This window comes from Stegodyphus dumicola, chromosome 6 (genome assembly GCF_044657685.1).
Source record: "Stegodyphus dumicola isolate Sdum_Otavi_A_Nest chromosome 6, ASM4465768v1".
NCBI classification, from domain to species: Eukaryota; Metazoa; Arthropoda; class Arachnida; order Araneae; family Eresidae; genus Stegodyphus; species Stegodyphus dumicola.
This window is the reverse complement of record NC_140773.1, coordinates 163,445,298-163,511,711: the sequence shown is the minus strand read 5'-3', so window position 1 is coordinate 163,511,711 and position 66,414 is coordinate 163,445,298. Positions and strand designations below refer to the sequence as shown.

At 31.6% G+C, this 66,414-nt stretch overlaps 1 protein-coding gene across 1 annotated transcript; it reads left to right on the top strand.

Annotated features, from left to right (window-relative positions):
* The first annotated feature begins 6,408 nt into the window (after positions 1 to 6,408).
* On the top strand, positions 6,409 to 46,879 carry LOC118181818 (U2 small nuclear ribonucleoprotein auxiliary factor 35 kDa subunit-related protein 2-like). The gene is made up of 11 exons (XM_035351022.2): positions 6,409 to 6,612; positions 12,298 to 12,389; positions 13,093 to 13,189; positions 14,988 to 15,096; positions 22,057 to 22,143; positions 28,912 to 28,947; positions 29,269 to 29,378; positions 31,579 to 31,848; positions 31,961 to 32,070; positions 39,301 to 39,778; positions 46,669 to 46,879. The coding sequence occupies exons 1-11, from the start codon at positions 6,578 to 6,580 to the stop codon at positions 46,718 to 46,720; spliced, it is 1,476 nt and encodes a 491-aa protein (XP_035206913.1). The 5' UTR covers positions 6,409 to 6,577; the 3' UTR covers positions 46,721 to 46,879.
* Positions 46,880 to 66,414: the final 19,535 nt, after the last annotated feature.

Sequence of the window (66,414 nt, the reverse complement as noted above, 5' to 3'; positions counted from 1 at the left end):
AAATAAAACATTTTCATATCCAGTGCACGAGTCTGTGTATCTGAAATTCTAAAGATATGCTCTTTTAAAAATTTTGTGATATTCCTGTGGAATTGAATTTTATGGTTTAAGTGTGAAGAACATCATAATTAATAAATATAGGAGACACAGAAAGAGTTAAAAAACCTCCCCCTTGGGCGTAATATAAAATCTGAAAGCCTTCAGATTTTTTTTATTATTATTTTTCTATTTAGAAATTGAAAAATAATCATTGTAAATTGTAGTTGTGGTACTTTCAATTTTTCTCTTTAGATCAAAGGTTCTCAACCGGTGGTACGGAAGAGAAAAATAGGTGGTACGCAAAGAAGCAAAGTATTTCTAACTATTAAATTCACAAATTAAAACCCAACAACCTGATTGAATTTTTTTCTCTATCACTCGTAAATTTATGCGATTTGAGTTTTGTTCAAGAGTGGTAGTGGTAGTCGAAAGTTTCAGAACCGCTGCTTTATTACGCCTAAGCTTGCATTTGAAAATTTGAAATGGTATCGATGGCGAAATGCGTTTTGGAGGTGTAGCGAAGTCATAGAAGAGAACTTTGTGTTTTCTATTAGGGAAAAGAAATTCAGTGCTTTTGATGCGGAAAAGTTTTTCTTCCGGCGATAAGTTTATTTGTTTATATTTTCTACTGGTAATTAAATTAATTCGAATGTATTCTGTTTCCAGAAGAATTGTTTGGGATTATGCCTAGTGAACTTAAGCGTAAACCAGATAATGACATGGACAGTGGCAGCAATAAAGAGAGGAAAACAAATGGGAACTTTTATAGCGCGGACACAATCGCTATTGACAAGGTAAAAATAGCTTTTAAAAATGGCACAAAAGAGGTAAAAATTGTTCTGAAAGGAATTGAATCTGGTATCCCGATTGGTAAGTTGTTCAAAAAAGGTTCTATTTTAAACGAAATTACTGATAAAGAAGATAATATTTATATCACGAGAGAGAAAAAAATCATCATTTCCACGAAAAGAATCAAAACTATAGAAAACGTCTGTAAATTAAAATCCTTGGAAGGTGTCGGCCTCTATTATTGAAAATACGTACACAACTAAACATGTAGTTAAAAATGTTGATACTCAACTTAGTTTTGAAGACATAGCAGCTGGCCTAGAAGAAAGTGAAATTAAATTTTCATGTATTATAAGATTCACTAAGCCAAGGTCGGACGAAAAGGTGCCAATAATTCTGATTAAGGAACTTGGTTCCTGTTATCTGTCTGATATCAAAATAGGTCGAATAAATTTTGCGGTAAGCAAATATATTGAAAAGACCATAATATGCTACAAGTGTTGTAATATAGGCCACAAGTCGAAACTGCAAAAGCAAAGCGAGATGTGCGAACTGCGGAAAAATGACTGCAACGACCCATGTAAAAATAACACTAGTTGCTTTAGATGCGGAGGTGAGCATAACGCTTTAGACAAATCTTGTCTAAAAATAAATATTAAAAAGGGGAAGTAAACGGTCAGAAGCGTGAATCTTCATCGAAGAAACCTCTCCAGACTTCCAGTTATTTTTCCTGGGCAGAAGCGGTCCAGAAAGAGGAAGAACAAAACTCTACTAACACCCACACAAATAGATATACTAAAGACTCGGTATTGGAGAAGCCAGGGGAAAATGTTTTAAGTAAGATAGTCACAAGATTAGAAAATCTCGAAAGGAAAATTGATTCTCTCTATGTAGATAATTTAAATCTTAAGGAAGTTAATAACAAACTTAAAACTGAAAATACACAACTTAGAAGCCTGTATGAAAACTCCCTAAAACAGATCCAAAAATACAAGGAAGATCTTGAAAAGACCTGCCTTGCATATGATAATCTTCAAACAGAACATCTAAATTTGAATATTATTCATCAGGCTAGTCCTTTGATACCTTGGAATAATGGGCCAGACACGCTTCAAGAAGAGGAAATTCCTCGAATTGATGATGATACTTTCTAATTTCATGTGTTTTATCTTTAGTTGGAATTGTTCGAGGTTTCGAGGCGAACTTAAGTTTCTTGTCTTCTTTTGTTTCTTGGTTAAAACCTTCTGTTGTGTGTCTCCAGGAGACCTGGAGTAGGAACCCTAGGGTTCCTTTCCTTTCTGGCTACAATAGTTTTTTAAAGGAAAGAATTTTTCCCACTAAAGGCGGTGGCCTTACCATTTTTGTGTTAAAAAATCTACCTGTTTCCAAACTTCCAGATACAGGAATTAAATCTGACATGGAAGTTCTAAGTATCAAAGTGCATGCTTACGGTAAAACATTTACCATTGTAAATTGCTATAGGCCTTCCGGAAGATTTAAACCAGAAGGATCAATGATATTGGATTCCTTTAAGGATCCTTTCACGATCTTGGTTGGCGACTTTAACACCCGCCATAGAAATTTTGGAGATAGTACACTGACTACCAATAAGTATTTGGAAACCTATGCGAATGACGATATCTGCGGTCCTAAGGTACATCACGGACACCGCCGGTATATATCGTGTAGGAAACAGCATCGGCTTTAGTCGCATGCAAGATGCCTCGCAGTTCCGAGCTTTCTGATTTCGAGAAAGGTATAATTATCTGGTATCACAAATGTGGCCGATCCTTAAGGGACATATCTAGCGGTCTGAAGTACCCAAAATCGACAGTGGCCTATGTGATTAAGAAGTGGAAGGTGGGCGGTGATTGTCGGAATGTGCCCCAAGTCGGCAGACCAACGAAACTGGGAGAAAGAGACCGACAAGTGCTGTCCAGAGAAATTCGGAAGAACCACACCCAACCGATGGTCCTCATCCGCGAGGAGTTCCAACAGGCATCCGGGAGTATTGTTTCAATGAATACCATCCATAAGGAAGCACATCTGCTTGGTTTTGATGGTCGTGCTGAGTCCAGAGTCCAGACCTGAACTCTATCGAGAACCTCTGGGACGAGTTGCATCGCCGAATTCAGGGGTGCACTACCCGTGCAAAATCGGTGAAGGAACTTCTATGTCTTTTCCAAGCCGAGTGGAAGAAAATACCACTAACTGTCATACAAAGACTTGTGGAAAGTATGCCTCGGAGGGTCCACGCTGTAATTACCTCTCGTGGAGGCTCTACCAACTATTGATTTTGAATAAACTTAGATTTTCTTTTCTATCACAGGTGTCCAAATACTTATTGGTAGTCAGTGTATTACATCGTCCAGCGGTCAAAAGCTCATGAACTGGCTAATTGACTCTAATATGATCATTCTAAATAATAAGAAAGCTACTCATATTTGTCGTGACCAAGAAGGAGGAACCCTCGACCTTTGTATGGCAAATGTCAATATCGCGTCCAAGCTGTCGTTCCAGAGACTTGATGATACGGGTCAAAGTGATCATTTCCCTGTGTATCTTAATTTTAATCATAGTTTTAAAAAGAGACCTGGAAAAATTAAAAGCTCTACAAATTGGCGAGATGTCAGTATATCACTGTCACGTTTGCCTGTGAGCCACGCTGGTAATATGGAAGATAAAGTTAATGCTTATACCTCTGTAATTAACAGCGCTATCAAGATACACTCCAGAGAAATGACCTACAAGGTCGAGCCAAAAAAACCCATGGTTCAGTTTGGAGTGCGCCAAATTCAAACATCTTAGAGATAAGTTGAAAAGGAGGGCACTAAGATCACTTAATCCTAGCGACTGGGTGGAGTATAAGGGTGCAAACGCTAAATACAAAAGAGAGCTAATAAAAGCAAAACGAAAGTACTGGGCAAAGATTTCCTATGAATCCTATTCTTGCAAACAAGTCTTCAGAAATGTAAAAAACCTTAAAAAGTATCTATTGGTCTCTCCCTTGGAAGTTAATTTTGTAATCACTCACTCAAACGCAGATGTATTAGAAAAGGCTGCTCAGGCGGATATTTTCGCGGAATATTACAGCGCCAATGACAATCCTAACCAGTCGGCTCCTATCGACTATCCTTTGGATAAAATTGAGCCAATTTCCGCCAAAGAATTAATGTACGCACTAAGGAGTAGGAAAAACTCCTCCCCGGGTCCCGATGGAATTACTTACAAAAGTCTGAGGGTCGCTTCCAAATATACGCAGAAAGCCCTTCTTGAGATGTATAATGAACGTCTGCAATCAAGTAATATTCCAACAATCTGGAAAACATCCTGGGTTGTTCCGATTTTAAAATCGAATAAAAATGGGAGATGGATTGCAAATTACAGGCCAATTTTTTTAACGTCTGTCATTGAAAAAAAATCCTTGAAAAAATAATCCTGCGCCGCTTAGAGTGGTGGGCTGACACAGAAAATATTTTTCCTTCAAATATTTATGGCTTTAGAAAAGGCATTTGCGTAACTGATTGCCTTAGAGACATTTATGAGTCTATCTGGTCAGCCAGAAGCAAAAATCTGGAAAATTACTTAATTTGCTTAGATATCAAAGGTGCTTACGATAATGTGCAACATGAGATTTTGATTGAAAGGATGAAAAAGATGGGCATGAACACTACCCTAGTGCGTTGGATCTAAAATGTTATTACTAATGGTACTATTTTTGTAAAGTGGAGATCTATCCTATCCACAGAAAAGCTCAGGATTTTTGTAAACTGAATGATAGGAGTACCAAGCTTTTCATTTACGCCGATGATATCTATGTGCATGTTACTGTTAGGAAGGACAGCCGATATTTCTGCTTACAAGACACTCTCAAGAAGATCCTTAGCTGGTCTGCTGAAAACAAGGTTGCTTTCTCCTTTGAGAAATCAACACTAACTGACTTTTCAAGAGCAAGAAAGAAATACTTTTCCTCCATCAGAATAGGTGCTCTCAGTATTGGATGGAAAATAGAGCATAAAATACTTGGCGTTATTTTCAAACACAACCTCAGTTGGCGAGCACACGATGCTTATCTAGTTAAAAGATTAAATAACACTTTAAACTTGATCAAAACCCTCTCCCACTCAACTCAAGGAATGAGAACAAAAAACTTACTAAAGATCATCCAGCAAATCATGATTCCCCAACTCATATACGGACGTGAAATCAGGTGGGGAGAATATCTCTCCTCCCAAAATAAGTACGATATCGGCAATCAATAAAGCGATTAGAAAAGCCTTAGGGGTATGTCATTTTGCTCCCAACGACGTTATTAGGAGAATTGTAGCTATTCCGCATTATAATAAGATAAAAAATGGCAAAAAACATTATCCATCATAAATCAAAAATTTCAGGGAGCCGCTTACTTTTTCCCCGCCACTAGAGGCGGAAGGTTTAAGAAAGAGAGAAAGAATTTAAGAGCTGTTCTTGACAGCTATGAATCTAAATGGATTTTAGATAATAACGTTGTCTAAAATCGGAACGTATTCCGCCTTGGATAAACTTTAGTAAATTTTGTAACATCGATTTAAAGAATCTTCACGTTTTTGTCACAGGTTACGCTCCTTTTATCAAAAATTTAACTGCGGATGTTAAAGCAGAAAACGTATGGGGGCTCAGACGGTTCCAAACACTTGGATGGAACTGGTTTTGGAATAACAAATCTACAAAATACCGTTAACAGAGCCATCAAGATTGTAAGAAATGCTTCTATATACACCGCGGAAGTTTCTGCAATTTGGTACACTTTGAAAAATCTAGTTAACCTTTCCGAAGCGACGATAATTTTCACTGACAGCCTTGCGGCAGTGGAAGCTATTGCTTCCTTCGAAGATTCAAATAACAACATAATTGAGAAATTGAGAATATTCGATATGAAATTTACAAAAACATGCCAAATAGTAAGATTATAATTTGGATACCTGGTCACAAAGGCATCGAGATCAACGAAAGGGCAGATTTTTTGCTAAACAGGCTTTAAATTCACGCAATACTCCAATCCTCCCTATATATACATAGCAGGATATCAAAAAAGAAATTAGGGAGGACAGGGAGAGGGAAATTGATACCACCTGGCAGAATACCAAGTATTATTGTTATTTTAAAAATGTTTTAAATACCAAATACATGAATATTAATTGGCCCGACTCAAGGAAAATGGAATGTAAAATTAACAAAATTCTCACTCGAAGTATCCTCACGAACTACCTTAAATTCAAGTTAAATCTTTCAAGCACTCCTTTTTTATGCGTAAATTGCAAAGTACGGGATGATTTTGAGCACAGACTGAATGAGTGTAAAAAATACAATCATCTAATCTATATCGCCAAATTCTACGATAAAGAAAACATTCAATACGTCCTTCCTGGAGAATTAGTTAACAATTCCGAAGTTGGGTCGTTTACTCGCCATCTTCTAACTTACCGAGCCACACGGACTGGAGGAAACGGCGTTCGCCAAAGTCCTCACCTCCTTTCTTCTTGCTCAAAAGTAAGATTGCTACAGATTGCTACAGCTTGCATTTCGCCCTATGGACCAAAAGATTTAGTGGGTGCAAAATAAGACATCTGTCTGTCGATAATGATTTGTTTATTATTTAGAATCGTAGTACATAATACTGTTAGAATTTATGTTCTTTAGGTGACTTGTCTCAAAATCCGTATCGAATTTTGCTAGAATATTCAGTAACTGATAAGTTTTTCTGTTAAACATGACATCTATATTTGCTCAAGGAATCAAGCTTAGGTAATATTATGAAAAATTATTTTTCTTACATCGTAATGTCGAATTTTATGTGTAACTTCGGCTTTTGGATTTGAAGAATAACTTATAATTTTAATAAATTTAGGTGCCTTCTGATGTTTTTAGGGCAGCGGTTCGCAACCGGTGGTACGCAAAGAAATAAAGTATTTTTAACTGTTAAATGGAGAAATTAAATACTCCAACATCCTGTTTACGTTTTTTCTCTAACATTCATAAATGTATACGATCTGAAAGTTTTTCAAAGTCAATTGCCGGTTGTAGCTTTTAGCAAAATAATCCATTTTTATTTTCAAATATTCTTTTAGCCATACACATACAAAATTTGTCATAAATGATGTTTTTAAAGGGAGTAATAGAAATGGATGTTATATTTAATAGGAAATAAAAATAAGTTCCTATGAAAATATAATAGTATCTCCTTAATTCTATTAGAGTTGATCGATTTATTAGTTACATTTTATGTCTGCACTTCCACAGTTTATGTCTACACTTTATTCGCCACTATTTCCGGGCTTATATTGCTCTATTTTCAATTAGAATGATTTTTACGCCGATTTGCTGTTTCTAACAACATGTATTTTGTATTCTTGTTGCTTTGTATTCCTTAATTTTCTACGCGATTTGAGAATATCATCGTTAGTTTTTGAAGGACTCATAATATTGTTTGCATTTAAATATTTCTGGAAAAAATAAAACTAACCTAGATTTTCAAAATGGAAAAATGGCTAGGATTGACTGAACAAAAAAGTGATGATTCACAGGTGATTGGTCCAGAACAATCTACTAGCACTCTAAATATTGAAAAGAAAAGGAAAATTGTTTATAGAAAATATAATGAGTTATTGGCTAATCTTTGGAATATGGTAACAGGTAGTTTGGCGACATTTTGGTAAGGCAATAAAGGTTACTAGCTAGGACTTTAGCAGTGTACATGGATAAAGTCAAGTGTACGCAATGCCATTTTTGTGCAATTCTGGAATATTTTTTTAAGTGAAAATAGGTCGACGTGTACATGGATACCGTGTATGTGCAATTCTTAAAAACACGGCAAGCAGTTTGCGATTCTGCACTTTCTCCCAATTTCGCACCTAGTCTTTGTCATGATTAAGCACTTTTGTTCCATAAAAGTTCTAGCATAAGCGTAATTCGGATAGCAGATTGTTGGAAAAAAATATTGAATAAAAAAAAGAAACATGCCTTTACTTTGTGAAAACAAAATGGCTTCCAAACAAAAACTAGCAGGTTGCTGTAGCAGGGTTGGTCGCCAAATTTTCGCCAAAAAATTGCCAAGTTACCATAATTTAAAGATTAACCAAAAAAAAAAAAAGGTTACTTCAAGCGACAAATCTTTGGAAGCTAGTTAGTTACCTGGTAATCCTAAGAATTGATAAGACTGGGCAGGCTCACACTATTGGGAAAAACTTTATATTATCAGCAGCTAAAGATATTGTTTTAACATTATTCAATGAAAAAGTGGCTAATGAACTTACTAATATTCTGTTATCAAATGATACAGTAAGTCAACTAATTCATAAGATTGCAAATTCCATAAAAGGCACTTATTCAAAAAATAACACATTGAGTATTTGGCATTGCAATTGGAATGAAAGTATTGACATAAGGAACTTCATTCAATTATTAGTTTACGTATGTTTTGAAGAAGATAATGAATTGCTGAAGACTATTTATTTTGTAAATCTCTTCATTATAGAGCAACAGCAAATTAAGTTTTCAAAGTAGTTGACAATTTTAAGTTTGAGAATGATATTCCTTGGAATAAGTGCATTGCAATGTGAATTGATGGAGCTCTGGCTTTAATAGAACAACATTCTGGTGTTATTTCTCAAATAAAGAAAGTTGCACCTGAAACTAAATTTACTCACTGCTCCATACATCGTGAAGTTGTAGTAGCCAAAACAATCCCCGAAATCCTGAAAATTCTTTTGAATCAATCTGTAAAAATTGTTGTTTTTTTAACCCTCTAAGCGGCACAGGATTTTAGAACCGTCATGAAGATCGAAATTTAAACACGATTTATTAATTGAATTTGTATAATTACTTATTTTAGTCTGTATTTTAAAAAACTTACGTTCATTAAGATATTTGCATTGTTAAAGAAAGTAAGATGGCAAAATATCTTAAATTATAAGCTAATGTATGATAAGTAGCAAAACTTCTGATGACCGGATAAAGACCGGTAACTCAGAAAGTTCAATCCAAGCTTTCAATTCAAGAATATTTGTGATTTTATGACAAGAAATGGGCAGTGAACATGAAATGCTTTTGTTACATTCCAAAGCAAGGTGGTCATCCAGAGGCAAAGTGTCCAATCATTATTTTGAACATTATTTTGAAATTCAAATTTTCATCTGTGAATAAAAATTTGAATTGCAAAAATATTTGGTACTTACGTATTATCGCGACCAGGCCAAAATTCGCATAAATTGCGAAATTTGGCGACCCTACTTACGGCAACCCTACGTGTTATACGTAGTTTTGTAAAAAGAGCATTTGGAGATTCACAAAATTTTCTTGCATTTTCGTGCAAATTTTTGTAATTTATGAGAAAATAGCAGTGTACATGGATAAAGTCAAGAGTGTGCGCAATGCCATTTTTGTGCAATTCTGGGATGTTTTTTTAAGTAAAAATAAGTCGACGTGTACATGGTTATGGCGAATACGGTTTTCAATCAGTGCTAAAAGCAATAGCCAAAAGATTTCCGCCAAAAAAATAATTCTGCAACTTATTCAAATTCGAAACCGGAAGGGTTTAATTGCTATTTTATATTTTAAAACAAAATAATATAAAAAACTGTATTAAAAATTATCTGTAATTAATAAATGTACATTTTCTTTCTATTCATACTTTTTTACTCAAACTTACAAATAGCGCCAACCTGGTTGCGATAATACGTAAGTACCAAATATTTATTTAGTGAATTATGTTTAACTCATTTAGAATATTTAACTGATATTTTTTAAATGTTAAATGAATTACGATTACAAGAACAAAATTTTAATTGGTTTACCCATTAGAGATTAAAAAAAGCAATGATAAAAAAAACTCGAGCTAATACTCAAAGAATTGGATAATAACATTTTAAGCTTTTTACCTCTTTTAGAAAATTTTCTAACCAAAATGAATTTGAAAATAAAAGAATTAACGTATGACATGAAAAATCATTTTTTTCCATTGATAAATAATTTCAACATTGTATTATGTATTTTCCCGAGGATTATGAAAAAAGTTTGAATTAGAAATGCATTTTGTTCAAATGTGCCGGAAATTTTATCTCGTGAAGGAAAAGAACAATTGATAGAAATTTGCTGTGATCGAACTCTAGCTGAAGATTTCAATAACACTGTAACTTTCGGCTGACCCCCCGAAAAAAAAAGAATTTCAAGACATTTCAAATAAAGCTATTAAATTATTATGGACTTTTGGCACAACCTATTTGTGTGAACAAAGATTTTCTTCTATGTTATAGTGGAAAAATAAATACAGAAAAAAGTTAAAAGTAGATCCTAGTTTACAGTTAAAACTAAGTGAAATAAGACCAGACATACAGAAATTGATCTCTTTTAAACAGACCAAATTTCACACTAAATTTTAGAACTAAAGTATTATGTATAACTTAAATTCTGATAATTAAAATATCAATGAATTTTTAATCTAATATTTTTATGTGTGCACATTTAATACAAATAGCCAATAGATTGTGCAATGGAAATATAGATATATACATATTTTTAAATATTTCTATTGAGAAATTGAAAAATAATTTGTAAAATGTAGTGGTGATACTAAAGATTTTCAAGTTTTGTTTTAATGGCACGCTTTAATCAAAAGGTTGAGAACCGCTGGTCTAGAGCATAAGAAATATATTGCTCAATTTTTTTGGCTAATCTTTGGAATATGGTAACAGGTAGTTTGGTGACATTTTGGTAAGGCGATAAAGGTTACTAGCTAGGACTTTAGCAGTGTACATGGGTAAAGTCAAGAGTGTGTGCAATGCCATTTTTGTGCAATTCTGGGATTTTTTTTTAAGTGAAAATAGGTCGACGTGTACATGGATGATACTGTGTATGTGCAATTCTTAAAAACGCGGCAAACAGTGGGTGATTCTGCACTTTCTCCCAATTTCGCACCTAATCTTCATCATGATTAAGCAATTCTATTCCATAAAAGTTCTAGCATAAGCGTAATTCGGCTAGCAGATTGTTGGGGAAAAAAATTTTGAGTATAAAAAAAAAAAAAAAAGAGCGTTTACTTTGTGAAAACAAAATTGCGTCCAAACAAAAACAAACAGGTTGCTGTAGCAGGGTTGGTCGCGAAATGTTCGCCAAAAAATCGCCAAGTTATTAAATTACCATAATCCAAAGATTAACCATTTTTTGTTTCAAAAGATAACTTACGGTGTTTAAATTATATTAATTAGCAGAAATGAAGTTTACCTTTTATGTACAAGAATTTTTTTTAATCCCCTAGTATGGATTGAAACAAAATATTCTTTTTATTTATTTATTCTTTTTTAATAAGAATATCCAAAATATATTCGAAGATTAATTGAAAAAATTCAGTTTTTTTAAAGTGGAAAAGTGCTTAGAGTCAGAATGGCTGCGAATATATCTTCAAAATCATTCGCTATCTTTGTGAGCTTATTTTAAACAGCTTTTAAGCTTAGTTTTATTTAAATAAGAAAAATAAATATAGAGATCTTATACATCCTGTGTAAAAAAGCACGCCTCTCTTTCTTTCTGTTGATACATGTAAATAAATTATATTACCTTTTATTTCTTGTTTAGTGGTGGTGATGTTACTCAGCTATTTCATGCTAAATTCTTCTATAATTTATGAAGGTATTTTTCTCAGAATTTCTATTACTTCCATGTATTTTTGCTGGGCTAAATTAGGAATCATAAATGTGAATGAAGTGGTAGCTTCATGTGATGAAATCTGCACTTCACAGTAAAAAGTTGCTGAAAACAAATGATACAGTCTGCATTCTTGAGTTCCTGGTTATAGCAAAGTGCTTGTTTTATTTTATACCGTCTCAGTAAATAATACTAGGCACAATAAAAACTGAGGATGATAAAGTGATGAATAACTTTATGCATCATTTCCTGAATGCTTCAGTTAACATATAAATATGTGCTATGAAATCCGAATCTTATTTTCTCATATTTTCCAATGACTTGTGATCACTATGCAGATTTTAAATATATGTGATATATGAATAGCTTTTGATTTATGCATTTAAAAGGATTTCAGGTAATTTTGTGCATGAATATTTGTAGTAAAATAGAAATTTCAGTCCAAATCAAAACAAATTTACTTCAGGGAGTCAAAAAATATCCCAACAATTTACATTATCGCTTGTATTTTGTGTGATCCAAGGTGTTAGATCTCATTGATTATCATGTATATATTTTGGTATTTCTTACAATAATTTTTGATAATAGTATGTCATAACTTTTAATTTCTTCCATGTTTTACTTAACCTAAGATTCAGCATTGTTTCATTCACAGTTAGACATATTTATTTATTCTGATTGCTTTTAATAAAATTGTATGAGTTTCTTTAAATGTATAGTATAGTAACGGATTTCTCCCCCTCCCCAAATCATTGTATGTTCGTGTATTGATAGTGTGGATTTTCTTTTCAGCCATAAACAGTTTCGAGCTATGCTGAAGAAATTCAGACGTAAGAAAAAGAGGCAGCAGTTAGCAAAAGAAAGAGAACAACTGGAACTGTTAGGTAAATTTCTCATTTAAGTGTGGATTACTTTAGGAGGCTGCAGAAAATTTCTCATTTTATTAATTTAAGTAATAGAGATATAGTATAACCTTTCCCCTTATTTGTTACACATTGTAAAGATATTGAATAATTTTATTCCTGTTTAGTGACTTATTTTTATTACATATCTTTATAATGCAAGTCAACTTTAATTGTGTAATAATGCTTTATATAATATACATACTTTATTATGATCACAAAGTATATTAATTTAGAAATATAAACCAAGTAAAATACAGTGCATCTCTGAACATTTTATTCAAAAAACTATAAATTATATTTTTATATTGCAGTTGTTAGTTTATATTGTTTTTAATTATAATTTTTACAGTGTAGTAAGAAATAAAGTTCAGTGATATTATTATAGTTAAATTGTATCATTTACTATTTCTTCCTTCATGATGCAAAAAGTTGTTGTTCTTGGTAGATTCAGTAGTGTAAAATGTGTCTTGAAGCAAAATATAAGGATACTATGTCTAGATAAAATTCGTGTTATTTAAAATGCATAAGTGTCTTGTGCTGTTGTTTTCTCAATATAATTTCATGCTGCAATATTTATTACATATTTACTTAGTAGCATATATGCTTATTATTGAAATCTTCTTTGTTACTTTCACATTATTGATCTGTACATTTTTTGTTCTTTAATTGTTTTCTCTTACAGAGCAGCAAAGAAGAGAAAACTCTCCTAACTACAAAGAAAGGGAAGCAGAAAGGCTTCGAAATGCTGAATTATATGAACAGTTTGAAGAAAGAGAAAAGTAATTTATAAATTTAAGTATAGTTTAAGAGTTTTAGTATCATTATAATTCATTGCAAAGCATATGGAATAATTATTATTTATACTTTTTTAATAAAATCACATGTTCTGTAGTTAATCACTTATTCTTTTCAAATGTAAAGTTTGTAATACTTTTAAATAAGTGTTGTGAAAAATTTTAATACACATTTCAGTACTCTCTGATTATTTGCACCCCTGCCTAAATGTCACGGAAAATTATTGATGCAAAGCAGTATGTTGCCCAAATAGTTATGTGGCAAACCCATAAGGTTGCCAGAGATTATTTGTGTAGCAATCCAGGTATGTGCCTATCATGTCTATTTTGGCTGGTGCACAGTGCCAAGTTTCTGTAATTCTCTAATGATATTTTTAACTGAAAACAAATCACCATGTACGTGGAGAAAATTGCAATGCAAAAAAGAGGCTATCAAAAAGTAAGTTTTTTATTATTGTTATTGCTTGATTTTCTAATTTTTATTTATTCATTTCTGTTGTGCCTGTATTGCCGTTTTGAAGATACTATTGCCATAGCTTAGTGAATAATTTGTCATCAATGAATTTCCAGATGCTCTGTGCAAAGGCATTGCTGACTTTTCATTTGGGGGGGTGGCATGCAAATTATCAGAAAGTATCTTTCTTCCTAACATACTTTTCAGGCTTTGCCTGATATTGTTTGAGGTATTCTACTTTTCCATTATGCATCTTCCAGGCTTTTTGGCATGGCCATCATTTGCCCTACAGTGTGTATATGCATGCGTGGTTTTTTTTCTGCCATCTATAAACTATTTTTATAACTAAAAATTCTTTATGATTAAAAAATCTGCTATAATTTTGTAGCAGCTGTACAGCTGTGTCTCATCTAACAAATGCCTCGTATAACGATCGTCCCACATAATAGACATAGACAGAGAACAATGTCCTATATTACACATTGCATGTGATAAACATATAGCTAAATTTGTCGAACATCCTCTTTTAGCAGCATATGAAAAAAATTGTTTGAGTATAAGCAAAGATAACAAGAAAAAACAAATAAGCATATTTCTTAATCTTATATTATATTTGAAGAACTGGAAGCTCTCCTAAAAGTAAAAAATTATTTAAATAGAAATAGGAATTACTTCAGGTAATAACAGAGCAGTGATGTTCCGTTAAACAGAGATGAACAAGGTGATTGTATCATGTGCTGCTTCTAAACTGTCCTAAAGAAGAGTTAGACTACTTCAGACAATTCTTTTGAAACATGGATTTTCCAAAAACAGTCAAGGCCAGATGTAAAAGCAGAGTAAAGAACAGCTGAGTTTTCACCTCCAGTAGGACACTCGGACAAAACAGATCTAAAATTAGCTGCAGGGCTGTTTAAAAGCACATCTTTACAGTTTAAAGTTCTGTAATAACTAATAAATTAATAGTGTTTCTAATATTCTTTGAATCACGCCCCCCTTCATATTCTGTAATCTTATTTCCATAGTAATCTTCAGAAAGTAGCATCATACATAATAAGAATCATAATGAAACAGGTTACATTCATTAAATAAGATATCACTGTATTTGCAATAAAGTTACTGGGTTATTGCTCATTTAATTATTATAAAATAATAAAAGCTTATGTCTGTTTTTCAATATAATATGTTGTAAGAGAAATGCCTAATTGTTTGATATTTTTGTTATTTTATTACTATTATTTGATTCTAATCTATGTAATATTCTTTCCTGCAATTTTTTTTTTTTAAATCCATATCAATTTACACAAATATCTTTATTTAATTTCAATGTAGAATAAGGCAACACAAACTATGGCTTTTACGAGAGGAAAAAGCTCAGGCTGAATTTAAGAAGAAGCAAAAAGAGTTAGAATTAGAGAAACAGCGTAGAGAAGAAGAGCGAGTTAGTGATAGATCATTTGTTTTCATATCCTTTTTTTGTTGTTGTTGTTTGTTTCTGTATGTTATATGGTAAAGAACTTTCTCTTCCCCTCCCCCAATATATATATATATATAATATTTGCTTTTTTTTTTTTTAATTTTGTACATTTGCCTAACCAGACCAGTTTGTATAGTTTTTTTTGTACACTATTTTTGTGTTTATCATTTACTTTTAACAAGCAGACGTGTTGGGAAATGAAGCAGAGAAACTGAGGCTAAAGTTTTATCTAGGTTATTTTATCAGTTAAATAATCAAAAAGTTCGTGCACAATCTTGATTCTTCTGTTTTGATGAAACGCGATATGGAATTAGCTGGATTCAAATACCATTGTGCATTTCCTCTGAAGAGTCCATAATGAGATTCGAATTAGGCTAATTTATCATTTACCGCTTTTAGTATTTTTGCTTATGTCTCATATAACTTTTGTATTTTTATTCAAATGTTTTAAGATAGTTTTAACTTTAATCAACATATTACTTCCAATTTGATTTGAGTTTTAAATTCGCTTTTTATTTGTAGTATTCTAGTGATAATTTCATTTATCTTGTATTCATACTTTTAATTGCATTTTATTTTAACTTGTGTTAAAATTATTCACCAGAACCACAGTATACTGCTTTAAAGCAAAAGCATGAAGACTATTCTTTTTACCTTATTTTCTAATTTTTGCAGCTCGATGCACAAAATTCTTGACCACAAAGGTCGTTCTCCTTTCTTAAATTATATATATATATTTATTTATATAGATAGATAGATAGATGTTCCATGAAAGACTGAAATTGGAGAATGTCAACACATACCTAATACATTGGTGAAAGGCCAAATGTTTGATTATTTGAACCATCACCTGTGTATGTCAACAAGTACAGATATGCTGTAGTGGAGGTCGAAATAAGAAGCCGAGAAGACAGAGAGAAAGCTGTCAAAAATGTGAATTTTTTGTTCTGCCATGATTGAGGTCATGTGGCATCCATTTATTATACTTGGAAAACTGCTATTTGTCAGTCACGTGGCATCTATTTGTTATATTCTGGAACACTGCTGTTTATCAGTCTTATGGAAATTTTGCTGGTGTGTGCAGTGTTTTCTTAATTTTTATTTTTTTTAATCCAATACCATAGTTTATATTGAATGGCTATTATAGTGAACCATCATCTGGTTTTTTTTTTTTTTTTTTTTTTTTTTTTAGTTATATGCATTAGTTGCAAGTAAATGAGAAGACAATTGTTTTTTTTTTTTTTTTTTTCAAGAATAGTACTCTAAAATACTTTCCAAAATGATTTCTGCTAAACCTAAGTGCTAAAACTAACTTGCGTTTAATGTTTTCTTAATTTTTATTTTTTTTATGCAGTATCGTAATTTATATCAAATGGCTATCATAGTGAAGTGTAATCTTTTTTTTTTTTTTTTTTTTTTTTTTTTTTTTAAGTTATGTGCATTAATTGCAAGTAAATGAGAAAAAGTTGTTTTTATTTTTCTTAAGAATAGTACTCCAAAATACTTTTCAAAGTGATTTCCTCTAAAACTAAGTACAGTATGCCTTTCTATTACAGACAATTAGAACGTTTGCCGATTAGAACATGTATACTTAAAGAATTGCAAGTTACATACAACAATATTGCATATGAAGTTATAATGTTATATTTAACATTTTATATATATTTACATAATTTAAATTTATGTAAATAATGTCAAATGAAAGTTGGTGTATCTGAAAAAGGTTTTGCTGTGAAACCAGTGGTCAGTTCAGAGTTAATCTCAAGATGACAAGTTGGTCTTGCAGTCACAGAGGAATAGCAAATATAAATTCATAATGATGTATCAGGATCATTTAATGAAGTTTGTCTAGCTAGGACCTTTTGAAAATTAAGACAGCTGAAGAAGTATTGTATCACTCCTTCAAATATTTTTAATATTTGATGCCATAGCTGTATTGCATTCACATAATAGTAGGTATTTCAGTAATCAAGTCATATCCAACCTATGCACTATATGGAAAGGTGTTAAAATAGTTCATGGAAAGCCTCATCTTAGTCAGCATAAGGCTAATTTGAAAAGACTAGTCAAGATATACAGAATATGTTAACTGCATTTATGAATGATAACGATACAAATAAAAGTTCAGAGGGTTTGCCCATTTTTCAATTTGCCAAGAACCCTACATACCTCAAAGGAATATGCCAAAGTCCTTATGAAGCCCTGTTTGGCATTAAACCAAAAAGAGGCATAGCATCATCATCATTGCCTGTTAAACAAATCGCACATTTTTTAAACCAAATAACAGCTTGAAGAAACTTAATATTTTTTAAGAAATTTTGAGCAGTAGCCATACCAAAAATTATATTGAAAAGGAGCTGCAATCTATCATGTCTTCATGTCAACTGACTGAACAACATGAGTTTATTTCAATAAAAGAGTGATTTTAAAAGAGAATCTTCTACTGCAAGCAATGAAAATTTGCCAAACTTTAAAAAGAAAGTTTCTTCCTGCTCAAATTTGTGATATTGTACGAGTACAGGTTTTATATCTTGATGTTGACCATAATTGTACAAATGCCCAAAATGTGTTGCCGGTTTTTGTTGGAATAGAAGACTCCAACTTTTATTAATTAGCTCACAAAAATCGTGCCATCAAGTAGTTCTGTAATCAGTTCATAATATGTAAAAAAAAAGTTTCTTTCCATAGATGAGATTTCTTCTCGAGAAATGTTGCTGAGAGAATCAGCTGCAACTGATTCGAGAAGCGGAAGTCACACTGCCATTGCAAAAAGAAGTATTCCACGATTAAATGCAGTTGTAAGATTAAGGGGCTCTTTTGCAATTCATAGTGTCATAAATGTTTAATTTGCTGCAATAAATTAGATTGTATAAGGTCAGTCACATAAGTAAGTAAGTTTATTATTGGTGTTATTTTCTTTTCTTATTTAGAATGTACTGTTTTGTTTTAACTTCATCAGTTTATTTACATGTGCAGTTATGTAAGCTTACTTTTATTTTGACATATATCGTAACATATTTTAATAATAAAGTATGATTTTAAAATGTAACAAAAATACTTTTATTCAACGTACACCATCATTGCAAGTTGAAACGTCAACATTTGAAAGTGAGAAGTAAGCATATTTAGCAAATATTTTGGACATTCATCAGTCGTGCACCAAGCAACTGTGTGAATGTTGATATTCTCCATATTTCAGTTTTTCACACAAACATATATATTATTATCATTTTTTTAACATCATTAATGTATGCAGTGGTTTAGATGGAAATAAATGTAGTGGCTTAGAAAATTATCATGAACAGATATTATTAACAGGTTAAATTTGAAATCTGTAACTCAGGTAATCTTCATAAATTTTAAAATAACTGTATGACTAAAATGGATAAATGATTAAAAATTATATACAGTCAAAAGTCTTTAATCCAGACTCATCAGGACTTTGGCGATTCCGGATTATCTTTTTTTCCGGATTATAGATCATCAGTTTAAATCTGCTAAGATGGCATGCAGAAATTATAAAATTAAAAATATGACACCGCAATTTATGAAATAAAGAGAAATTATGATCAAAATTTAGAAAAAAAAGTTTATATTTATTTGTTTACTTTATTAAACATTTCTTAAAATGTGCGCATGCGTAAAGCATACATTATGCGTAGTCGAAATTAGAATATTGCAACCAGAAAACTATTTGGTGTGTATTCGTGATATTTATAATGACAAGGAATTTGATTTAAATCATATCAAAGACAGAGTACATCGAGATGAAATACTACATTTAGTAAGGAATTATAAGCCAAATAAAATAAAAACATCTGCCCTGAAGATAAAGATAGTGCTGACAGATCAACTTACAGTTCATTGCGCGCCGCGTCGTCCCCCCCCCACAGCAGCATGAAATTGATAAACATATTTCGGAATGATTAGAGGATCAAAGGATATACCTTTATCCATTTTTTGCAGTAATTCCATTTTTTGTTTGATGGACATCGAAGCATGCTTTCGCTTTGTAGATCCTTTGGTAGCTCCAGAATCAGAAGTTCTTTTTGACTTAATCGAAAGTTTAAGCTTACTTTTATAAAATTGCTCTAACAGTCTGCAAAAAATAATAAGCCGGATCCAATTACTATTTTAAGGAAAAACACAATCTGCAATATTAACTGAAATAGATAATTTTAGCTTAGCTTATACCGTACATTATACATTAAACGCGCATGCGTAAAGGTATTATGCACATGCATTAACGCATTATGCGTTGACGTATGCACAGAAAGTTTGTAGCTTTGAGGTCCGGATTATAGATACTTCCGGATTATGGACGTCCGGATTAAAGACTTTTGACTGTATATTGCTCAAAATGCAGACCTACATTTTTTTAAGAAAGACTTTATTTCATAAAAAAAAAAAAAAAAAAAAAAAAAAAAAAGATTTACGGTGTAAATATTAATAAATCTATTGCAACTTGATATTAGATAAAGAAGTTGGAATTGTATAGTGCGTGTGGTTTGATGCTTTAGGCATCAAGTTATCTAACAACAGTCTCTGAGTTCATGCTTAGCCACCAAGTTAGTTAATTCAAATAGTGACTAATATTCACTTCAGCAAATACTAAGGTTATGCTTCATTCATTTCAAACACGTGTAATCTTTAACTAATATAAAATAAATTTAACTAATATAAAATGATTGTATATTTTGTTGATTGTACATACATGATTATGTATTTTGTTTCTTGTACTTGTAGAATTAAGTTTTGATGACACCTGTTTCTAAGGTTGCTTAATATATACTGCTTTGAGGACTGTTCATAAAGTAACCACGACTGCCATACTTTTTTCCCATTTTAAAAAGAGATTGGGGTGTTTGTTGGTCATTTTTTTACTTCCTTATATGAAGTAAAAAGGAAGTATTGTAATCACAAAAAGTTTCAGGCAGCATATTTCAACAAAAATATCGATTTTGACCGCTATTGAATGCAATTTAACGATGTTTTTACGTGACATCTGTACTTAAGGACAGAGCAAAAGACTCTTTTCCTCCAAAAAAGTTATAAAACTGCTTTAAAATGAATTCTGAAGAGAATTTTTCATGGTGTCTGTACGTACATACGTATGTATCTCACATAACTCAAAACGAGTAGCCTCAGAACGTTGAAATTTTGAACTGCTATAACACCTTGTATTTTGGTTGAAATCGGCTGCACCAAACGTATATAAATATATTTATAAATGTATCCACTCTGTTACCCGGCTCAGTGATCTCAGTTTCTTTACTCTTATATGTTTGTAAATTGTGCAATTTTTGCTTTAAAAATGAACAACAAAATGAATTATGTTGTTCTTATCTTCCAATTAATATTTCTATCCCTTTAGGAAATCTGCAAGCAATATTTGTAGAATTATCAACAATTTAAAAGCTTTTTAAGTGCAGTTAAGCCTAATTTTTAAATAACATGGCAGACATGTTTGTTTACATTTGAAACAGCAGAATAGTAGATTTGTTGCCAACCTAGAGAGTCTAAGCTTCGCAACAACAAAGATAATGCTTCATTTATTATTGCAAATTCAATCATGCTTAATCCTTTCTGGAATTTTTCAAGGAAATAAGTGTTTTAAGATTTACTTTAAAATTTGTAATTTGTATGTTTTGAGTTTTTATGTACTTTTGCCTTGTCGCGAAGTGAAAACTGAATTAATTGAATGTGAAATACTGAATTGTGTGTTAAAAACTATTTCTTTTTTGTTTTGTTTGCTTAATTTCTTTTATACATCGTTCTAGATTTATTATGGTATTTGAATAGAACATGTGGCAATGATTAGATAATTTTTCAAATGATATAAACTTTGTGCATTCTGAGTTATAATATGTACAAAACATAATGCTGTTAAGTGAACCTAGCGCCAGAGTGTCGCTATGGTAAACAAATATAATGAATTTTAAAGAGTGCATTTATTCTATTGGGGTTTATGCGCTATCGATGAAGTAGATTTAATTCAATCCAATAAGTTTAAATAAAATGCAAGAAAAATATGTATAATTTAATATTCCATACCAGGAAGTCATATGGTGTACACATCAGATTTTTTTTAACTTATCTACAGCCTTGTGAGTAATGCTAGCACTTTTGGGATAAAGGATTTTAGACTCATCAGCAGTAATATGGGAACTTGTTCCATGGCTTATAAAAAATTAATCTGTATTAATTCTTCATCAGTGCCATCCTGGACATAGAATATTGATTAGATTGTTTTAGAAATATAAAGAAAATTGAGGTATATTATCAATTTTGTGTATCATTATGTCCTCATTGGATAAAGGTATCGAAAAACTTATTACGTGGGGAGTTTTATGTTATGTCAGGCAACACAAGTGTCCCCCATTCAAAATATTTGAAGCAAAATTCTAAATGTTGGATCCATGGCGTTCCTCTAAGAAGTATCACTCTCTATCCATCACCGTTATCCAGTATTAAATTGTGATTCCCAGGTGTGTTTATAAAATAAAAAGATTCGGGGAGCTTTACAATCCTCATAAATTTTCTCTAATTTTAATTTGCAGAATGAAGTAAAAGTAAAATCATTTTTTAACTTAATAATAAAATGTGTGAAATATTTGAAAAATGTAGATTTTTACTCATTAATACTGTGGTTTTCTTGAAAAGATCTTTGTACATCACCATGTGCAAGAACTTCTTTGCATTCTGATGTAATGTACATATAATTTGGTCCTAATTTATATAATTTACTTAATTTATAGTGTACTGTATTTATATTACTAGAAATATTTCTGCTTATTAAAATCAGTAGACCTTTGTTAATTCATACTATTAACACAAATTACTTACACAAACTGTAACTGTATAAATTTTATATGCAGTTAAGTTTAATAGAAGCTTCAAATGCTTATTGAAACTGTATTTCAGAAACGAATTTTGGCTGAATTTGAAAAGCAGCAATTTCTGGAGAACCAAGTGCTGGAGGAAAATAAAAAAATAAAGTCAGAAAAAGAGGTTAACAAAAGTGAAAAATATCCATTTCTCTGGTTTATTTTATATATCATATCTGTAATTTTTATCAAAATGTTATTGAGTAAATTTACATCTATATTTGTAAAATTACATCTGAAAAAAATTACTTTTGCTTGCTATTTTTTGTATTTAAATTTTATTGACAATTTATATAGATTTTTATATATATTTTAAATTTTTATTTTTTTAATTAAAATTTTTTTATATTTTTATATATTTTAAAAATCTTTGATTAATATATATTAATCAATAAAGTTTCTTTGGTACTTACACATTATCCTGTCGACCATGAAAATTAACTACCATCAAATTAGGAAAGTTGATGGGAATCCCACAAAATTTGCACTGATCTGGGTAATACTGAGCTGCACTTCTGTCTGTAATTCTTACAATACATTTATCAGTCATGCACAGTCCACCATGTAATTACTGCTGTGGAAATATTGAACCCATTTCGTTTCTGAACTTCATAAAATATCTTTTCAGGATTTCTACTATTTTGTTAAGCCCTTCAGTTATACCAGAAGTTGTGTTCAGAATATTACAAACACAAACTTTCTGCAAGTGCTTGTTCTAATTTATTACTATTTTATTGGGGATATGCTTGTTCTATTCCCTATCAAACTGTTCTATGTTCTTTTCCCTATCAAACTGATGTTAATTCTCTAGAGCTGTAAATAAATGGGAATGTAATCACTAATGTTATTCTTAAGTTCTTGAACATTTTTATGTATTTATTGATTTTTTAATATAACAAGAAAAGTTAATTTTCACTCTAACAGCAAAGAGAGCAAAAAGTAATGTTATGAATGAAAGCACAGATACTGTGTGTTATATGTGATGCTTATCCATCATTACCACTAAATTGTACTGCTTTTTGCAGTTTTATAGTCGATGGAATAACATGCAAGTACCATTTTCTTTGAAATTTCATTTCTTTTCACTTTTTTCCTATCATTTATGCTGTAATCATAATTCATATAAAAGTGCAGTTATTATGTAATATCCTTAACTGATTTTACTATATTCATCTTGATCCTGATTGCCAAAAATTTCAGTTGCTGTGTGGCAAGACGTATCTTTTCAAGTGTAATTTTATGTCTGCGATTAGTGTTAAATTTTTTTGAGTGATTTCCAAGTTTTCCTAAAAACATACAGCATTTTTAATATTCAATAATAGATTTTAAACTAATAATTTTAGGCTCAGAATCATATTAAACTGGATGTGTTACACATTGAGATCCAATGAAACTAAATTCTAATATAATAGTTTAAATAATATATGCGTGTCAATACACTTGAAATAAATATGTTCGCACATTGTTCAACCAAAAAAAAAAGTGTTTACTAGGTATTGCTAAAAGTGGAATCTTTTGTCATTAAGAGATTTATTGCCAGCTAGATATTACCAATTTTATCATGAACTAAAATTAGACAAAATTTTATCCTAAATTTGTATTGTAATTGTGCATATATGTATACAGAGGAGCAAAATTCTATTGTTTTCCTTTGTTAGCAAGTAAACGAATGTGCTCATAATGTTATATCATCATCTTCTCTTATTTTTTTGTAAACACTTTTTTATTTTCTTTTGTACTCTCTTTTCCAGTGTTAAAATGTTTCAGCTTATATGACATTGAAATTATTTTAGCATAATGTTTTGTGATTATTAAGCAGTTTTCTTATTTTTATCTTTACTGTCACTTTCACCATCTCCTACCAAGATGCAAATTATTTAGCATATATATAAGAAAAGAGTTCTTGTAGGGAAGAGAGAACTTTTGGCAGTAACTGCTGACCTCCATATTATTTTCACGGAACTTTTATTGTTATAAAGTCGGCTTTCGCCTTTTTCTAGCCATGCTAGCTCATATGATTAGACAGCCTCAGCAAGTTCTTACTGTTACTTCTTTACTTATTCCTTTGAGTTCATAGTTATTTCACCAGAAGTTTAAGATACGGCTATAAGTGACTTGACTGTCTAGATGGAACAAGAACTTGAAATACTCTAGTTCAGTGGTCGGCAAACCGTTGCTCTTTGTCTCTTTGAGTGTGGCTCTTCTGCAAAATAATACATGCGGGTGCATGCATGTAAAAGCAATAAAATAATTTAAAATACAACACACAGACCATCACATTTTACACAAGCATGAAAACAATTGAAAACATTGGGAAATGTTTTTTGTAATGATTTCAGCGTTTTGATTGTATTGATTATTCATCATATTGTACTGTTGTAATTGTCTTATGCTAAATTTTAACTAATGAAATGCTTTGAATTAATGTGCCATTCAATGGTAATTTTAACTTGAATGAGAAGCCAAATAATGTAAAAATGAAATTTAGTTTCAAAATATCAGGATTTTTAGCTTTTAGACCTTTTAAATTTGAATTTCTTTCAGTGTCTAAAACAAAAATTTTCCTAACAACTGAATTTAGGCAACATAAAATACATACACGATGTTTGGGTTACATATAATATAAAAAAAACTTCAAATTGGAAATGTATAAAAACACAGGTATTTTGACAAGAAATTTCATTTTGATGTTATTTGGTGTATCAAGTTAAAATTGACACTGTACTGATTCTGACAAGAATTTTACTGATGCATTGATAAATGGGTCATTGTACTGATTCAGTAAAATTGTACCAACAAGAATAACTCTGATACTTGTGTTTGATTATGTCACTGCCTCATTTTATGACCAACCCACACAGTTCTGCCTATGAAGTGGCATCTATGCGATACAGCCCAGGATAGATACATTGGCATTACCATATCATTGCTTGTCTTCTACACTGCAGTATTTTGTTAGAAATTCATGCGAATTTGAAAATCGCGAAAACTGTGTTACTCCAAGTTAGCATCCTCCGTGGCTACTCAAAAGGCAACAAATGCATTTCACCTGAGCCAAGGTCCCCCCCCCACACACACTTCTGGCGATGCCAGCACAGTTCATCCACGAATTGAGTGTTATTACTTTTGTGAGCCAGTCAGTCAGGAAGCTTGTTGAGGAGTGGTTAATGCAAGAGGTTTTTTAAATAACCTTCTCTTATTTAAAAACCGCTTAAAAGGGGGAAATAAATTCATAGATGTAAACGTGCATTTCCTGTTTTCTTGTGTCCCACAATTCCATTGTTTTCTTGCCCAACTGCTGTTGGCATCAATCATTTCACTACTTCTGACCTTATTCATTCCTTCTCATTGCAACGTTGATACGTAGAAGAAGCAAAGTAAATGGAAGATGAAATCCACCGTGAACTTCAAGTTAAATAGACTAAGACTTTTGCGTTTATTCGAAATTGAAATCATCTTCTAGCCTGTGTTATTTGTCAGGGAAAGTTGGTTAATAACAAGAATTCAAATGTGAGGAGATACTTCACAGCTAAACATGTGTCATTTAGTACTAAATATCCTGTTGGTGATGCAAGGAAGAAAACTGTTGAGAAACTTCAAAAGTGTCAAGAAAAATCACATTCTGTGCTTAATTACTGGATGCAATCTTCCAATAATGTTAATATTGCAATTTTGTGATATTCAAGAGCTTACTAAAGGAGGGAAATCCTATACAGATGGCGAATACATAAAAAGTTGTTTTATAAATGCATCCAAAGCGCTATTTCAAGATATTAAAAACAAAGAGAAGATTTTTAAAATAAATTAAAGATTTACTGCTGACGCAGCACAAGACAGAACAGTCAAAATTTCTTCCAATGTAACCTACCAGCAGCTCGAAGATCTTCAATTGATTTCAGCTTTATCAAGAGAATCTGTGATACATCTATCGTGACGTCTTGTGACATAAACGATACAATGCAAGTTTAACTTTTTGAACAATAGGTCCCAAAGAACTTTTAAAATTACTGCCACTCGAATGTCAAACATGAGGAGAGGATATAGCGACTGCTTTAATTGGATGCATAATGTATCTGTCGATAAAATTGTCTTAATTGGAACAGATGGGGCAAAAAGTATGAGCGGTATAAAAAAATTGGGTTGTTGCTATTTTGAAAGGAAAAAAGTCAATCACAAAATATTTACTTACCATTGTAGAAGTGCTTTATGTGTGGACATTTCCAGAAGAAATTTGCAAAGTTATGGAATTGGTGATAAAGATTATCATCTGTATTATGGCTTAAAGCTCTTAATCATTGCCAGTTTAAAGAATTTCTAGTTGAAATGGAGAGTGAGTACACAGATCTTCTGCTTTATGACAAAGTACATTGGTTATCAAGAGGAATGTTTTGAAACATTTTGTGTCCTTATTAACAAAAATTAAAGCTTAAAAAGAGTATTTATTATCCAGAACTAATGAACGGTCAGTGGATTCAAAAATTTTATTTTATTTTAGATGTTACGTCTCATCTAATTAGCTAAATCAAAAACTTCAGAGGTGAGGAAACACAATTTGTTCGATGTTAGAAGAAGTTATTTCATTAGAAAACAAATTATCTCTTTTTGTTGAAGACTTTGAAAGAGAAATTTTGATTCACATTCCAAGCCTATTGAAATATAACTAAGAAAATATTTCTGATACTGACAATTGCTATTTGAAAACAACTGTTTTAAATAAGAGAGAAGTTTTCCTCAGCAGGTTTCAGGAATTCAGAAACAGCATAGCAACATTAGCCTTTGTTAAGAAACCTCATAATACTGTTGTAACAGAATTAAAATTTTCTCCCTTTAATATTTACATTGGCTACTTTGAAATCCAATTGCTGTATTTAAAAAACAAAGAATTATTGAGCTTGAAATTTGAATATCTTAATGCAGATATAGAAAAACTGGAGGAAAACAAATGTGAGCTTAAGTTCACAGTACAAGTGGTCAGCTTTGAAAGACCTGGAGAAGGAAGATATGTTGATTTTTATCACATGGAATGGTATTCCTGACTCATATAATCAGCTGAAAAAACTAGCGTTTGTTGTTCTTTCCTTATTCAGGTCTACATATTCATGCAAACAGTCGATTTCAAGCATGAACCTTATTAAGAGTAAAGTGAGAAGTTGAAATAAAATGAAAATGATGAATCATGCTTAAATAAACAACAACGTACAAACTTGAGTAACACAAACTTTCCTAGAAGATGCAAGGCCATTGTTCACATTAGTGTTTGTTCTTCATTATCAGGATTAAAATTTTTGGATGTGTTACAATTTTATTTTGTCAATAAATAGTATCATTTTTAGTGTAATATCAAATTTTATTTGATATACCTATACTGTTTAACAAAGACTTAAAACTGAAGTATTAATTTTAGTGAGTGTTGTGGATTAAAACTGAAGTATTTTTAGTGGAGGGAAAAATGATGTAGTGTTGAGAATTTTAAAATGTGTGTAAAAATGGTTTGGACATATGGACAGGATAAATGAAATAAGTTACACAAAATGAGTATACAAGACAAGTGTGGATGGAAGAGGGTTGACCTCAGCGAACATACATTGAACAGATTTTGGCCGTTCTTATGAAAAGCCATCGTAAGAGTACCCTAAATAAGTGCATAACAATATACCTGCCTACATAACTGTTGTATGTAACTACTACTTATCACTGTATTTCTATTTTAATCTTTGTTTTAATCTTTTAACTGTGTTTTTCTTTGTCTGTGTTGGGTGTGCTGCGTTAACCATGAGGCCGATTATTATCAACCAGGAGGGTTGCAGCACACTCGTATATTACATTGTATTACCTACCTATATAATTTAAGTTTAAAAAATGTGGCTCTCAAAAGAGATTTCAGTCATTGAACTGTTGGTAATTCACTCAGTTGACTAATGAGTTTGCCGACAACTGCTCTGATTCCATACAGCCATCCACTTATTCTACATTTCTTTCATATTGTCTTTGGATTAGGAAATCATCTTAATTGGACTACTAAATTCAAGTCTATTTCAATAGTACCTAAGAAATTATTACCGTGATTGCTCTTCTCTTTAGTTCATCTTGTCATATAAAACGTATCAAAAAAGATTGGTAGTAAAGCAGATAAAAAAGAAAAAGATTTTCAATAAGCTTTGTTCCCTTTAACCTTCAAAGATTAATTCAATTTACTAGGAATGGTAAAAGAGTCATTCTTATGTTTTCAATGAAGTATAATGGGTGAAGTAGATTTTTACCCTGTACTTATGTTGATAGGTTAAAATATGCTTTGAAAAACTATGTTTTATATGCAGTCTAACATAAAAGGGAAAAAAAAGTGCATATATGTGTAAAAGATAATTTGTCTCCTTATTAACCTTAACTTAAATTTACTTGAAAATATGGTATTTAGACCATTTGATTTTCTTTCTTTTAGAGTACTTCAACATATGAAACTTATGTGTTTGAGGCCAAATTTGCCACCTTTTATTTAAAAAAAAAAAAGATCTTCAAAAATGTGTGATTTATTTTATTTTTCAGTTAGACTGATATTTGTATTTAATAAATGCATGAAATATGCACAGAATTTTAGAACAAAATAAAAGCAATAATTGCATTTGAAAAAGGTGCTGTACAATATTCAAGTGAAAGTCCTTTCTCAAGAAGTACAGCCATTAATGGGAAATTATAGTAAGTAAAATGAAAAAAATATAAAGAGAAATGCAATAAATACAAAGAAGTTAATTGGTCCCTTAAAGCTTTTTAATAAAAAATTGATAGTAGTGTTATTATTATAATTTTAAATATTAGTGCCGGATTGTATGAATTTCTTAACCTTGTCTTCAGAATCTTTCAGTTGTCTAAATAATACAACTTCATCTACATCTAGGAGGCTCTTCAAGAAGCATTGTCAAATCTTCCTGAGGTAAGAAAGCTATATTTGATGTAATAACAGTAAATGGTATATGATTAATAATTTTAATGCTGTTTATTAACTATGAATCTTGAATGATTTTAAGAACAACTGAAGTTTTGAAGTGTGAATTTTTAATGTATATCATTATTTTTAATTGTATTCTTTCATAAGTGTTTCAATTAATTTGCTTTGCTATATTCTGTTTATTGATAATTTGCTATGACTTTCATGTTTTCATGAAGTACAATGGGTGAAATATTTCATGAATGTGTTGTTAATAATTTTCCAAAAAATTGTAAAGTATTTATTTTTTTTCCCCTAATAATTTAGGCTGATGGGCCATGGCATAATCCTATAGCCCCAGAGAACTACAATCTTGGAAAAGAAAGAGAGCAGTGTCAGTTTTTTGCTAAAACTGGTTGTTGTAGATTTGGTGAAAGGTATTTTTTGTTAATTAGCATCATTTAATTAATTTTACTCTTGATGGTGTTAATGTGTGTATTCATAATTTTATGGTTTTCGAGAATTCATTTTTATTTTTTATTTCAATAAACTGTTCCTGATTTTAACTATTACTGAGCACAGAATAAAACTTTAGTAAAGAAATTTTATAATGAGGAAAGCATTTGTTGGAATTTTGCTTATAAATTGTAGGCAGTCACAAAGAGTATTCTGCTTTTTGTAAAATGCTAATGATCTCCCCTTTGTCCTTTTTTTTTTTAAGCAAGAAGAAATAAAATTACATATATATACTGAAATCAGTATTTCTCTTAACCATTAAACTAATGTATTTTATTATTAAATTGTTTTTCACCTTTCTGAAAAAAGGGGAAATTATTAAAATCAGTAAACTTTCTCTTTAAAATTTTAACATTTTATGGCAGATTTTTTTGGAGGGGGTGTTACAGCCGATTTCTGCAGATTATAGAATTTTGCAGGTTGTAGGTCATGTCCTCCTGAGTTTGGTTTACATTTTGTATTTCATAAATTTAGATTATCTGCATGTTAATAACTAATCAAGTCATGCCTTAAGAATTATTTAAACAGAATTTATTGAATACAGAAAAATTATACTTTTTAATACATTTATGTACAAAGAAACTAGTATCAGTACAAAGGGAAAATATTCTGGAGAGGAAAGGGAATGATTTATAGGGAGTTGTTTTGAGAAAGTATAGAAGTCTTTTAAAAAAATGTGTCAGAGTACTTATGGAAGAAAAACAAAATGCGTATTCATGAATGAAATTATTTTCAAAGTAATTTACACATTCTTAAACAAAAGGGAAAATACATGAATAAATGTGCTGTTTATAAAACCTGTAACAGTATGTTTTTTCCTAAATTGTATCTTGTTTTAATTCTACCAATATACCATTATGTTATATAATGTGCAGTGAAATTAATAGTACTACTTCCAGCTAACAAAAAATGCTAAAATTAAAATTTTGGATGTATTAAAAGGAATTTTAATATCTTTTTTAATATCAGCAAAATCTCTGCTAGATCTAGTTTTAGTATTTTTTTTTTTTTTTTTTAACAAACTATCTACAAGAAGTATTTAAATGAAAATTCATCATCCAAAATATGAATGAGTTAATTTTTTGCGCATTATTAGTCACATGGAGAGCTCTAACACTGAATATGCTAAATGGTTTCAAAAATAAAGTAATCCACTTCTTCAGTCAAAATTAGGTACTTTTCTGTTAACAGGGTGTACCACTTCGTGCTTATACATAAATGTTGAGGTGAAATCTAATTAGATAGCAGCAAGCTTCATGAAAAGATTAACTATTTTATATATAATAAACATAATATATTTAGTACTTAATGTGTGCAGTGCTTTACTTGATGGCAAGTTTGTGCAAGTCTCTGATGTTTTAAGTGAAAACAGATCTCTGTGTATGTGGGTAGAGTAAAACTATTGTTCTCTCCATGTACACAGAGATCTGTTTTCACTTAAAAAATATCAGAGAACTGCATAAATTCAACATTGTGTTGATTAAGTGTGATATAAATTATCATTTATGTCATGTTCAATATATAATTTTAAGGTTTAAAATTCTGAATAAACATGATGATGTTCATGTTGCGATATAAGTAGGCTACTGCATTTGCTGCTTTAGTGCACATTTGGTAACTTTTAACAGAGTTGGAGTCTTTTAACAGAAATGTTCTAAAAGTTTTAAGAGTTTTGGAGTCTTTTAACAGAAATGTTCTAAAATATGTTATAAATACAGTGTATTTTTGTGAGAAAAAAAAATTGCCTTTAAACTTACTATTTTGGTTTTCTAAAAGCCAATATTTGATTTATTTACGTCCAAAAATGAGCATGGATTATAGGCATCTGGAAATTAAACAGTTGAAGATTATCAGAAGTATACAAGATATTAATCATATGTCTTTCATGCCAGTCAAATGGCGGACAATAAGTTTGGAAATAATCAATGTAGAAATTTTAAAAATTTCACTATTATTATACACCTGAATTAAAGTAAAAATTGATGATTCCTTACGAATTCCTGTCATAGTGTTTTAGACTTTTCTATGAAATTGTTGATATACTTTGTGATTATGTTTAAAAGCATTTGTATAGCTCATATTGCACATTTAATTTGTTGATTTGTGCTAATTGTATTACAGATGCTCAAGAGGTCATATACATCCCCCTGTAAGTTGTACCATTTTAATAAAAGGAATGTACAGTCATTTCAGCATTGATCAAACTGGAAGAGATGATTATGATACTGATATAGCCCTTGAATATGAAGACAAGGAAAGATATCAGGACTTTGAAAACTTTTACTGGGATGTGCTGCCTGAGTTTAAAAAGTTTGGCAAAGTTATTCAGTTTAAAGTGTGCAGCAATCATGAGCCTCATCTTCGTGGAAATGTTTATGTTCAATATTCAAAGTTAGAATTTTTACTGTTCAGTAGTGACAGTAATTTTGTATGTTAATAATGAACATACTTGTAACAGAAACAGACATACTGTGATTTACAATTAATTTTTATCTGTATTTAGAGAAGAAGAAGCAGTAGAAGCATACAAGAATTTCAATGGTCGATACTATGCAGGAAAGCAAATCACATGTGAATTCACTCATGTGATCAAGTGGCGATCTGCTATTTGTGGTAAGTATTTTATTCATTCATTATTAGATTAATGAATAGCATCTTATTTTAATAATGATCATTAAGGCATTACTTACAACATTTTATATCGCAACATCCCCCCCCAAATAGTTGCCAGTTCCCAGTGTAACTTATTCTGAATATAGGATTTCTATCATTAAAAATACTAACAGTAATTATTGTTTTTCCCTTTCATGTTACTTGAATCTGCTGTTTCCTGAAATGTATCTTTAGAACTCAAACTGGTGTAGCTTTGAGAGAAAGCTTTGCTAGTTACATACTAAATTTTATGCAAATTTAATATTACTGTACTATATAATCATAACAAAATTTTTACTGCTGTAGTAGGGCTTGTTAATTTATATAATATTAAAATTATCTGTAGAAATCGGAGTATTTTCTGATTGTCTGCACTTCCCTCCCCAAAAATTTCAAACTTTTGAAGATTAATTTTTCACTAGCCTAAATGTGATAGACAACAACCTTTTTTCAAAATAGGAGAGAGTACTAAGAATTGCATAGAATAACAACCAATGAGCAAAATTTGAAATGCAAGAAACATCCATAATAAAAAACTTACTTTGTTGTTGGTTTTGTGGGGATCTTGTTTTCTCTATGTACACAGCTACCTGTTTTTGGTTCCATAATACATAAAATTGCTTAAATTTGGCATTGCACACACTTGTTGTTTTTCATATACCCAGCAATCTGTTTCACTTAAAAAAATACAGAATTATGATCAAACAACATGAACAAGAAAAAACAAGCAGCGTGAAACAAATTTTGATCCATACAATTTTATCACTTATAAATTATAACTTCAAGGAATGCAAATTTTTGCATGCTCAGGCAAAATAGCATTTCAGACTTTCTTTTTTATCAGCCAATAAACTCCACAATCCCATAGTGATTCCTTGTAAGCAAAAAAAAAAATGCATTCAGTGCACAAAAATAAACACAAATACTGTTCATCTGCTGTGCACATGCACACCTGGGTTGCCATGTAAATACATTTTGGATTGCCTATTTTTGTGAGGGCATTGCCTCGTGAATGCATGGTGCAAATAATCAGAAAGTACCAAAATCAGTAAAGAGATCTGTTCATGTGTTATATTTCCTTGTGTATTTTTCCCCAATTTTTTTTTACTAATTTTATCGAGAAAATCAAGAGGGGGTACTATGCAAGTAATTTAATTTCCAAAGGAGGGGTTTATAATATAATATGAACATAACAAATGAAAAGTAGTCATAGTGGTAACTATCACACTATCATAATCACTGGTAACTATCACAATATTATTTCTTTAAAAGAAACAGAAATAATTTAATTTCCAAAGAAGGGGGTTATAATAAGAGAATAACAAATGAAAAATAGTCATAGATAAATCACTGGTAACTATCACATTATTATTTCTTTAAAAGAAACATTTTTTGTTCTAAAAATAGTAACTGCTTGTAATAAATCTCTCTAAATTGTAAAACTTCCAGATTAATACATAATCATATAAGCCTTATGTAATCCTAATGATGCAAGCACTTATATTCACCTCAGAGAATAAGATTCCATTTGGAACGAATCTTTTATTAATAGCCATTAGAAGCATTGAAAAAATTGACTTGAAACTCAAATCATTTCTGTCGTAAAATTTTCATTTGAACACATCACATGCCTGCTTTTACTTGCTGTCCTTTAAACTTCTTGCTGTTTATTTCTCTCTCTCTCTCTTCATCAATCAGAAGATTCAAAATAGACAAATATGTGAACCAGTGGGTGCACAGATTGCACCCATTACAATGTATAATTCATGTTAAGAATGTGCTTCTCCACAATAAAGAAAATTGTATTTTATTATCTATGATTGCAAGTATCTGAATTATACAAATTTGTATAAATTATTACATTCACACACACATATAGACATACTCTTAAATTTATTCTTACTCATACAGCAAAAGGTTTCTTATATTTTTTTAAGTCTGATGTTCTTGTTTTTGAAAATTGGGTTATCTGCATTATTTATTGTATCTGATTTACCTTTTGGTTATTTATTTGTCAAAATTTTGATCAGTGTAAAACTTTAAAATTGCTCTGAATTTATGCTTTTATGGAGTTTAAATAAAAGAAATCGAAATTGTATTTTGCATATTTTTCTTTCATTCTAATATACATTTCTATTAGTAATGAAAAGTATTTTTTAAATGATAATAAAACTATTTTATTCAAAGATTTTCAACTGGATGTTTTTAAGTCTCTTTTGAGAAATTTTTTAACAGTCTCTGTCGAACTCATGCTAGGCATTTCTTTCATTTTTTACAAGCTATTAAAAAACCAGGTGGATGTTTATAATTGGTTTGTAAGCAGTCATCATCATATTTGTGTAGAGAGGAGAGAGGGCAAGAAAGCGAATTTGAATTGTAAATAGCATTAAAAGAAAATGTTTCTCTCTGAAATGTGCCATATTTTCTAGCTAATTTTTCCCCTTTTTTGCTAATTTTATCATATGAAAATTGAGAGAGGAAGATTGTGTGAATAACTAAGAGCATGTTTACAGTAAGTATATAATAAATGAAAAGTAGTCATGGATGAACTTCAGGTAACTATCACAATATTATTTCTTTAAAAAAACCTGCATTTCAATAAGAATACATAGCAATATTAATATTACAATATTTAATAAGATATATTCATTTCTACATCCCAGTAATTTGAATCTTGCATATTCTTACTGTTGTTTCTGTTACTTCTTAAGCCTCAAATCATCCATAAATATAATATAAGGAGGTGAATGCACAGCTGACTGAGTGAAATTGTAAATTGAATGGCAGTTTGTGTTTGCTTTACAGTGATTGGTTACATGAAGTTCATCTATTAGAAGAGAAAGGTTTGATCTTCACAGGTAGTTTGTTAGTTCAAGGTTTTGGTTAATAAGAGGAAAACAATCACTAAGGATAAATCCATTATATAATTTAGCAAAGTTCGTTTTCTTAATGCATTGAGGAAGGAGAAAATTATGCAATTTTTTTTTAATATTTTTTTATTTTTAGGACATGGGGGTGAATATGCCAGAAATATATCTTCTTTCGTTGCACTACAGCCTATCACAGGCAAGGCCATCTCAACAAGCTTCCTCCAACGTATCCAATTATTCACTACAGCCCGCCAACAATTAATTTTTAGAGTCCTGAGGTCTGCCTTCACACAGTCTATCTATCTTTTGCAAGGTCTTCCTCTTTTCTTGATACCCTCTACACATGCAAAAGTCACCTTTTTCAACAGAGTTCAAGCTGTCTTTTTAACCCTTTTGCCCCTAATGAGCACATACGTCCCAGAGATTAGATTTCATACCCTATTGACTAAATAAAACCCACTTTTAAATGGGTTTTTACATTTGCAGTATTTTTAAAGAATTAGGGAACAAATATGTGACTAAAGAAACCTGGCAACACTTTTAGATTGCAGATGACACACTTATATTTTTGAACACTCCGATTACTTAAGTTTTGATTTGTCTATTTTACAGTAAGTACAATTATATTTAAGGCACACTTAATATGAAATAGCTCTTATTGTTTTTATTAAGTAGTAATTTAACATTTTTAAAGTCAGATTTTATTTATTTATTTTTTTTTTTTTGTAAGATATATTGTCCCAATCGTATTTATCAGTGTACTAATACATCCCACCATTGATCAAATTACTTACTACATGCTGATATGTTTGTGTCTAATGAAACGTGTGTGAAAATTTTTATTACATATGAACATATAAACTAGTGCTTGTGACAGAGTTTATGTTTTGTAATATTCACGTTATATATTACCGTAAATTTTAGTTTTGCTTTCTGAGAAAGGGTAAGATCCTAGACAATTGGGCCAAATAGTCCCAGTTGGCAATATGATTGGGACATATTGTCCCAGGAGATTTCCAGGAAATGGGAAAAGTTAAAAACTTTAAACTCGTATTACACTTCTAACTACTTTTCATAGTTAAGTTTTAATCATGCAAAAGTCAGATCAAAAGGGTTCACAGGGTTCAATCTGTCATACCTAAAAATATGTCCAAGCCACCTGATAAATATGGTAGATATGTGTATATAAATGATGCTTTGTCATATATCTGACATATGATGTACATAATAATTGAATTTTTGGTAAAAATATATTTACGGGTACCCCTTGGCGAAAAGTGGCGATTTTTGGTGGTACATGAATACCAAGTTTGTACAATTCTTTGGCTTGTTTAGTGGTGATTTTTGGGCTACAGAAAGCCAAAATAACAAGAAAAGAATTGCACAAACTAGGTATTCATGTACACATTAACCTATTTTCACTTAAAAAGACATCAGAGAATTGCACAAACTTGGCATTGCGCTCTCCCTTGACTTGATGCATGTATACACATCGACCTATTTTCACTTAAAAAAACATAGAATTTCACAAACTAGGCATTGTGCACTCCCTTGACTTTGTCCATGTGTGCATCAAACCATATTCACTTAAAAAGTCAGATGAGCAACCAACAAAAAAGTGTATAATTTCAATAAACTACATTATAAATCAAACAATGAAATAACATAAAAAAGGAAATTAATCTTTGCACTACACAAAGGAAATATCTACTTACCTTATTTACAAATTAACATGTCTTCAGTCAAACAAAATTCCTTAACAGCATCCAAAAACTTCCTAAAATTATCTGAACTAGAATCTGTATGCTGGCATCGCCACATAAATTCACAAAATAAGAGTCAAAAATATCCTCCGTAGCGCCGTTATTGTTTGACGTTCGACCGTACACATTTCCTTCCTACAACCAGGACATTTAATAATGGCTACTAAGTAAACTGTTGTTTACTAACCAGTCAAGTAACGCTCTTTTTCCCTTTCTTTCCAAATCGTACCAAAATTTCAAATTAATCTTACCACATTCAGACATTTTACCGTCTAAACCACAAAACAAGTAATATACTTCCTAATTAACACACACCACCCCTTACGAATTTACTGCAATCATGCAACCAATTACGTCATAATAGGGTTTCCATAACATTCAACAACTTGGTGATAAATGAAACAACAAGTTCTTTATATTACTGTAAACATGTCAACTATTTTTAGATATACCATATTTATTACTGATTTCTACTTTCTTATATGGATGTAACAAGAATTACTATAGAAAATGCCAAATTTGTATCATATGATTAGTGTGTGTAAATGAACAAAACTGAATGATTCATATGTATGATTGTGCTTATGTCATGACTGCAGGGATTGTGCTGACATTACAATCAGTATGTAAAATTGACTCAAACCATTATGCTTACATGATATGTTATATTAACAATGACTGGCTTCAGTACATTGCTTGTTAAAGCTATAATCATGCATGTGCAACTCTCATGTATATTTTTATTAAATACTGTTGTGATAAATATTTATATCATGTTACTTATGCAAAAATATTTTCAAAAATGCAGAGTTGTAGTGGCCATGTTTATTTGCTTTAGAATTTTTGGAAAATTTGTCATGCTCTCTGTGCAGTTGTGACTTTGTGACAATCGCTCATCAGAAGTGTGATAACTTTAATGGGGCACATACAATCAAATAAACATCAAGAATAAATGATAATAAAATCTGCTTTTGAAGGCAATACATCATTTTTTGTAAAAATAACAACAATTATATGACAGATGCTGAGCTTTTTTTATCATCTTTTCTTCTAGAGCACAATAGTCCAGTTGCATATACTGAAAATTCTTTTCTCCATGGAAATTCTTTGAACCAGTGTTTTTCAATTCTGTCAAGACTAAAAATGCCATTTGTTGAAGGACTAATGCAACTGCTCTGTGAAATTCTGTGAGAAAGGAAGTTGTTCACATATTACAAAATGCGTTGTTCAGCAACTGGAAAGATTTTCTGTATTGTGGAAAAGAATCAAACTCAGTTTAAATCCAATTTATTCACTGATCTTCTAAATGCACTTCAAGAGCAAAAAGTGGAGTCATTTACTCATAACACTGTTTGTTACTAGAATTTTACCCAGGTAGCAAAACTTAAGCTTCAGCAAATTCTGGAACAAAGTTAACTTTATCAGATCAGAGACTATAACATGGAAAAGTAAAATCTTGTGGAGGTTTTTTTTTTTTTTTTTTTTTTTTTCAGAATTATAAGTAGTATAGGAGTCACCGAGCCGCGTCGGGAGCTGTACTTTAGTGCTGTGCCGTGAAGCTGTCTTCATCGTTATAGCCTGAAGGCTGCGTTGCTGATTGTTTCAGCGTATTTATCATAGTTTTTCAATGGCTGTAAACGTGTCTTTGGAACTCCCTGTGTAATACTGGCTGATAAATTGTGTTTTGATTCTTTATCAAGTGTTGTCCTTAATCACTCTAAATCCACGAACCCGTAGAACACAACAATATACTGCTGAAAGATAGAAATGATACTTCACTGTTTTAGCTTGGAATTGAAACATTAATAATTAATTGGGGGATGACATATGCTGAGATTTATGCATCATATAAATGAAATATTTTATTATTAACATGAATGGGAATAAATCAGAACAAAGATAAAATATATAATGCAAATAAAATTTTGTAATAGTTTGCTTTTAATTGGATGGTTGTGATTTTAATTATATTCCATTATCCTATCCTGAATAACTGATTTGATGAGCAGAATTTGTTTAAATATTAATGCATTTAAACCTAGCTTATTGAATTGCTGATTTCATATGATACATGTAGAATACTTATCATAACAATCATTACATAAAAAAACAATAGTACCTACAGCCATCAAATTTTGAAAAGTGTAGCCCTCCACTCAAATATGAGCACCTGCAAGCCTGAAATTGGAATTTCAAATTTGCTTTTTGTTTATTTCATATTTTAAAAAACTCAATGATTTCAAAGCCAGCAGTGGCAATACTGTAGGGAGTAAAACATTTTTAATCCTTAGCACGTGAGACTGTCTATCAGAAATTCTAAAGATAATCTGTTTTTAAATAGTTTCAGTTCAAAGTGGAGTTAGCCTAAATGCTTTCAAAACATGTGTCTGTAAATGGGGGGGGGGAATGCCTGTTTTAGCATAATATAAAATCTGAAATCTTTCAGCTTTTATTTTTCTTAATAGTTAAATGCCATTACTGTATTGATAAGTTATTGAGATTTTGTATTCTATTAATTTAGTTAATTAGACAGACTGTAATATATCTTATCTTCATAGGTTTGTATGAACGACATTTGTGTCCTAAAGGCATTAATTGCAATTTTCTACATGTTTTTCGAAATCCATCCAATGAATTTTGGGAGGCAGATAGAGATTTGTCTGGTAGACTTAAAGATAGGATTTCTGTTTCATCGCGGAGCAACCACAGTAGATCAAAAGAGGAGAGAACGCATTCCTATCGTGGACATCGTAGTGAGCGGCATAGACATCATAGGGATCAATCACCTGAACAAAACAATAATCGTCATTCCAAGGCTAGTTCATATCGTTATGACAGAGCATCTGGCTCGGATGATCATGAGGATGATCATTATGGTTCATCAAGGCATAAATATTCAGATCGTAATGGTGACTCTTATCGCAGTAGGCATCAGAGTAGTAAGAACAGAAATTCTAGATCACGATCCCGTTCCTTAAGTTATTCTTCAGAAGATGAAAAATATAAAGCACAGAGAAAAAGAAAGCATAAGAAAAAGTAATTTTTTGTATTTTTCTGCCATTTGAGTGAAATATATCTTTAAAATATATATTTAGAATTCTTTTGCATGCATCTTATACAAATCATCTTTTTTAATTTCTGGTACGTGTTATTTTAGGCAAACTAAATTTAAATAATTTTAACACAGCTGAAAATTTATATGTATAAATTTTAAAGTCTTTCTATATGAGAGCTTCATTATTATTATTATTTTCACTTATTAAAACCATTCTGCAATATATTTTCTTATTTTTTAATTCATTGTAACATAGTTAGCCTATAATTGTAATATATATTTAACTCTTAATACATTATCATTCTTTTTATTTATTTTTCATTGTTAAGATCATATTATAGGTGTTGTTAATTTAATGTCAAAATTAAAAGCTTTTATCATGGTCATTTTCAATAACAGTTTCTGCAAAATTAGTCCAAAATCTTTTTATTAGGTGAATTGTTTTACAAGAAATATTTTTTTAATGTTTGAAATAAATGTTAGCACATTTTTATATAAAATGAGTTTTTTTTAGACAGTGGTTTTCTAAAAGAATGCTAAAACAACCAGTATATCTTTTTTAAAAAAATTCAGAATATTAAAAAATATATGCACATGGGTGTGGCAGAGAAAGTTGTATGTATATTGATGAGCATGAAAGTGAATGATTAAGATTAGATAGTACAGTAAGATTCCAGATTTTCGAAATTTGGGGGTTTCAGATCATCAGTTTAAATTTAGTAAAATGGCATGTATAAAATTAAAAATATTCTTTATTAATATTTCTTTAAGAAATAAATATTTTTCTGAATCACTGCCACATGAAATTGAAACTGAAATAAAAATAATTCTGGATTTAAAATTATACTACAGATAATCAGCATTTTGTTAATTGATTGATGATCAAGGAATTTTCACTGTGATATAAGACTTCAGATATTACTTTCATATTGCATTAATTGGAAACTTTTGAATAGGTTTGTGGCTTTCATCATCATCATCATCATCATGAAATTTTGTAGCTGGCTATGAATTATGTCAAGCAATAATACAAGCATTTAAAAAAATCTTGCAGGACCCCATACATTAGAATTTGTGTTAAAATATTTGTTAAATTCTAAGATGGTTTGCTGCTGCATCAGTTTTTAAAAAGCTACTTTATAGCTGCGTTTCAGTGTATGCAAAATTCCGATATCAATCATCTAATTGACGGATGTATAGTTCTGGTAAAAGAGGAAAAAGGGAAATTATATCATTTACTAAAATAATAATATTGATAATATGATTGCCATTAACAGCAGTGCCATCCCCTAGCCACCAGGTGTTCAAAATGGTGTACAGGAATATCAGTTAGTGGGAAAAATCATTTTTATGAAGTACCTGCTTTTTCTCGCATATTTTATTCTCCATTCCTCAGATACTGTATACTTTGTATAGAAAAATCCCCCAGTGGTCCAGAGGTCTGGGTATTAGATCATTCCAGATATTGGTTGCCTGGATTTCAAACTGTATATTAATTCAAAAGGCTTACACAAGGTATGTTCTTGGTCACCCAGATTTCCTACAGGCTATGGTTGAGAGATTTTCCAGCAAGCAAAAGACACACACAGATTTCCTTCTTAATTGCACTTCTATTCTTTATTCCAAACAGGGCTGTACTCCATATTGTACAAAACAATACAAAAAAAAATTCATAGCATACTAGGTAAGCTGCAGTGTAATTGTGACATGGAAAATAACATGAGGTATTTTTCCAAGTTAGTTGCTGAGCTTCACATAATGCAGTTGATTTAAAAGGTGTCCAAGTGTAGTATCCATTCTTGTCTTTTTACACACATCATATTACAAGCCATGAGAGCCATCACACATCACAATACACCTGTATTATATGATAAATACAACAGTTTCATTGAATGAAATTGTTGTGGTTGCAGTGTGTTTATTATATGATATGGAAATATATTTTTTTTAAATGCTTAAACTGCAGAAATAGGAAATATGGAAAATTTACTCACTGTCCTTTATAAACGTCCTTTATAATAGTAGACAACAGTAAGAGTGCCAATCAATTTGGGCAGGATAAAGGAGGGAAAATTTTTTCATTTTTTTCACTATAACCATGAGAATTTTATTGCTTTAAATTATGATAGTTTCAAGTGCATACCTTCAAATAAGAATATCTGAAATTCATTTTGACTGGTTGAGCAGATAGGCTGCTAGAGGTTCATATATATCAAGGAAGTCTTTTTTTTTTTTTTTTTCCTTATTTAATGGCCACTTTGTCTGTGTAATGCTGGAAAACATATGGAAGGATATCCTGTTGCAAAGTTTAATTTTTTAAAGTTCAAATTAATTTTTGAAGTAAATAATTTTTTTAAAAATATTATAATACATGTAGAAAAATTTTTTTTTTTAAAAAAAAGGGATTACTTTTCTGTTTCCCCAGCGCAAATATCGCCAAGCAGACTTTATTGGCAACAATATACAGTATACACATAAAAAATGTTAACAAATTAACATTTGAATGATAATGTTCTAAGATTTTTTTATTTTGAAGCTATAACATTTTAATATCATTTAAAATTTTGTAAAAAAGCCAATAAATAAAGACATTAAATTTGTAAAAAGACATTAATTTAAGAATTTACTATGCTTTCATGGTTCAACATCCTTATTTGCCGGTTCATATCACGTGATCCCATGTGATCTCATATCACGTAAATAACGTTACAAAAAGCTAATTCTCTCAGTAATTATCTACATTAATTTCAAGTTAGATCTGAATTTGGAATACATGTTTAAATGCAAGAATTATTTCAATTCATACGAATAGCTTACTCAGAAATTATGTAAAACCGCAGTGCTTTACTTCACTAGTGCATTATCTGAACTAAAAATATGTTATTTTATTATAACATATTTTCTATATTTATATATATTATATATTTCTATATTTAACTAAATTATTATATATTTAATATAATAATTTAATAATATAATTATTATTATATATTTCTATATTTAACTAAAAATATGTTAAAATATGAATATTTGCCATATGTCGCCAAGCAGACTTATTGCATCAGCAAGCAGACTCATTGCAAATATCGCCAAGCAGACTTTATTGGCAACAATATACAGTATACACATAAAAAATGTTAACAAATTAACATTTGAATGATAATGTTCTAAAATTTTTTTATTTTGAAGCTATAACATTTTAATATTTAAAATTTTGTAAAAAAGCCAATAAATAAAGACATTAAATTTGTAAAAAGACATTAATTTAAGAATTTACTATGCTTTCATGGTTCAACATCCTTATTTGCCGGTTCATATCACGTGATCCCATGTGATCTCATATCACGTAAATAACGTTACAAAAAGCTAATTCTCTCAGTAATTATCTACATTAATTTCAAGTTAGATCTGAATTTGGAATACATGTTTAAATGCAAGAATTATTTCAATTCATACGAATAGCTTACTCAGAAATTATGTAAAACCGCAGTGCTTTACTTCGCTAGTGCATTATCTGAACTAAAAATATGTTATTTTATTATAACATATTTTCTATATTTATATATATTATATATTTCTATATTTAACTAAATTATTATATATTTAATATAATAATATAATAATTTAATAATATAATTATTGTTATATATTTCTATATTTAACTAAAAATATGTTAAAATATGAATATTTGCCATATGTAGGCCAGTTCTGTGACTGGAAGTGTATGCCTGCAGCCAACAGTTATATAAATAAAGGCTGCATAAAGATTTTGTGAACATGATGCATATCTATCTTTATGTGTTCTAATTCTATGAAACTATAAACTTATAATTAGTTTCTGTGATTAGTATAAAATACAAATGAAATTTTGTTTAATCTGTTTAGTGATTTTTGCCATAAGTCTAATGCAGAACAGAAACATGCTATTCCACCATTTCAGAACTTAAAGGAATTAATTTCTATTTGTTGTCTAATGTCTCTATGTAAAGAACAAATACCATATGTATTAGATTTTTTATGCTAAGTTTATTTTATTTTCAGAAGAGAAATGCAGTAACTACTAATTCATATATTTATTAGAATTGATGAATTTAACCCTTGACTTTGCCTTTTGTATATTTTTGCCTTCGGGTGAGCGGTGTGATTGTATCCTAATTGACTCAATTACCGTGAATGCCTTTAGGGCATAAAATTGGACTATCTGTTAAAAGTTCTATGTAATTGTATGCCAATACTGAAAGACAATCAATCTGATAAGAAATGGCTGCAACTTGTTTCGAAAATGAGTCATAAAAGATTGCCAGCTAGGATATTAAGTTTGGAATCAGTTTTACCATTATTGGCAAATTCATCGCCTGTGCCGGCAAAACAGGAAAGTACAAAAAAAAAAAAGCATTTTATACAAAATTATGGAGGAAGAATTACTAACTGCCATTTTTTAATTTTCATATTTTTGTTTCCTTATCTTTATTTGTTTAATAGTAATTCATTAAACCCATTTTATTCAGAAAATTGCAGATAGAAATTTTTAAAGAATTTTCCAGTGTGATAAATTTTGGTCTTGTGCAGTATTTTTAGAAGAAATACCAAAGCATGTTAAATAAAAGTATCAATCTTTCATATATGAAAATGATCACACACAAAATACTTAATCTAACACAGGATATATATTGTATAACACAGGATAGTGAGTTATACTGCGAGGGCCACAGTCCATGACTGCTCTAAAAAACTTGCTTAATAATGCTAAATGTAATAAAAATAAAATGTAACTTAATTTATGTAGTAAATTGTTATATTGAGTGAATATGACTTAATGTTTGCCTGCTTATATTACAAGGATTGTATTTAAAGGTCAGTTTCACGTATCCAGTTTTAAATTGCTAATAATAATGTCATCCTTTAATATTTTTTAATTAAAATTCATTTTATTTTCTTGTCAAATTTATGATAGCCATTTTGTGTAAATAATTTTCAGGTTTTGCTCTTAGGAATTTTACAATTTTGTACTTAGAAATTTTAATCTGAAATAATTTTTATGTTTTGCACTTAGGAATTTTAATCTGAAGTTTATCTGAAATTTCCATTTACTTTTCACATGAATTTATTGTTTCATATGTAATAAAGTTCAATTATATACCATATGTATAAGGGGTTTTATGCAGACTTTATTTTTGCAATTGTTAGTCATAGACATACATATCCAGGTAAAAAATACTTTAAATAGTGCTGATATTTATATTTTGCTCTTTCAGATTTAAAAAATCAATTTTGTAAAAATTATGGCTTCTAACTTTTAATATAGTCTCCCAGTCCATCTTGTTATATTTAGTGAAAATTTATATTTATTCTAAAAAATGAAACGCATACTGTAAAAATTTATCAGTAGTTTGTAAAATTTGAGATTACATGTTCTAAAAATTCAGAGGTCTTACACAAATTGAAAAGCAAATTATTTAAATTAATATGAAGCGCATCAAGTTTAAAAAAAAAAAAAAAAAAAAAAAAAAAAAAAAAACTTTTCTGGTGTTAATAGTTTAAGTGATATATGTACCGATATGCTGACTATGGTGAAAAGTTTTAATCAATACAATTTTTTCAAAAAGAAGATTCTATTTACAGGATGCTGTGGACTTCATATTCAGCAGGCTTCAATATTGGCGCATAGCCAATTCTAAAGGATTGTTTGCTTAAATTAAAAATAAAAATATTTCTAATTTAATTTAATTTAATTTTTTTATGGTTATTAGATTGTGATTCTAAAGTATTAAAATTTCATGAAAATATTAATGTATTTTTAGCATCTTAAATTTTAAATCAAAGAAAATTACACCTGAATAAATTGCAAAAGAACTGAATTTACATTAAGTGGGAAAAAATCAACATGGAATTGTCTTAATTTATTTTTTAAGCAACCATCTAAGGGAGTGGTAAGTTTCTTTTTCAAACATTGAAAAATCTATAAAAATTCCAGAATTTAAAATTAAATAATTTGGTCATTGTTTGTTTTTCTTTTTGTCTTTTTTTTTTTTTTTTTTTTTTAAATGCCTTTACTTAAACTTTGCCTTTAAAAAAAAAAGATTGAGAATAAGTTTCTTCTAAATATTGCTATATAGTTAAATTCTGGAGTTTTTTCTAAATATTTAAATTCTGGATTGGGAGACTATATAAAATGTTAGATTTCATACTTTTTACAAAAAACAAAAAAAAAATTCACTAAAAATATGTTAAAATATGAATATTTGCCATATGTAGGCCAGTTCTGTGACTGGAAGTGTATGCCTGCAGCCAACAGTTATATAAATAAAGGCTGCATAAAGATTTTGTGAACATGATGCATATCTATCTTTATGTGTTCTAATTCTATGAAACTATAAACTTATAATTAGTTTCTATGATTAGTATAAAATACAAATGAAATTTTGTTTAATCTGTTTAGTGATTTTTGCCATAAGTCTAATGCAGAACAGAAACATGCTATTCCACCATTTCAAAACTTAAAGGAATTAATTTCTATTTGTTGTCTAATGTCTCTATGTAAAGAACAAATACCATATGTATTAGATTTTTTATGCTAAGTTTATTTTATTTTCAGAAGAGAAATGCAATAACTACTAATTCATATATTTATTATTGATAAGTAAAATAAAAGACATTGGAATTCTTGAATTTTAATGTTATATTTATGTAGATTTTACTACTAACTTTTTTCTTTATTTTATGAATCTTCTCATATTTAAATCATTTTCTGCTTTGGGCAGCTATTAAGGGAGTCCTTTTGTTGCAATAAATACGGAGTTCTTTTTCCGTTTTGTTACTTTCCGTTAGTACATGTCTGTGAAAAAAAACTTATATTAGACTTTCTTTTTAGGAAGTTAAAGAAAGCCAAGAAGAAAAGCTCCTGTGAGCGGGAAGTTGACTGAATTATGCCTTCAAAAATGTCTTAATAAATTAAAATTAATGAAAATGTAAATTTAATATGTATAATACTGTTATTAGACAGAATGATAAAGATATAGATTTTTCTATGATCTTCATTAATAATATCTTTATTCCCTGGTAATAAAATACTTTGTTTATTACCACATCTTGTTTTTGTTGTGTTAAGCTTCTATTATTTAATTGATGTGTTTCTTTCATGTGATTTACCCTTTTTACTTCCTTGTACGAAGTAAAAAGGAAGTATTGTAATCGCGAAAAGTTTCAGGCAGCATATTTCAACGAAAATATCCATTTTGACCGCTATCGAATGCAATTTAACGATGTTTTTGCGCGATATCTGTACATAAGGACAGAATAAAATACTCTTTTCCTCCAAAAAAATTATACAACTGCTTTAAAATTAATTCTGAAGAGAATTTTTCGTGGTGTCTGTACGGACGTACGTGCGTACCTACGTATCTCGCATAACTCAAAAACGAGTAGCCTCAGAACGTTGAAATTTTTATATAGGACTGCTATGACATGTAGATATGCTACTCATATTTTGGTTGCAATCGGCCGTACCAAACGTATATAAATATATTTATATATATATTCACTCTGTTACCCGGATCAGTGATCTCAGGTTCTCTACTCTTATATGTTTGTAAATTGTACATTTTTTGCTTTAAAAATGATTGAATTATGTTGTTTTTATCATCCGGTTAAGGATTTTATGCCTTTAGTAAATCTTTGTGCAATATTTTTAGAATTATCAGCAATTTTAAAGTTGTTTAATTGCCGCTAAGCCTGTTTTTAATGGCGGTCATTGATGTTTACATTTGAAACAGGAGACTAGTGGATTTGTTGCCAATCTAGAAAAACTTAGCTTCGCAACAACAAAGATAACACATTCATTTATTATTGCCAATTAAATCATGCTTAATTCTTTCTGGAATTTTTTCGAGGAAATAAGTGTTTAAGATTTACTTCGTAATTTTTAATATGGATATTTTGAGTTTTTATGTATTTTTGCCTTCTCGTGAAATGAGAATTGAATTAATTAAATGAGAAATACTCAATCGTCTGTAAAAAACTGTTTCTTTTTTGTTTTGTTTGCTTAATTTCTTTTATACATCATTCTAGCTTTATTATAGTATTTGAATAGAACATGTGGCAACGATTAGATAATTCTATTCTTTAAATGATATAAATTTTGTGCATTATGAGTTATAATATGAACGAAATATATAAGTTAACTGTTATATAATTATTGGATTATATAACAGTTAACTTAGTTTCCGTTGTATAATTATTATATAAGTTAACTGTTATATTATTATTAATACTGTTAAGTGAATCTAGTGCCAGAGTGTTGCTATGGTAAACAAATACTAGAGTGAATTTTAAAGAATGCAGTTATTCTATTGTGGTTTATGCGCTGTTGGCAAAGTAGATTTAATTCAATCCAATAAGTTTAAATGAAAATGCAAGAAAAATGCGTATAATTTAATATTTCGTGCTAGGAAGTCATGTGGTACAGTCAAAAGTCGTTAATTCGGACACACATAATCCGGAATGATCTATAATCCGGACCTCAAAGCTACAATCTTTCTGCGCATGCGTCGCTTTGACGCATGCGCGTAAGACCTTTACCGCTGCGAATTCGCGTGTGCGCAAAATACGTTTACGAATGCGCGTTTAATGTATAACGGACGGGATAAGCTAAGCTAAAATAATCTAATTATCTATTTCAGTTAATGTTGCAGATTGCGTTGTTCCTTAACCTTCGAATTGGATCCGGATTATTATTTTTTGCAGACTGTTAGAGCAATTTTATAAAAGTAAGCTTGAATTTTCGATTATGTCAAATAGAATTTCCGATATATATTTACTAATACGTAAAGGATATACAAAGCGAAAGTATCTTTCAGAATCCATTAAACAAAAAATGGATAAAGGCATATTCTTTGTTTATCTAAACTTTGTTTATCTTTAACGCTCAGCGGCGTGCAATGAACTGGAAGTTGATTTGTCAGCACTATCCTTATCTTAAGGGCAGATGTTTTTATTTTATTTGTCTTATAATTGATTACTCAATGTAGTATTTCATCTCGATGTACTCCGTCTTTGATATGATTTAAATCAAATGCCTCGTCATTATAATTCGCTTCCGATAGCGAAGAAAGTGACATAGGTTATCGAAAACGAAAAAATTTCGATTGACAAATTGGTCGGTATTCTCGACACAGCAATTATAGGACTTGAACAGCGGAACTTTGTAACTAAACAAGAAATTATGTCTGTTTAATAGAACTAAAGAGAAAGTATTATCACATAAAAAACGAAGCAACTGAAACAACTTACATTGAAAGAAATGTTTAATAAAGTAAACAAATAAATATTAAGCTTTCTTTTTGTAAATTTTGATACCCTTTAGATCATAATTGTTCTTTATTTCGTAAATTATGGTTTCATATTTTTACTTTTATAATTTCTGCATGCCATTTTACCAGATTTAAACTGATGATCTATAATCCAGAAAAATCGATAATTCGGAATCGCCGAAGTCCCGACGAGTCCGGATTAACGACTTTTGACTGTATATACATCAGATTTTTTTTTATTTAAATAAAAGTACATGGTTAAAATTTATATGCTATGAATGACCAAAAAATAAGAAACAGATTCTATGTGTGATATATGTAGTTGTCGCTTTTCTTTCTGATCTAATCAGATGTTTATCGATTTCATCATGGCCAAGAGGAAGATTAGAGCTATGCCTGTCATTTTTCTGGGCCTTAAATGCAACTTTTGCCTTTTCTTTCTTTCTTTTTTTTTTTTTTTCTAATTTAATTGAAAGCAATCTGAGAAACAGAATTCTATAGCTTGTATCTTCTTTTTTTATCACCAGTCTCTGGAGGTGACTTTGGCTTGACAGATTTTAAGTTCCTCATATTACAAAGATGTTACATGTACAAGCATCTTCGCTTTCTCTGTAATTTGAATCCTGGCCTAATGTTATGCCACTTGACTTCACTAACTACCATAGTTATAGTTTATATTAATAGCCGCTAGATGTCAGTTGTCTTCTGTTTTGCGTGGTAACCGTCACATGTCTAAAATGGCTGCTCCACAACAGAAAGCATTTTGTGTTCTCGAGTTTGCAAAATCCAATTCCGTTATTACAGTGCAAAGATGCTTCAAGTTGAGGTACTAAAGTGATCTTCCGGACGGTTGGAACATTCGCAGATGGTATCGACAGTTTGGTGGTGGTGTATTTAATTATGGCAAAGCACACTAGGGCTATCTGCCTTCGTGGAGGACTTTCTAAGGGAAACTGGCTTGTATACACGTTACACATGGGGAAAACCACGAAAACACCCATGCAGCCAGCCCGTTCGCAGGATTTGAACTTCGGACCAAACTACCAGCGTTCAGCGACTTTGTCGCTCGGTCGCTGGTGGGCTTTTATCGACAGTTTGTAAATACAGGATGTGTATGTAAACAAAAGAGTCCTGTCCGCCCTCATGTTCTCAAGAAAAATGTTGCACAAATTCAAACTGCTTTCTAACGTAGTCCTTCAAAATCAACTCGTTGTGCCAGTTGGGAATTATAACTGCCTACAACAACAATTTGGCGTGTTTTGAGATGTCGGTTGGTTATGAAGCCGTACAAATTACATTTTTTACAGGCTCTGCATCTTGATGACGAAAGCAAACGTGTGGCATTTTGTAATGAGATTATTGATGCTATTGACAATGATAACACTTTCACACAACACATCGTGTTCAGTGATGAAGCAACTTTTCATGTTAGTGGTCATGTAAACAAACCCAATGTTCAAATTTGGGGCCTACAGAACCCATATGCAGCCATTGAACATGTATGAGATTCGCCCAAATCAATGTGTTTTGTGCAATATTCCAATCATCTGTTTACGGCCCATTCTTCTTTGAAGGAAACACTTTTAACTGTCAGAAGTATCCTGCTATGTTACAAAACTGGTTGTTTCTGAGGCTGCATGAAGACAACATTTTTCAACAAGACGGCCCCACCCCTTACTGGTGTCGGCAAGTGCATGATTATCTGAATGAAACTCTACCGAACCATTGGATTGGTCGTCAAGGAGCTGGCAACTTAGCATGTCTCAGCTGGCCTCCACGGTCACCGGGTTGGACACCCTGTGACTTCTTCCTGTGGAGTTTCATTAAAGACAGCATTTATGTACCACAACTCCACAAAATCTGGAAAAGGTGAAGAACGGATTCGTACTGTCATAACATCAGTGACGACGGACATGCTTGCCCGAGTATGGGAGGAATTTGAGTATGGATGTGATATTGTTCTTGTCGCTGATGAAGGACATATTGAACATTTGTAATCTGAACTTAAGAGATTCGTATATATGTGTGTAAAGTCTCATATTCGTATGTCATTCAGTTTAATAAATATATGCATTCAAAACACGTATATGTCTAATGCAATTGAAATGCTGTGTTCTGAAGCTTTCCAATCCACAAGGGATAAGGGTCCAGTATACACTATTGTAGCCAAAGAATTTAATGAAAATAAGATTTTAGTATTTGAACCAGCTCCTATTAAATAGTGCTTCTCTTGTGACATAAGGCTGTTGATAAAGGCAGAAACCAGAACCTAATTCTAATTGTGTATGAATCATGTGGCTTATTGCCACTGACGAACATTGTAAATTGCATTGTATAAATGTGAAATTTTTAATTGTAAATCTAGACTGTGTAGCTAAAACTGATTTGTCTTTGTAAGAAGTGCTTCAATTTCCTTCTTGTAGCTAGGACATTTTTTTTTGAGTTCGCAGGGTGATGACAATTCAAGTTTCTGCCTCTAGTGTTGTTAGATTTAGTACAGTTGATACACAGTGGGGTTTCTTGCCAATGATTATAAATTACGGAGTGCCTATGGTTCAAAACCATGTATCTGCACATCAGAAAAATAGCCGCTAGATGTCAGTTGATGATGTAGTGAGCAGAAATAGGAAAAATGCATAAATAGTTGTGATGCACAGAGGGACCACATTAGCTCAAGAAAGTTTAGAGATAAGGAAGAATCAAGTTTTGATTTTGTGTTTTTTTTGGGGGGGAAGGGGGTATTGTATTTTTTAGTTTTATAATTTTTTTGGTATTTTTATAATACATAAATACAACACTAAAGCAGAAAGCGGTTAGGAAAGATTTTACAGATTAATAGGCTTATTGGCATATGGCGCTAGTCATAGTGAAATAAAGTATTCAATTTTCGCTAGGAAATATCCAGGGCAGAGATTTATTTCTGTGGGCATGATGTGGTTAAGTAGTTAACAGATTGATAACAATGCAGAAGTGGCCAATTTTCAGTAAAATTGGAGTAGAAGATAGCACTTATGGCAGAGCAATTATATGGCAGTACATCCTTCCTTCATGGGTCAGGCGCTGGAACTGAGAAGAAGGGGGCGTATCTACGCCTTTTAGCTGGAGGATAGATGCCGTATTCGCGTCCAATGATGGAGCGAGGTCTTTTCTGAGAGCTGCGAATAGCAGGAGCGTAGGCTGGGAACTATTGAAACAGTGGTGTTTCTTGACAGTTACTGACTGTAAAATTGTATGAATGAGAGCACTGTACGCAAACCGGGTACATTTGCGGCTTTGGTATCCAAGCCCTTGACAGTTATAACCACGACGAAGCCTGACGTATCTTCGGTATGTGCAGGAGTTAAATCCTATAAATCCTATAAAACCTTACGATCTAATTTTGTGGTAGTAGTCCTGATCCACGTTTACTATCCAATTGTTACAGTTGTCTGATCGATGCAGAGAAGTGCATGGATGGATAGCACATTCCTTATCAGATGGAGAGTGTGTTTCCAAATGCTCAGGTTTAAATCATCAGCGGTGTAATTTGAGGGTACTTCAAAGACGATGATTGTTTCGCTAAGTGGCTTTGGTACTCTGATGTTGAAAAACTTATTTAAGATTTGCTCAGATGCTATAGAGTCCTGTAGTTTTATAAGATGCTCTTCGGTTGCACAGCGAATGAGAAGATCGTTGGAACGCTTAGCCCTTATTTTTTCAATTGGAATGACCAGTTTCTTAGGATTTAAGCTAGACGCTAAGTGCTGTTCAATAAGTTTCGGCTATTTTCTGATTTAGAAGAAATAATAAGTACGTAATATGAGGTCTTTTGCTTGGGTTGTATTTGTGACTTCTTCCTTTTATGTCTAGCTGTTACTTCCGTAAAACCCTTGTCATTTATCTTCACCTGTTCCCTTTTTTTGCAATTTCCTTCTTTCAAAGAATCAAGGTTTTGTCCTGTAACTTGTGCAAAAGTGCGGCTATCAAGTTAATGTTTCAATTGAAGAATTTGTCTTTCCTGTCTTTCAATTAGTAATCCTTGAAGCTGTAGTCTACGTTTAACACTTATTAGGGCAAAGGGTTGGCCGGATGTTACACTTGCAAATTCTACTATTACCACTTTAATTCAAGATTGGGCGACTTCAGATTATATTACTTAATTGATCATGCAGCAATAACATTTAGTTTAATCTTTACTTTACGACGGTAATCAGTACTTTACATCATTTTGGTGGCCTAGGAAAACACAGAACTTACCTTAGTCCCTATATAGATTTTCTCACTCAAAGTTTTCAGCAGTTACTCGATCAGATCTTAACAGATCTCGATCAAGCTTATGTTTAGTTCATAAATATATGTCAACGATCATTTAGAATAAAAATATTTCACAATAGATCCTGTCCTCTCTGGTGAAGAGACAAAATTTCATAAGAGCAGCTTTACGCAAACTGCAACGACAAGCTCAAGATACTCGTTCCTTTGAATGTCAAGCTTGATTTCTTCAATATAAAAAATCTCATGCAAATTATAAGGGACAAATAAAAGAAGCAAAGCAAAATTCTTGTTCACCTTTTCTCAAAATGCAAAAAGATCCTTTTGGATCACTTTTTTAAGGTCTATGAACAAGATCTTTCGGCCAACTACTCTTCTCTGTCAAATACAACCAAAGGCTAAGAAACTAGCAGATACAGTCACATATTTACTATATGCAATTTTCAGGAATAATAATCCAAAAGATAATACAGTGACTCAATCTATTATTAGAGAAAACTTCAATATATATATATCGTCCTCTCTATCATCAGAACCTGAACCAAATTACTTTGAATTAGATAATATCATCAACCATTTATACCCAAAAAAGTCCTTTGGGGCTGATGGTATCGATAACGCTATTTTACAAATGATCTACAAAATTTCTCCTACCTTCTTTTTAGTGTTCGTTAACTGTTGCTGAAAATTACGTCACTTTCCTACTTCTTCCAAATGTGCAGAGGTTTTTCTCTTTTATTAAAACATGTAAAAAACCCTTACAAGCTGTGTGTTTAATCCCAGATTTGGAGAAGTTACTGGGTATTTAATTTTATAATAATTAATTAATTATAATTAATATATAATTTTAGGACGCTTGCAGTTTTATTTATCTTCTCATAATACCTTAAATCACTCACAGTTTGGAGTCCTTGGTGGAAAACCTACAAAACATGCCATTTCTCGCCTATAAATAATCTTGCAAAACAACGGAAACAATCAACAGCACTCTTTAATCATTAGCATGGACATTCAAGGAGTTTTTGACTCCCTATGGTGGCCGGACATAATAAATGAGATGGCCATCTGATCTTATTGATTTAATCAGGAGATATTTACAGGATAGAACAGTACAGATCACAACAGACTCAGAGATTGTAACCAAAAAGCTTCAAAAGGGATGCACTCAAGGCTCTCGCTTAGGACCGATACTTTGGACCATAGTCGCCAGTTCGATTCTTCAAGAATTCATATACTTTCAAGAACGTGAAATAATGGCCTATGCAGACGACTTCCTAATCGTCATACATGGGAACTCAATACTACAAGACAGCTCAGTTCTGTTTGGATATATTTAGTAATTGGGCCCGTAAACACAAAATTGCAATATCTCCTTTAAAAACTTCAGCAGTGATAATAGGTGCAGGAAGAACCTTAAAAAGAATTCCATCTCTGAAATTACAAGGACAATCAATTAAATTCAGTAATCAAATTAAGTATATAGGTCTTGTTTTATATTCACGACTATGTTGGGTTCCACACATCTAAAACAAATGAAAAGTAGGGTAATTATCATAAATAAACATATGAAAAGAACCGCGGGAAAATCTTCCAGAGATCTGTAAAAATTGTAATATCAAACGGTCATCGAAAAATTGTCCTCTACTGCGCTGGAATCTGGGCAGTTAATTCTAACTAATCATGCTTGTTGGCTATTAAATTCTGTGTAGAGCATGTCTTTTCTCCACATCAGCGAAGGATAGCTCACAAAACCAACAGCGGCGCGTTGCAAGTACTTCAGATTTACCTCCTATTGACCTAGTAGCAGAACGAGAGGCCACTCTCTCTCGAGCCCTTCGCTTAATAGTAAACAGTACTTTATGGAATCACTCTTACTATTCTACTGATTATGAATCAAAAGTATGAGAACTCCTTTCTCATCCAGTTGCGAATGACTTACAGACAAGCATCAATACTAAGTTAATTATTTTCCCAAAGATCTTAGAATTTACAAGGATGGTTCTAGACTAGATGCTGGAACAGAATGCGGATTATGTGTTTTACAGAATAACGAGACTCTCCACACATCGAGAAGAAGACTCAATTCAAATAATTCAGTTTTCCAGCAAGAGTTAACCGCAATTAAAAAAGCAATCCTAATTTCGACTCGACTTTTCAATAGCGTTCTAATCTATACCAATTCACAATCAAATCTTCAAGCCATTGCTGGAATGCAATCAAGGAGCCATTTAGTATTAGAAATACAGAAACTCTTGCTCAAATCTCCATTAGAACTAAGACCGACCTCATGCTGAGTACCAGCACGCAGGAATAGTAGGGAATGAACAAGCAAAAAAATTAGCCAAAAAAAAAAAAAAAAAAAAAAATGCGGCTATGGGCTTGCATATACCAGAATATGCCTTACCATTTCCAGGATCTTTCCTAATGAAAGAAACATTCGTTAGTATGTTAAAAGAATGGAAATTTCGCTGGAATAACGGTACAGTGGGTCGCAGAACATACAAGAACATCTCCAAATTATCTACTGATTTATCTATGTTCTCTAATGCAGTCACGAATTATACAACTATGTCATGGACTTTTTATGACTTGAATAGATTTGGGATATCAGAGAATGACTTATGTAACTGTGTCATCAGGGACACCTGATCACTATGCGTTTCATTACGTACATATTAAAAATTTTAATTTACGACAACCTTCAGAACAATACTGGGCAAACAGATTTAGCCATTTATTGAAATCAAAAGGAGTATTAAATAAACGTTGTAACTGTATAAAAATTTGTTACAATTTAAATTCATTTTCTTCCTCTGAATCAAATTTTAATTAGTAAGTTTTGTTGAATTTCACTTTCTGTTGTTAATAATATATTTCACCAGTATGCTTTTTTAAACTATTTTGTATTTGTGTAAATTGTACTGACGCTTTTTTGTAGCTGATTAATATAAGATTATATAAAATTAACTCATCGTTTAGCCATTTAATGATATCAAAATATGTACTTCTTTCATTAACGATTTAAAATTAGAAGCAGTTTTAACTTTTCTTCTTACTCAGATGCTTATTATTATTAGTCCAAAGGGGCAATTTTCCCTGAAGGACTATTAATTTCGTTTTGGCATTTTGTGTTGAAAACTCTAAACGGTGAATAACTTTTTCAAATTGTTGCCACCAAATATTATCGCTCTGTATTATATTTAAAGAAATGAAGAATCTGCATAAATGTATGTATGTTTCTCGCATTGTGATAAAACAACGGTACCTAGAGCCATCAAAACTTAAATAACGTAATCTTCCATAGAATATGGGCATGTGGAAGCCCTAATTTGAATTTGAAATTTGTTTTATTATAGATTTTATATTTTGCAACACTTCAACAAATTTTTGATTAAAAAACTAAACGATTTCAAAGTGAGCATTGCCAACACTGTACAAAAAAAAAAAAAAAAAAAAAAAAAAAAAAAAAAATTATCTTCAGGGAGCGAGACTCTGTATCAGAAATTCTAGATATTCTCATTTTAAAATTATTTTGCGATATTGCTGTTGTATTGAATTTTATGGTTTGAGTACGTAGAGCATGCTATTTAATAAATAAATGTAACACTCAAAACGTTGAAAAAAAAAAGCCATTTTGCACGTAATTTAAAATTTGAAACCTTTCAGAATTTTTTCCCCCAATTTTGCAGTTTCCTTGTTTATTTTGCGAAGATTCATGATTTATATTTGTCAAAGATATTCAACGGCCATTGTTTTCCTTTTATTTTAGACTGCGGGTTTTTTGAAAGTTCCACCCCCCCTTTCTTATTACGTGCTCCACCCTTAGGCACTACAGTAAGAAAGATTGGATAATGTTTTGATTTCCCTAAGTGTGTAAGTAAATAAAGTCTTGGCTTCCTTAAGCAAGGAAATGTAATTGTTTATTTAAACATTTCTTTTCAAGAGTTATCGAATGGAGTAAGATTTAATTTAAAGGCGAGAACGACTGAATGAAATAATATTCGGGTAGATTCAACACAATATTAGTGGTGAACCGGGACGTCATCTCTCTGGATTTTGAAGGTAAATACGGTTAAACTTTTTAACATAGAATTATTAGTAAAGAAACGCTCGTCTGTTAGAGCCAATTTTAATAAAAATTTTAATGCCTTGAATGATTTATTAAATTCGATCAAATTTTGCTAGTTTAAAAAGGATATATACTCAGCTTTCTAGTTTCGATTCTGAAATAAGTGATTTATTAGTTGCAGATTCTGATGCAGAAAAATGTAAGCGAGAGTATTTGGTTATTGAAGAATACGATGAGAAAATGGATAGAATTAACAGTAAAAGTAGACATTTGTATAAATAAAATTTTAAAAGATCAGTGTAACCTGTTAGTTTGTTGTTCTCCCCTTCAGTTCAAAGAGAAACTGAAATTACCAAAGATTGAACTCGTTAAATTTATCGGTGGAAATTAAAGACTGGCTTGCCTTTTGGAGCCAGTTCTAAAGAATTCATGAAGGGTTTTCATCCGCAGAGAACCCGTTGGCGCTTCGGGAAAGAACCCGTTGGCGCCGTTGCATTTTTACTCGCCAAGCTCGCGTTTCATCGGCAATGAGCCGAGCCGCAAACGTGATTTTTAGTGCATGTAAATTCAAGTTAGCAGACAAAACAATATATTAAGCATATGGTAGTAAAAATTCACAGATAATAAGCATGTAGATGTAAAACTAACTGGTCAAACGTGATATACTAAATAAATTTGTATTAAATTCAAGTTAGCACAGAAAAGAATATATTAAGTATAAGACAATACATAAGCATTTATAACGGAAATAAAAATTCATTTGAAAAATATAATTAGTATTAATGTACTGAAATTAACCGGTTAAACGTGATAAAGGAAAAAAATTTGTCTTAAATTCCAGTTAATACAGAAAACAATATATTCCTTACACCAGCGGTGGTTTGCTAATTTTGATGACCATGGTAATGCATCAAACTATTCTGTCATCTTAGATAATCAATAATATTTTTTATTTCAATTTAATCATCTGTTTATATCACACCAGCCATCCTCTGAAAGGTTATTGTTAGAAAAGCATTAACAATATATTGTTAAAATTTAAGCCAGAAAATTTATTTATTCTCATTTTAGATGACAATAACCAACAATAAAAATAAAAGCATTACTTAGTTATTGAAATTGCTGGTTCTTATTTTTTTTTTTTTTTTTTATTATTTAAAGAAAAAGAAATCCTCGTGCACCACAAAGTATCACACGAGACATACAAATCGTAAGTAAAAAAGGCAGAATAGTAAGTAATATCATCAGTTTTCAACAATACAATGAAATCATAACAAGGAGAAAAAAAAACAAAAGTAAATACAAAAGTATAAAAATGTATAAAGAAATCAATAACAGTGTTTAAAATAAAAGTCAACAAAATCATTGAAAGCTCGGTAGGCCGAAGTCGAGGATACAAAATCATAACATTTCGGCGGCCAATGAATTCCAATGAAATTCAATCTACATTTCAAAAGATTTCTTGCTTTATCAAGCAGTGGGCAATCAAAAAGCAGGTGGAAAATACTTTGCTGAACGCTAAGACTGCAATTACACAAATTGGAAGATGTCAGTTTAAATCGTTCAAGATAAACATTAAACTTACCATGTCCAGACAAAAATTGCGTAACTTTAAAATTGAGCAACAAGTCCTTACTTTTCAGTCTTTCAAAAATAGTTGGGAAGAATGTTTTTGTAACAGATCCCTTATCAGAAGAGATATAATCACAGTTCCACCGCTCAATCGTTTTAGCTTTGAATGTTTTTTTTAAATAATATTTTGGAATATTTACATCAACGTTAATATCATTTTTAGTTGCATTCTTAGCAAGCCAATCAGCTCTCTCGTTTCCATAATTACCCGAATGACCACGGACAAATGTAAAAAACACTGAAATACCCCTCTTCTCCAGATCTCCGAGAGACTGCTGTATATTGACAATAATATCATTACATAAAGAGGTATTTTTCAGAGATTCCAGGGAAGAGAGTGAATCCGTACAGATTAAGTAGCTGGAACCACTTCCATTCTGGCTAACTATCCACTTGATTGCAAAATTAATACACAGAAACTCAGAAATATATACAGTACATTCATTTCTAATGCGAAATTGGTGACACTCAATTTCAATATCATCTTCAAAAATAACATAAGCAAAACCAACTTTATCATCAATCCTACTACCATCCGTATACAGCACAAATGAGAATGAATTTACATCAGTGTCCGTACTATTCAGAATCTGTACTGGTTGTCTTACAGAAGGATGTGGTAGAACAGACAAGGGCAATAAACGATCAAAGTGAGAATTGGAGTAATTTTCAAGACTATTCTTGTAGTCTATAAAGGTCAGAATAAACAAATCCAGTGGTGGAAATCCGGCAAGAGAGAAAACAGCATTGTAACTAATAGTTCGGTAACCGCTTATAACTCGCAGCAAAATTCGTCTTTGAACTCGAAGCAGGCAGTTAGAGTTAATTTTCTTTTTTAGAGACAATCCCCAAGCTCTACATCCATATGAAATAAGGGGTACAATGCCTTGTTTATAAATAATTGCGCTAACATTCGATTTAACACCAAAACTATTACAAGCAATTCGATTCAGCCCACGCGGAAGTCTCTCACATTTATTAGAAATGTAGGAAATATGCTTTTTCCAGTTAAATTTGCTGTCCAACAAAACACCTAGATATTTAATTTCATTCACCCTCTCAAGGGGATTGTCATTTAAAAGCAATTGATATCCTTCATAAGTAGTATTTTTTCTATCAATAAACATGGTCTTGGATTTTGCATGGTTAAACTTTAACTTAAAATCTATTGACCAATGATAAATGAAATCTATAACATCTTGGGCGAGACGAAAAGCTTTTTGCATTTCTTTTCCTTGAATACAAATCAACAAATCATCTTCAAAGGCAATGACTTCACAACTGAAGAGATCAGAAAGTTTCCGTAAGAGATCATTCATAATAATAATCCAAAGCTTGGGACCGGAAACAGAACCTTGTGGACATCCCCTTTGAGGTCGACGAACACTTGAGGTGCCACCCAAAGAAAGCTCGACCGTCCTGTTTTTCAGCAAATCAGAAACAACATTAAACACATTTTGAGGTATCTTCATTTCTTTTAGTAAATTAAGAATAGCAGGCCACCATGCATTATCGAAAGCTCCTTCAATATCAAGAAAAATTAAAATAGTGTATAAACCTCTCATCTTACCCCTCTGTACAATGTTGCTAAGACGCAGAAGTGCATCGTCAGCACATTTTTGAGCAATGAAACCATATTGGTCAGCACTAAGAATATTTTTTTTATGTAGATGCCAAGTAATTCTGTTAGTAATTAGTTTTTCAAAACATTTACCTAAAGAAGAAAGAAGACAGATACACCTAAGATTATTCACATGTGGAACAGTGAAACTTTGTTTCTTGGGTATCACAATAACAAGGGCGTTCTTCCAAGTTCGTGGAAAAGCACCAAGATTCAAACATATATTAAATAATCTATGAAAAACTGCAGGAAAAAGCCGATGGAAGTATCTTATGGTTTCATTGGGAATAGAGTCCGGGCCAGGAGACCTGCCAAGCCCTAAATTACGAATTACATCATCAACCTCGGCCTGCGAAAAAGGAGGATCAATCTGAGACGCATAACTACTGCGAGCAAATGAGCGCCACTGAGTATGAAAGTCATTATCAAGTCTCACACAATCAGGAGGAAAAGCTTTATCAAGAATAGCATCGATAGTTTCCTCCAAGGAAGACGTAAAGTTACCGCTTGAAAGCCGAAGGCCCGAGATCTCAATCTTCCTCATAAAATTTTCTTTAATACCATAAGTGTAAATTTTTTTCCACACATTCTCATTATTGATATCGGAAAGAAACTTCCTCCAAGACTCTAATTTGGCCTCAATAAGCATTTCATTGTATTTTTTCCTTAAATCAAGGTATTTCCGCTTATACAAGTCCCTTATATCATTGCTAGTAGTCCTCTGGAACCTCCGTCTAGCCGCGTTGACTCTCTCATAATGGAAATTTCCAATGACCACCAAGGTACTTTTCGCCTACCAGTCCTTCTAGTAGACATAGATTTAATACATGCCCGAAAAATAACTGAAGTCATAAAATCTACAATCGCATTAAGTGAGTCAGTGCTCGAGCAAGAATCCAAACCATTAATGATCAAAGAAATATACTGTGAACAATATTTTTCAAAATATCCCCAATTTACTTTTTTTGTGTTAAACAAAATTCTACTGACAGCAATTAAAGAAGCATCAGAAACAGATAAGTCGAATTCAATCATTGCATGATCTGACAATGATTCACAGTCCGAGAGACACCAGCGGGTAACATTTGCTAGCAAATCAGCTCCCATAATTGTGACATCTATATAGCTTGATCCCTGTTCCGAACAAAAGGTAGGGCCACAGTCCTCATTGATCACGTATAAGTTATAGGAGCTGACAAAATCTCCAAGCTTGTTTCCTCGAGCATCACTGTAGGGACTAAACCACAGGTCAGACTTAATATTGGAATCCATACCCCAAATAAGCTTTGCAAGATCCTCAGCCTGGAAGACCCGACTTATTTTATGCAAATCAAATTCAATACATCGGGAGGGCTCAAAGTAGTATGAAAATAGAAAATATTTAGTATCTTTAAAAATAATATCAAGAATCACCATATTATAATCCAAGAATCTCAAAACCAAAAAAGTAGGTAAAAATCCGGCTCGAACAACAATAGCAGCCTTTATGATCTCTGAGTTAAAATCATAGTATAACCTAAAGGAACTCGGAAAGCCAGGCATAAGACCATGATAAGAGTAAGGTTCTTGAATAAAAGCAACAGAAACATTGTTTACCTCCATATTCAAAACAAGTTGCTGAGTAGCAGCCTTACATCTACGTAAATTAATTTGAACAAATTTTAAAATAAAATTATGACTATTATCCATAATTTGTTCTTGCTATATTTTGACTTCTTATAAATTCATGACAAGAGCAACTTTCAGAAAAAGGCAAATGGCCTACATTTAATTTTTTTTCTCATCTTTTATTTTTTGATTGCGTCTAATGCAATTGATACAGACTTTCAAATTTTTATGTGGGCAATTTTTACTTTCATGTTCACGTGCACAGAAATAACAAGCGCGTAGATTTTTACAATGTTCAGCACGGTGATTGCTGGTTCTTAGAACTGTTAATAATTAAGAACACAACGTGAACAGCCGTGTTACAAATTAGCATTCACCCCTCCCGCCACATTTTCTTCCTTTCATCCCGAACCGAGAACCGGCATCTATCTACGAATATATTTCTATCCATTCGTTGTTAAAAAATTCAGAAAAAATAATAATAAATAAGAGAAGAATAATATAAATCTGCAAATGCGAACAACGACAGTGATAATTCAACAAATGAACCCAAGAGGAATGGTTGCAAACTTCCAACAAGCGAATAGGATAAATCCGCTGTGTATATATCTCTCCTTATGCATTTATGTATTTTCTCTGTTAATGTATTATTATTTATTTATGTGAATGTTATTTAATCATGTAATGTATATATGTTGAGTGGTCACATGGACTCCGATTCAGAGTAGAATTAGGCAATTTTTTTTCACCTATGCCATTGCCACGCACACTTTTCTCCGCCTAAGAGCTCCAGAGCTTTCTCCAGAGCTTTCTCCTAAGAGCTTTCTCCAGAGCTAAGGCCATTCAGCTGCTGGGGTTGTTTCTTCTGGACTCATTCATCGGTTCGCTACGTTATGAACTCTATGTGTATTCGAATTTTTTCTCCAACTGTTCGACGTTCAAAGATTCGAAAATCGTAAATCTCCTATGCCGGGATAGCGTCGTAACGCGGGGACCCTTTTTGCGATAAACTCATCGAGTTTGCCTGAGCCGAAGACACGAGAGCTCGTGATATTATTAACAGTAATCCGTCAACAGATGAAATTTTAATGAAATGGTAGAATGCGTAAAATCTCGATTGGTCGAGATGAATTACTCATTGAGTTCTACGCGCGAAAAATTATCAGGTTTGAACTATTATTGCCAACGTTGGCGATGTTTACATTTACCGGGTTCTCTGCGGAAGTGCTTCCTTCATGAAGATCAAACTATAGAAAATGAGGATAAGAAAAATTTCAGTATTGAACTATACCTGTGCCACAATATGACTTCACAAATAATGTAAATAGTAAACGGCCGCTTGCGGTATTAAGGTACCTTGTATAATGCAACTTATAAATTATGTTTATTTAAGCACTCTCCCTTTCTCGTTGTTTTGATTTGAGTCGCCGCCTGCTGCAATGTTTGTATATAGTGTATATATCTCTCCTTATGCATTTATGTATTTTCTCTGTTAATGTATTATTATTTATTTATGTGAATGTTATTTAATCATGTAATGTATATATGTTGAGTGGTCACATGGACTCCGATTCAGAGTAGAATTAGGCAATTTTTTTTCACCTATGCCATTGCCACGCACACTTTTCTCCGCCTAAGAGCTCCAGAGCTTTCTCCAGAGCTTTCTCCTAAGAGCTTTCTCCAGAGCTAAGGCCATTCAGCTGCTGGGGTTGTTTCTTCTGGACTCATTCATCGGTTCGCTACGTTATGAACTCTATGTGTATTCGAATTTTTTCTCCAACTGTTCGACGTTCAAAGATTCGAAAATCGTAAATCTCCTATGCCGGGATAGCGTCGTAACGCGGGGACCCTTTTTGCGATAAACTCATCGAGTTTGCCTGAGCCGAAGACACGAGAGCTCGTGATATTATTAACAGTAATCCGTCAACAGATGAAATTTTAATGAAATGGTAGAATGCGTAAAATCTCGATTGGTCGAGATGAATTACTCATTGAGTTCTACGCGCGAAAAATTATCAGGTTTGAACTATTATTGCCAACGTTGGCGATGTTTACATTTACCGGGTTCTCTGCGGAAGTGCTTCCTTCATGAAGATCAAACTATAGAAAATGAGGATAAGAAAAATTTCAGTATTGAACTATACCTGTGCCACAATATGACTTCACAAATAATGTAAATAGTAAACGGCCGCTTGCGGTATTAAGGTACCTTGTATAATGCAACTTATAAATTATGTTTATTTAAGCACTCTCCCTTTCTCGTTGTTTTGATTTGAGTCGCCGCCTGCTGCAATGTTTGTATATAGTGTATATATCTCTCCTTATGCATTTATGTATTTTCTCTGTTAATGTATTATTATTTATTTATGTGAATGTTATTTAATCATGTAATGTATATATGTTGAGTGGTCACATGGACTCCGATTCAGAGTAGAATTAGGCAATTTTTTTTCACCTATGCCATTGCCACGCACACTTTTCTCCGCCTAAGAGCTCCAGAGCTTTCTCCAGAGCTTTCTCCTAAGAGCTTTCTCCAGAGCTAAGGCCATTCAGCTGCTGGGGTTGTTTCTTCTGGACTCATTCATCGGTTCGCTACGTTATGAACTCTATGTGTATTCGAATTTTTTCTCCAACTGTTCGACGTTCAAAGATTCGAAAATCGTAAATCTCCTATGCCGGGATAGCGTCGTAACGCGGGGACCCTTTTTGCGATAAACTCATCGAGTTTGCCTGAGCCGAAGACACGAGAGCTCGTGATATTATTAACAGTAATCCGTCAACAGATGAAATTTTAATGAAATGGTAGAATGCGTAAAATCTCGATTGGTCGAGATGAATTACTCATTGAGTTCTACGCGCGAAAAATTAGTCGTAAAAGTGCTACAGGGAATAACCGAAAATTAGACACTGTTAGACTGTACGGTAAACTGGAATCTTATTTGGGAGCTCTGGAATCCATTGGTTTGACTTTGGATAAATATTCTATCATGCTTTTCCCTTTCATTGAATCTTGCATACCGGCGGACATTTATAGGGTGTGGTTGCGAAATTTGATCGTTAGTACACTGAATGATTCAGCGGAGAATCCATACAGTGAAAAGCTTGTTACTGTTTATGAAAACAGAAGTAGAAGGAGAAGAGCGAGTTTTCTTAATGAAATTTGTGTTTTCGAATAAATATGAAAAAGGGGAGAAAGCCTAATGCTCTTAATCAACCGACAACTGCAGATTTATTTTCAGGAGTTTTCGAAAAGAGAAAATAAAACGTAGCTTGTGTATTTTGTGAAATGGCACACAAGAGCAGAGATTGTTTTAGGCTCAAACTCTGAATATCCAGCAGAAACAATATATTTTAAAGGATAAAAAAGTCTGCCTTATATGTTTAAGAGCCGGACATCGATCAAACTTTGCAAGACAAATATTAAATGTATTGTTTGTGGAAAAAGACATTTGGTTTTAATGTCTCCAGAGCTGAAAACTAATGAATTGATTCTCTTAAATCTGAAGAAACAAAACCAAGCGATAACAGCCTGTCAAATCATTGTTTCTCTGGTGAAGTTCTACTCCAGACGTTACAGGTTAGGTTGAAATCAGGAAATAAAGAAAAACAAGTACGTGTACTCATCGATAGTGGTTCCCAGCATTCATACATATTGAGGACAACTGTAGAATAGATGGGTATGGAACCAACTGGTAATAGGTTTTTGATTCACACTCTTTTCCGAGGATTAACGACTGAGATGAAGGAGCATCGTCAGTATGAACTTGACATTGAATCCTTAAACATTAAATTTTACTGTAAGATAGAAGCTCTAGATTAGTCTATTATTTGTGTAAAATTTCTGCGACTAAAGAAAGGAGGATTATGGGGAAAAGAGTGAAAGGAAAAGAAGATGTGGCTTAATAATTATGGAAAGAATTTTCCCGATATCGAGATATTGATTGGAGCTGATTTTTGTGGTCATTTGTTTACGGGAAAAACTCATTATCTTAAGTAAGGCTTAGTCGCATATGAAACGCTTTTTGGTCGGCTGATTATGGGGAAAATGTTTGATGAGAATCCTGTTAGCACCTCTTCAAACTTAATCACCTCTCTTCTGATAAAAAATGCGTCAATTGCTGATCTGTC

What these genes read in the sequence shown, in the direction of transcription:
- LOC118181818 (XM_035351022.2), top strand. Translation starts at nt 6,578, where the DNA reads ATGACATCTATATTTGCTCAAGGAATCAAGCTTAG. An exon ending in CATTGTCAAATCTTCCTGAG is followed by an intron (nt 28,948 to 29,268) that starts GTAAGAAAGCTA and finishes CTAATAATTTAG; the next exon opens with GCTGATGGGCCATGGCATAA. An exon ending in GTGGCGATCTGCTATTTGTG is followed by an intron (nt 32,071 to 39,300) that starts GTAAGTATTTTA and finishes TTATCTTCATAG; the next exon opens with GTTTGTATGAACGACATTTG.